This window comes from Strigops habroptila, chromosome 4 (assembly GCF_004027225.2).
Source record: "Strigops habroptila isolate Jane chromosome 4, bStrHab1.2.pri, whole genome shotgun sequence".
In the NCBI taxonomy this organism is placed as follows: domain Eukaryota; kingdom Metazoa; phylum Chordata; class Aves; order Psittaciformes; family Psittacidae; genus Strigops; species Strigops habroptila.
The window spans coordinates 83,282,013-83,337,535 of record NC_046358.1 but is presented as its reverse complement, the minus strand read 5'-3'; the positions used below and the strand labels follow the sequence as shown (position 1 = coordinate 83,337,535).

At 48.7% G+C, this 55,523-nt stretch overlaps 3 protein-coding genes across 15 annotated transcripts; 2 read left to right on the top strand and 1 right to left on the bottom strand.

Moving 5' to 3' along the window:
• Positions 1 to 18,083: 18,083 nt before the first annotated feature.
• NT5M (5',3'-nucleotidase, mitochondrial) lies at positions 18,084 to 25,743 on the bottom strand. The gene is made up of 5 exons (XM_030482874.1): positions 25,177 to 25,743; positions 22,049 to 22,149; positions 21,893 to 21,953; positions 21,393 to 21,507; positions 18,084 to 21,183 (listed from the first exon to the last, which is right to left on the bottom strand). Exons 1-5 carry the CDS (start codon positions 25,438 to 25,440, stop codon positions 21,026 to 21,028), a joined length of 699 nt encoding a protein of 232 aa, XP_030338734.1. The 5' UTR covers positions 25,441 to 25,743; the 3' UTR covers positions 18,084 to 21,025.
• A 1,930-nt stretch (positions 25,744 to 27,673) lies between these two features.
• COPS3 (COP9 signalosome subunit 3) lies at positions 27,674 to 41,168 on the top strand. 7 transcript variants are annotated; one of them, XM_030482868.1, is made up of 12 exons: positions 27,674 to 27,874; positions 30,221 to 30,350; positions 31,889 to 32,001; positions 32,105 to 32,154; positions 33,125 to 33,217; positions 33,878 to 34,057; positions 35,291 to 35,431; positions 36,513 to 36,686; positions 37,563 to 37,649; positions 37,983 to 38,096; positions 38,679 to 38,759; positions 38,981 to 39,419. In XM_030482868.1, the coding sequence occupies exons 1-12, from the start codon at positions 27,820 to 27,822 to the stop codon at positions 39,032 to 39,034; spliced, it is 1,272 nt and encodes a 423-aa protein (XP_030338728.1). In that variant the 5' UTR covers positions 27,674 to 27,819; the 3' UTR covers positions 39,035 to 39,419. The 7 variants fall into 7 exon arrangements, with proteins under 7 accessions (XP_030338728.1, XP_030338732.1, XP_030338733.1 ...); XM_030482872.1 differs by having other exon boundaries at positions 27,787 to 27,874; positions 33,057 to 33,217; positions 38,981 to 40,739; XM_030482873.1 differs by having other exon boundaries at positions 27,794 to 27,874; positions 31,944 to 32,001.
• A 2,092-nt stretch (positions 41,169 to 43,260) lies between these two features.
• FLCN (folliculin) lies at positions 43,261 to 55,132 on the top strand. Of its 7 annotated transcripts, none has more exons than XM_030484134.1 (12): positions 43,261 to 43,362; positions 44,089 to 44,367; positions 45,153 to 45,299; positions 45,946 to 46,167; positions 46,625 to 46,785; positions 48,141 to 48,232; positions 48,946 to 49,136; positions 50,007 to 50,120; positions 50,483 to 50,606; positions 50,954 to 51,085; positions 52,443 to 52,548; positions 53,669 to 55,130. In XM_030484134.1, the coding sequence occupies exons 2-12, from the start codon at positions 44,119 to 44,121 to the stop codon at positions 53,868 to 53,870; spliced, it is 1,740 nt and encodes a 579-aa protein (XP_030339994.1). In that variant the 5' UTR covers positions 43,261 to 43,362; positions 44,089 to 44,118; the 3' UTR covers positions 53,871 to 55,130. The 7 variants fall into 7 exon arrangements, with proteins under 7 accessions (XP_030339994.1, XP_030339995.1, XP_030339988.1 ...); XM_030484128.1 differs by having other exon boundaries at positions 43,293 to 43,491; positions 53,669 to 55,132; XM_030484129.1 differs by having other exon boundaries at positions 43,293 to 43,482.
• The last annotated feature ends 391 nt before the right edge of the window (positions 55,133 to 55,523 follow it).

Below are 55,523 nucleotides of genomic sequence, written 5' to 3'. Positions count from 1 at the left end.
CAACATGGTCTTCCTCATCCACATCACTTTGCAGTCCCGTCAGGCCTCCACCTCAGGTGGAAGGGCTGTGTCTGACCATGTGGAGCTGGTGGTGATCTGCAGGTCTCCCTAATTTTCAGTCTGGATTTTATCACCCACTGTCAGTTCCTCAGCAGAAGGGTTTGAATGAGCAGCCTAAGAAAGCTCCTAGTGAGGCAGCTAAAACACAAAGACACTTCATGTTGAATGAGAAGAATAATTTCCCCCTGGATTTGGTAATAAACCTGAAGAGCAAATCATCGACCCGTTCCTCTCATTTGATTGTGGCTCTTTGTATAATTCACTCCCTGGGCAGCCAGTTTCTAAGTGTGCAAATGTCTCTGAACCATCTTATCTTCCACATCTTGAAGCCATCAGGTACACTCATTGCTCATCCAAACATTTGGTTAACCCATTACCCTAAAAACCAGCTGAGCAAATAACGTCTATCTGGAGCCTCTTTTGTTGGTGCCTGTTTCCTTTACAATACCAATGTTATTCTTCTTTTTCTGTCATTTCTGTACAAATTGTGCCTCTTGTCTGCTTCCAAAGGTAACTAGTGAGGAATTTACCACCAGTTACTTCATTCAGTGCCAGGTGACTCTGTGCCTTTCACCTTTTTCTTACAATGACTTGATGTTTTTATATTGATGGGCTGGCATTCACTGGGTTCTGTTTCTCATTGCTGGACCATCTGGAGCTTGTTGTGCTGTTGCCACCAGCTCTGTTATCATTTTTAATATGTGGCTATCACCAGGTTGAACTTTATCTCCTGCTCCTGCACCGCCTGAATTTTCTGTTTAAGCCTTGCTAAGCTGCTGTGGTGGGATAAGTCTGTATTGCTCAGCTGGGAGGTGGTGTCAGGGTTGTGGCCACCTGGAATGGGGTGATAGGACTGAGAAGTTACAGCTCCAGCAGCACAGAAATGTTGGCCCTTTTCATTAGGTCATGGCAACTACTCAGATTCCTGGCCAAGATCCCCCTCATTTTGACCAGATGAGAATTTGGTCTGGGGTTCTGCCCTGTCTCGAGTCCTGGCATCATTCAGGGACCATTTCAGGGCCCTGCTGTCCCAAGCTTTTCATGGGCTGCTGATGGGAATGGGAGGGGAGTCATAAACTGAGCTTCATCCTTTGAAGCAATGCTATAACCAGAGAGACTTAGGCCATGGAGCTCTGGCTTCCCTAGACACTCGCTGTGCTGCCAGAGCTGCTGGTGCCCTGGGTACCGTTGGGGTTTAAGATCCAGCTGGTGTGAACAAACAGCACCAAAAGCATCCAAACCACCCCAGTGCCTCCTGGAGCTCGCTATGCTTTAGCAGAGCTGCTGGGGTCACTCTGCAGTGCCCCATCCTGGGGCTGCCATGGAGAGAAGGACTGTAATCCCATGGCCATGGAGATGCCATCCTCGAGGAGAGTGACATCCTCCAGCATACGGGACCTGGGACAGGCGGTTGGTGTTGAAGCTGCAGGGCACTGGCCTGGCTGTGAAGGTCAGTGCTTTGGCGCACTGAGCCTCGGGGAGGAGAATGGGGATGATTCAAAGGCACAGGGAGTGGCCAGGAATCTGGTGATGGTCACTGATGCCACCCCTGAGCAAACATGGGGACTGGCCCGGGCTGTGTGCCACCCCCAGAGAGGCACGTAAACCAGTGTGTAGGCAAGGGGAACACGCAGGGCTGCTTGCGCAAGGACAGCTACGCAGAAGCATGGATCCAGGAAAACGCAGCTGGATCAGCCGCAGCCTGGCCCATCTTCTCCCATCTCCGAAGCTCACTGACTCCATCGGGCAGCTCTGTGCCTATGGGACAGCCCGGGGTGGTGGGTCTTTGGAGCCACCAGGGTCCCATCAGGTCATCCCAAGCCAGGCTCGAGTGCTCCCACCCAGCGTAAAGGGGTGAAAGGTGATTTGGTGTGTCCCTGAGGATACCTACCCCTGCAGAAGGAAGCGCCCTTGGTACCACTGGGCAAAACCAGCCTCATATCCCTGCTGGCTGTCACCCAGCGCACAGTGACAGCAATGTCCCTGCCATTATTTACAATGAATTAGCCACAAAACACATGAAGCAGCAGCATTTGTGCTCAATCGTGGGCTTAAAGCATTGCTGCAAGAGCCTGCACCAGTGCCCCTGGATGCACACCCTGCATGTTGGGAAGGTGATGGAGTGGGACAGCACATACATGTGCATCCCTGTGTGCATCCCTGTGTGCATCCCTGTGCTTACGCATCTGTGGCTCCCACTGTTCAGAGGGCAGACTTATCAAGATGAATTTATCTGGCTGCTTGTAACAGACTTGCTAATGGGGTCGCATTAAGGACTCTATTGAAATCCCTGTTCCCTTTCTCGGTGTTGTGCTTATTCTGCTAAAGTGGGTCAGGCTTTGTTTGTGTGTTTGCCAGGTTCCCTTCAAGTGAGGCAGGAAAAGCCATTACCTGACGTTGGAGCGTTGCAAAATGTTGTTCTTTGGTTACTTAACGCAGGGGGGACAGGAAAGAAGCTTTGTTTGGACTTTCTTTTGGCACCTCCGAAATGGCATCAGGTTAAGATTTTAGCAAATACCATTTCACTATAAGTGGCCTAATTACTGCAAACAGACACATTTTACAGGGGCTTTGCAAGATAAACTGGGTGTCCTTGAAGAATACAGTTTATGTGCCAGAGCACTGGGTTTCTGGGGCAGCACTGACAGTGCGGGAGGCAAATCTCTCTTGCAAATCAAAGCACTGGGAGATGGGGAAGTCTCCATCCAGCTCCAGTGAGAAACCATTTAATCCTTCTCCTGCCTGGAGCATCCTGGCCCCCTCCTTGGCCACACCAGCAGCTCTCATCCGTGGTTGGGGCTGGCTCCCCACAGGGTGGCTTGTCATGGTCACACGTCCCTGGCCCCAAGGAGCCCAGTTTGCCAAGGGTTTAATGTTTAGCCACTGATAAAGCATATCAGAGAGGTTTTGCTGACCAGGTAGGGAAAGTTTCCCGGGAATTTTGCCAGCTCTTGCGGGACAAACAAGGCTGTGATGCGGTGCTGTGCTTGCTTCTGATAAAGTTCTCAATGGAAAACGGCCTGGGGTTTCCTAGAACAGGCTCCCCATATCCCACCAGCTCCCACTCCCTTGCTCCCCTTGGGTAGCGGGTGATCTGGAGCTCAGCTGTATCCCAAAAGCTTTCTTGCCACTCTGTTTTATCCAAGGAGGAGTTGTTTCCCGGGCTGGGATTGGTTTGGGGTTTTGGCTGTCGGGGCTTGCTTCATTCAGACTCAAAATATGGTTTTCAAACAATGTCAAGGGGGAAAAGAAAAACCCTTCTTCTTGTTTTGACTTGAGAAATGGGTGAAGTTGTCCTTTATGCTTTTACCCCATGGGCATTTCTCAATCAGAAGCCTGACTTTTTACCCTAGAGGAATGGAGCCTGAACCCAGCTGAGGCTCAGTAACCATCAGGTGCCCATAGCTCGATCCAGCCTGGAGCCAGCTTTTATCCATTTTACCTTGTAGATAAAGCTGAGCCCAGCCTGGCTTCTCCTGCAACAACTTACAGACTAAGTTGTTTCAGAGCATCACGTGAAAAAACTTAGTCCGTAACAGCATCTTCTAACCCCTGTGTGGCTCAGCCCATTTCATCATTAATCTGAAAGCAAACAAACGTCATTAGAGAAGGGCATTTGGCTTTCAGATAAACACTTGCCCGTCCTTGCTCTTACTCCCACACAAAACCAGCCCTTTTGGCACTGTAGGAGGCTCTTCGGATGCTCCCGCTGCATATTGCTCTTGCTCCATGGCCGTGGTGGCAAAGCTGGGTACCACATCTCTCCTACTCGGGAATTACGCCGGGAGCCGGCTGCCGGCTGGCCCATTCCAGCATCTCTCGGCAACTGCAGAGCTAATTGCCATAAGTCTAATTGTTCCTGCTAGATAACGAGCAGTTTGCATCATCGTCCCCAGCTGCAGAGAGCATCATCTGAGTTGCTATTTCAGGGGTGGAAAGCAGCTCCTCTGGTCTGGGAAAGGCTGGTCCAGGCTGGATGTGGCCACCTGAAGCTGAGAGCAGCACCGGTTTGCAATGTGCTTTGGGATAAGGTGGGAGCGAGGGACTATTCCCAAGAGGCAGCCTGGACGTGAGGGTGTGCAAATCTTATCAGTGTGCTGATGAAACAGAGCCAAATCCACAGGGAATCATGTCCCACCCAGACACAGCCTTGTCCCTGTGGGATGCAAAGGGCTGTATGTGCATGTGCACATGCATGCATGTGGATTCACACAAGCATTACATGCATGCAGGCATGCACAAACACATGCATGTGTGTGCACGGAGCTGCTCCCATACCAGGAACCCATGGGCCCATTTCCGCACTGACTCGGTGTGTTCCTGCTCCAGCCTTCCCCATTGAGGGCTGTGGTTTGAACCTCTCTTTCGCACAGACATTGGTATCCATGAGCTCCAGAGGATGGGGGATCTCTGAGGTCCCTCTTTGATCCCTTTGCTAAATTTTATGATGTTTTAAACTAGCAAACAGGCTCATAATCCAGGCAATTGCAGGGGGAGCAAGACAGAACCCCCTTCCCCTTAGAAACAGAGGAATTGCCTTTGCAGTGCACAGTGTAATGTTCTCAAACGCACCACGTTGCTGTTGGTCTGATGGTTCCCTTCGTTTTAGGTGATGCAGTTGCAGACAGCAGGGCTTGCCACAGCCTCCTCACGCTGTTGCACAGGGCAGACCTGCTCCATGCTGGTGAGACACGTGGCTGGGGCTGGGACCACAGCAAACATCACCCTGAGCATGGAGAGGATGAACCAGGCACAAAGCAGAACCTCCTGACTGGGCATTGATTTCTCCTCCACCAACAAGCTCTCTGCAAGACCTAGGAACTGCCACCTCCTGAGCAGGGCTGACCACAGCCAAAGCTGCTCTGATGCATGAGGCTTGCTTGGAGAGTGTTAGAGGGAGCTGAAAGCACAGTGCTTCGCTCCCTGCTCCCCATCCAGCACCTGGTATGGCTGCTGGTGATTGCTTGGCGATGCAGGATGTGTTGAGTAGCAGCTGCAGCATCCCCGCTCTCCTCATAGAATGATCTGGGTTGGAAAGGACCTTAAAGCTCATCCAGTTCAACCCCCTGCCACGGGCAGGGACACCTTCCACTAGAGCAGGTTGCTCCAAGCCCCTGTGTCCAACCTGGCCTTGAACACTGCCAGGGATGGGGCAGCCACAGCTTCTCTGGGCACCCTGTGCCAGCGCCTCAGCACCCTCACAGGGGAGAACTTCTTCCTTATATCTAACCTAAATCTCCCCTGATGCTCACGAACATGCAGTTTTGGGGGCAACATCAGCAGAAGCAGTCTATCCCATCGCATCCCATCCCACAGCTCCCAGCCCAGCCTTGGTCTCCACACCTCACTTTTCACTTACTCTCCACAAACCATAAGGCTGCAGCCAACTGACAAGTGCAAACCCTGTTCTCAGAGCAGCACAGCTCTAACCCTCTGGGCTCTTCGGGCCTGCAGAAGCTTTTAAACTCCATTTCCCCCTCCCTTGCTCCAGAGGTTGGAGCCACAGCCCATCAGTGAGGAGGCAATGCTAGGCATTGGGATCTATTCCCTGTGACTGCCCCCAAGCTGCCTTCACCATCCCTGCCTTGGGTGCTGAAAGGGGTGTGAGGACATCAGTGTGGCATAAAGATATAAGGCAAGAGGTTTTTTTTGCCAGGTTTTCACTTGTACCCCTGATGTGGTGCACAAACCCCTGAATGTGGGTTTGCAAAGGATGCTGCTGAGCATGCCTTGGGGAAAGGGTGATTTGGGCTCGAGATAAGAGCCCTATGAGCTGGCTAGGAAAGCAGAGAGAGGAAAAAATGTGTAAGGGCAAGAAAGGGGAAGAGATAAGTGATGAATCCGGGCTGGAAGCACAAAGCCGCCCGCCTCCCTGGCGCCATGGGGCTGTGGGGTGGCCGGATCCGTGCCCTGACAGCCTTGGATGGAGCCAGCCATTTGGCAAAGCCCGTGTGCTGCCAGGGCTCAAGGAGAGCCATGTGGGAGCCCTGTGCCAAAGGCTCTGCTGCAGAGAGCAGGGAGGAGGCAGCCCTGTCCAGGGACATGCTCCGGCTCCCAAGGACTGTGAGGGGATGGAGTGATGGGGATGGTTGCCCCCAACCCCATGCAACCTGCACCCCACTCTCTTCCCTGTTCCCCCTTTTTGCCATTGTGGGGCATAGGATTTGGCATGTGCCATGCTTGAGGTGAGGAGGATGCTAATTTAAGCCCATGAGCTTGTTCTATGACTGTGTGTTATACCTTGGGAACAGCAATGTGCTGCCTTTTGTACCAGCTTGAGCTTTTGGGGCTGGGGTAGGTTTTACACTGAAACAGCCTGTCCGGAGGGGGTTTTGGTGGCTGAGAGGGAAGGGACCATCCTCAGGCACCAGCTGGGCCCTCGTGGCTGATTCTGCACGTTGTCTCCTAATTGCAGTTCTTCGTGTTCTCTCAAAGCCAAAGATGTAATTAGCTGGAGGATGGGAAACGCAGGGAGCCAGGAGCAGCCTCTGGAGCTGGATCCCTTCTCCCACCCCAGCCAAACCAGCATTCCTACTGTCACTGTCCTCCCTTTGTGTGCTGCATCCACTTGGGCATCCCAGGAGGAAAACCAGGCACTGGCAGCAGCTCGTCCCTCCCATCCAACCACCCTGCAAGCACACAAAACCTCTTCTTTCCTGCCAGCTCTCTATTTGCAGCCACTGTATATACAGTATAATCCACCCACAGGGTATCCAGGCTGTACTTGGCCGAGAAGGACAGAACATCCTTGTGATTTGAAAGGTCAGAATGAATGTCAATACCCTGTCGGCTTGAGGCAGTAAGAATGCCAAAGCTGCCTTGGGGACACAGGGTGCTTGGAGGAACAGCCTTGGCTGTCGGGTAGGCTGCTCCCTGCACAACAGGCATGGCGTCCCCAAAATCCTCTGCTTGCTATCCCTAGTAGTAAGAATATCATAGTGTGCAAACAGCTTTGCCTCCTGCAGCCCCTCTCCACTCCTGCATAGAGCGGGGATAAGCGGGTCATGATGCCCCTCTACAACATCCTCCCAACCTCCACCCGTTTCTGCCTCTGAACCCCAGCCCTGCTTCCTCCCCAGGGCTCTGGTGCAGGATTTTCCTCCCTCCACAGGGGCTGGTCTAGATCCATGGGCAGAACACATCCATTTGCTCTGGGATCTGGAAGGCAGTCAGTCCCTGAGAGCCCTGGGGGGCCAGGCTGGAGCACAACCAGCATCCATCCCCATCAGACCCCCTTTTCCTCCTGGCTGGAGGGAAACTGCTGTCACTTCAAGCTGGGCTGGAGGAAACAGCTTGGGCAGAGAGCTGGGATTGATTTCCAAGTGTCCTTTGAGCTCCCAGCCCTATGCCTAATGATTTTCTCTGTTATGATCCCCACTGAGCAGGCAGCAGCACATGCAGGCAGGGAGCATGGGGACAGGGGGATAGCTCAAAGCCTGCTGTGGCGATGTCAGGGCCATGCTGCTGTTCTGGACATATGGACCCTTTGCATTCCCCCCCAGTTCAACCCAGCAAGAGGGCTGCCTTGATGCTGGCGGCACTAGCCCCTCTAATGATGGCCCCATCTAATGAGAACAAAGCCTTGTTGGTGCTTGGGGGATTTGGAGGTGAATTAGGAAATCCCTTGGTGGTGTCAGCGCAGATCCTGGGAGCTGATGACATGTTGCAGCAGGGCTTTGGAGGCTTCAGAGCCATGCTGGATGCAGGGGGTCCATGGTGTGGTCGCATCATTCCCATACATCTTCCCTTCCATCTCCCCACGCAGTGCAAGGAGCAGGAATGAGAGCATGAGCGTGGGTGCAAGATACTCCAAACAGGGGGTTTTGGGAAGGTCCCTGGCTCTCCTCAGCCAGGCAGGAACGTCATTCCCTGCGTGTTCCGAGACCGGTGGGAGCTGGCAATACTGCCCAGCCTGGCAAGGCTCACACAACCCCGACCTTTCCGGCTTTGAAAACAGGACGGGAACAAGACGCTCTTTTGTTTGAAGCTCGGGAGCTGGAACGGGACCTTCGGGCTGTTCCCGCGCTGTTCCAGCATCCCGGCTGCTGCGCTCTGACACCCCGGGCAGCCTTGCTGCACCCTTGCACTTGTTCCCATTTCGTCCTTCGGCGGCAGAGCCCAAAGCTCTCCCCGTCCTCTCCGTTAACCCAGGGCCACCGGCAGGGACAAGCAGCTCTAGTGAAGGACCAGCTTTCATATGGACACCCCATCGGCTCTCGCTGCAGCTCATGTGCCTGGTGAGCTCCAGAGGGGTCAGGGAGTTTGTGCCACTGCTCCATGCAAAACATGACTGTTGCCCTCAGTGGCACAGGGCACTGAAGTAGAAAACCAGCGTACCAGGAATGCGGGTGCCTCCACGTTGTCTCACCCCTAAAACCCAGTTCTTGGCCACCAAGCAGCTCCCGGACCGTGCCGTGGGGACACAGCCAGGGACAGGGAGCAGATGTGGCTTGAAGCAAAGCCATGCTTATATCCATAACATGGGGTCGAGCCTCGCATCAAGCCATGAAAAGAGTTGGCTGGTCCTTACTCAGGGGACCTTCAAGATACAGAAATTAGGGGCAACATGACCCTGCATCACCCAAAATTAAGAAGATGCCCCTGGGCAGCCCATCCTTGCCCTGTTTTGCTGCTTGGCCTATCAGCCATGATGCAGGCAGGCAGAGGATGACGAAGGTATGCTTTTCCTCTAGTGTGGGAAGAGCTATTTCTAGAAGCAAATAAGCAAACCACTGCACCCCTCTGATAGCCGATGGGGACCTGGCACCGCGCTGTCACCCACTGCCTGCCCCAGAGCAGCCCCAAGGACAAAACCTCAGTGTCTCCCGGCTTTCCAGCTCCTTATCAACTTCCCACACACACAAGTGGAGAAATAATCTGCTGGGTTGCTGTAGATGAGATTGCAGAGCCAGGCAGTGATGAGAAATGACACGGGCCCTGCCATGTCGGTGCTCGCAGCAATCACCGCTGGCACGGATGCTCCTTCAGCACTTCCCGGCAAATCCCTGGGAGCCACCAGCGCTGCCCCTCTTGTGTGCCAAGAGCCTGTTTAATCCTGTTGAGTGACAAATCCAGCCACCCTCTGCTCAGGCTTTCTGCAGCAGCCGTCACAGCAAGGAAACAGGATTTGCTATAAGAGCAAATCAAGCTTCCCAGGTAATCTCAGCAGTTCACTAGGAGATGTAAAGCCTGTTCTGCACTGCCACAGAAAGCTGCTGTGAGGCTGTTTGTGTGTGTTTGGTCCCAAATCTCCCCAAATCCTTCTGCTGGCAGAGCTAAGCCAAGGCTGGGTGAGGACAGGTCCCCACAGGCCAGGAGTCACTATGGGGCTGGGAACAGGAAGGTTTGTAAACATGGGGCTGGAGAAGCGGGGACTCCCTGGGACAGCTCCATCCCTGTTCCCATTGGCCACAGCCCCTCCACAGCGCAGTAACACCCAGCATCACCCTCCAGTGCTGCTTATTCGTGCCCCGTGCCCTCGTTGCCCTCATCAGTCCCTTTCCCTTGTGCTGGCACAAGGATTCACACAGGAGCCGGGTCAGGGAGTGCATCCAGCTGGAAGCATCAGCCCTGCCAAAGGTTTGTGCCCCGGGTTGTCCCTGCACAGGTCCGGCTGGATTGGTGCCGCAGTGCCAGCACCTCCCTGCTCCCAGCTCCCGTTTGTGCCCACAGGGAATATCATCCATGTGAAACATATGATCTTTGTTTTTGCTGCCTCAGGGCTGAACTGTTGCCCTCCCCAGGGATGGGTCCCTGAGGGCAGGCAGGGATTTATAACGTGTTGTGGTTTATGATGGAAGTGGAGCAGGACAGAGCCAGCATCAAAGGAACCCCAACATCAGGGCTGTCCTGGCATGACCTTTACCTGGCCACGCAGGACAAAGCCCTGGGGACTTGCAAGTGTCACCTGAGGACAGTGGTGGCATCCACAGGATGGGTGACAGGGTGCATGTGTCGGAAAAAAACAGATGGGAGGTGTTAAAATGCACATTTTTGCCTCTAGTTCAGGCATTTGCTCCTCTGCCCCTGTCCAGGGGTGACACGAGGAGACCCAAAGGCAGTAAGAATCAGGGTGAGTGGCAGCAAAGGTGATGTTGGGCTCAGGGAAATCAGCTCAGCAATAAAGCAAAGCAGAAGGGCTGTGGAAATAAGGGGCTACTGAGTAACCAGGGCCTGGGGAGCAAGAAGGGGAGAGGGCAGAGCAGGTCCTGAGAGCTGACCCTAAACCCCAACTACTTCCCTTTGCTGATGCTGGTCCATTCCCACCTTATCAGTGCAGGGCTCTGTGGCCAGACCAAACACACCCCATGCACATGGGGCAGCACAGGGACCCAGACGATGAAATAAAAGCATTGTGTTTTCTGCAGGGTGTTGAAATCCAACCCTGGGTGCCCCCAGGCAGCTCTTTCCCTGCCCTCCTCCTCTCCTGGGTGAGAGGTCTGAGGTTGCTCAGCTCTGTTTACTAACCATGGATTTGTTCCCCTCCAGCTGGTTCTTTGTTTTCGCTGCAAAGCGATGCAGAACCACCTTGGCTGAGAGCAGGTGAAAGCCCAGTGCTGATGCCTGCACCAGTTCAGACCAGTAAGGAATTGGGCATCCTGCTGGTGGGTGGGACAGGACACAAAGGGACATGGGGAAGTCCCTACAGTGGGATGGGGTGTGCAGGGTTGGGGGATGCCATGAGCTGGGGGACACTTGCTGGGGTATGGGGGGTCATACCAAAGCCAGCGCTGGGGACCACCATCCTCTGGGGACCTCAGGAGGGACCTGAGGCCATCAGGATGGGGCTGTCCCTGTTCTGAACTCAGGGCTGGAGTTTTTTCCACCTCCCATGTCACCAGCATCCCTCCTGGGACAGTGGGGGACAGTGGCTGGCCTCCCAGACAAAGAGCTTTCGGTGATGAAATGCCTCTTGAGCATCTCCGTACCAGTGCGGCCAGACATACAACCACCCTGCATCCACGTCGCGCTCTTCCTGCTGGGTTTCTACCACCCAGTGACTTACTGCAGGAGGAAAGACATGATTTAGCCTTAATTTATCCTTGAGGCAAAGAGCTGGTGTCTCTCCCCATAGCCCCAAGGCTGTGTGGATCCATGGTGGTGGGATCCATGTCTCCGCGCATCCCTTGCTGCCTTGCTCCCGCGAGGTCCTTACTGCTGTGTGTGAACCCATGGGGCCCCCCTGCATGATGAAAACAACTTCCAACACAGTTCCCACTCACTGGAGCCCTTCAGGGACTGGGCAGACCCTGGATCATCCCTATTTTGGGTCCTCTCCAGGCAGAGGGAAGGCAAAGGGCTCCAGCACACACAGGCTGTGCCAGCCCCATTGCAGTCGCTGGTGCTGGGAAACACCCGGTGAGCCACAGGCTTGTACTCACAGGAGTATTTACCTGATTATTGTTGCTGATAACAGCCTTTTACAAGTCTTACCTGGGCTCTCCGGGAGAGGTGAATCAGTTCAGAGCCCTAAGGAGAGCGAAGGGAGGTGCGTAGAGCTAAAAGTGAGTTTGGGGAGAGCCAGAGCCAATCCTTTCTGCTTCCCAGTAGGTATCGAGGCAGGAATCACACCCTGGGAGAGCCCATTTACCTGCCACTTACCCCCCGCTAATACTTTCTGACTCCAGAGCTCATTTTCACCCAAATTACACACAGAGGCAGAAGTCAAAAGGCTATTTCTATGCATGTCAAGAGAATTGCTGATGGAGAAACAGCTCCTGCTGAGAAAAACACTGCAGCGTGAGCCCAACCATTTACTAGACACCAGAGCAGCTAAACTTCACGGGGAATCTGGCTTCCTTGGGCTGCCTGCTCATGGCATTGCTGGGTTTGTTTTGTTCTGGGTTTGAGATACTTGTGAGACAACACAATGCTTTGGAAGTGTTGAATTAAAAGGATGATTCCCAAGCCACAGGGTGCTCCAGTTGGGAAACGTGAGCGGTTTACAGTCGGCCCTGGCGCGACGCAGGCTGTTTGGAGAACATGGGGTTCCTGCGATTAGCCTGCTCATATGACTCAATATATAACCACCAGTTACACACTAGATTTAATCTTGGGTCAAAAGTCATGGATAATTCAAACCACGCAGAAAATGTGGATCTCATGCTTGTTGGAGCTGTTTTTTCCCTGCTATTCCTTGTTGGTGACCAAACAACCTCTGCAAAGCACCTTGGCCCAGGGCAATAGCGGGTCGGTGTTATCTGTGCTCCCACTCCAGGAGCTGCCTGCTCTGCCTGCATCCTGCATCCTGAGTCTTGTTTCATCACATGCACTTGCATAGGGCAGGAAAAATGATTATTCATGCTCCCGTTGGAAGCATGGCATCACTCAGCCCTGTTAGTTCATGCAGGTGACTGCAGTGAAGGAGCCCTCCTCACTCCACATTAGCAGGGGTGAGGATGCTGCTTGCTGTGCCCCTGTAGCACATTAGGTACCTGGCTCAGTGCATTTTGTATTTAACTTGGTCCCTCTCAGGTGCTGGCCCAGTTTCTTGTCTTGGGCTGTTTCTTTCCCTACCGAGTCATGAAGCCACTCTGGTATCAAAAAGATGCCAGTGGGGATGTTCAGGGATGTCCTGCCTAGTTAGGTTAATTGAGCAAAGGATTTCAAAGCAGAAATATTGATCTTGTGCTCTGCAGTTTTGGCATGGGATGGGAGAAGCATTTATGGCTCTGTGCACCCACAAGCGCATCATTGCCTCACACAGAAGCAGCATCCATCATTTCTTGTGGGCTGCTTCTCTCATGAAGGCTTCACCTTCAGAATACTGCCTTGCAAGGATGGTTATTTGTAGGGAATGATCGTCCCATCTGCCGGTGGCAGCAGACGTCACTGCCTGACTGTTGCATGGGGACAAGGGCCTGTCATGGACCGTGGCTGAGATCATCCATCACTGCACCTCCTCTGTGCCTCAGTCTCCTCTTAGGTCATTAGGAAGGATGAGTGATCTCTCCCTTTCCTCGCAAAGCCCTTTGCTGTGCAGTGACAGAGAGAAGGATGCAAATAGCCCCTATGAGCATGAGAAAGCTTTTCCCCTTGGGACATGAAGCAGCAGCATGTCCGTTCCGCAACCAGAAAGGGCAGAGAAACAACCATCTCACCCAGGGCTGGGCATGATGATGCTAAACCCCATCTCCAGGCAGGACCTCCCAGTCCCTGGCTGCTCCTGCCCTCACCATAGAACCAGTGACTCCATCCTGGTGGTGCTGGCACAGTCAGAAGGTTTTGATGGCAAACCAGAGATCTGAGCCTGTGCTAGAGCCAGACAGAGCCTGGGAGAGCTGATTCCTCTTCCCAGCCCCCTACAACTGCACAGGGAAGAGGGAAAGCCCTTTGGGACAAGGAAGAGAAAGCACTGGAACAGGCATACGTAGCTCAGTAATAACACTAATGCAAGCACTTAGCACATAGGCAGGAGTTTGCAGAGCAGAGTGCTTTACAAACATTAATTAGTGCTGGTAAGCAGTTCAGAGATATGGTTCCCATTTTGCCAACTACGAAGAGCAGAGAATCAACCATCTGCTTAAATCGTCTTTAATTTAACCTTGGGACATCCACAGGAAAACCCTGACCCCATTTCAGCATCAGATGAAACCACCCGAGCACACATGGACCCTTCAGACCCTCTTGGAGCATGGCATACACTGAGCATCCTGGGAGAGGGATGTTATAAAGGGTGTTGGTGGCTTGGATTGTGCTTGAGCGTGGAGCTGGAAAACACAGGGCATCTGTTTTCCATGTCAATAAACACATGTGGCATAGCCAGAGTGCTGGTGGTTTCCCTAAAGACAGCTTGTGTTGCTGGAGCCTTTGGGGTTTGTTTGGACTCCTCTCACCTTTTGCTTGTTTCTGCTTGATTTGGGGCAGGTTTAGGACCTCTCAGGACACTCAGTTCATTAGCAAAAGTTAAAGCAGCTGCCAAGAATGATTGGGATGGGGCAGGGGGGTTAAAACTGTAGCCAGGGCCCAGCCTTGTGGGGAGGTTGTTTTGGTTTTAGGGATGTATGTGGTTGGCATTGCAGATGTGGGACACAGGAACTGAAGATGTTTGTGACCAGGATAAGCTAAAACTGCTCAATTTAAGGTATTCAGTGCTTTTTTTCTTTAAAGATACTTACTTTGTAATGACATAGCAAGCATCCCTGCAATGCATGCTGCAGTGGGGCTTTGCTAAGGATGGGGTCAGGGCTGGGGGCTCAGCCAAGGGGCTGGGAACAAGTTGAACACCAGCATGAGCCAGGACTCCAAAAAGCCCTTTGGGATGTGCAGGTATTGCAGGAGGGTGAGTAGCTGAGGGCAGCAGCTGGCTTGGGTGGAAGCAAAGCTGCCATCACACCTTGAGACAGCAGCACAAGTGGTGTGTGGGGTGTGCAGCCAAGTGTGGTTTTTCCTGCATCTTTCCCCCTCTCCATGGATCATTTGCAGGCAGGAAAAGAGGTGGATAAAAGCAGAGGGGATGGGGAAGGCCAACCCTCCTGTAAGGAGATCCACTTCAGCAGCAGAAACATGTTTATGTACTCTTAAGCTAATATTGAAACCTGCAGTCCTTTCCCAAACACTACATTTAAATCTCCCCCTGCATATGAACCCATCAGCCCTACAGATGGAGGAGCGTGCTCAGACACAGCACTGTCTAGTTTTCTCAGCTATTAGGATTAGTGGCTTTTTCTATTAGGTATAGATTTGAAAGTGTGTAATGCTGGAATTGTTCCTCCTCTCTGGGTGGATGGGCGCTAACACAGAGCATGGAAGAAAGGGGCAAGTAGGGCTTACAATGGATTTCATTTCTTCTCCAGACAAAAGAGCTCCTGAATCACTTTGAGCACACTGTGTATCTCACCTAAATCCCTTGCTGAGCTCAGCTGGACTTGCCTTTACATTGCAATTATACAGATGCTTAAATGGCTAAACCAGAGCTTCCCAATTGCTCACCATCTCCAGTGCCTTTCCAAATCATCCCCCAGCCCAGCCACATTTTGGGTCCAGAAAGGTGCAAATGGTGCAGATAATGCTGATTTCAGCAAGATCCTCTAAGCCAGGCCTAAGCTCAGGCTCTCACTCAGTTCTGCCCTATGGATGCTTCCCCAGGCAGCTCCCGCATCCCATCTCCACACCAGGTTGCCTTGTTAAGTGTCTGATTCTAATTTCTCTCAATCAGGAGCTGGGCCCGAGCAATTACATTGAAGGAGCTATTCATCCAGAGGGAGAGCAGGGATCTAGGTTAATTGGGTTGACAATTGAACCCAATCCTTTCTGGTTTTGCCCAGCTTTCCTGTTTTTTCTCTCTCCTTCTGCACAATATCTGCAAAGCTCTCCGCCTCGTTAATTAAGAAGGTAACTGCACCCTGAGGGCTGTTTTGTTCTCCCCTCCCTCCTTCAAAAGCAAGAATAGAAAAAGCAGCAAGAATTAGCTAGTTTGGGATGAAGCAACCACCTCCGAGCCGGATGGAACTGGTTGGGTCTGGCTGGGTCAGAGTGCATTGAGCTGCTGCTGTTCTCATGGGCTTTGGGGGAACAATGCATGGTGAAAGCAGGTGCTGTACCAGAAACACTCCTCCAGGCACGTTTGATGTGTTCGATAGATACATTCAAAGCTGGGAAGCACAGAAAACATCGGAGTCTCCAGGGCTGGATGGGTGCTGGGTCATTGCCGGGGCTGCAGTGCTGCACATTGGAGGGGAGAGATGCAGGTTTATGGCTTCTTGGGAACATGCAGCCCTAAAGGTTTGGGCTCTTCTGAAATGGTTTTAGCCAACAAGAACTGCTGCAAAAGTCCCATTCATTGGGGTCTGATGAGAGGGGGATGCTGGAGTCTGGTATCACGCCCCAAGGCCATGCCAGGCAAAGCAGGAGCGAAGAAACGGGTGTCTGCCCATGGGGTGCCCTGAGATCAGTGTCCTCCCCTATAATGGGTATTTATGGAGCTGGATGGCATCCCTGGAGCCCTTGTGTCCATGCCCCAGTGTCTGTAGGAGATCGTGGTCAGACCCTTCCCCTGGTTGCATCCCTGCTCCAGGACCATGAGCTGGGAACCTCCAGGAAAGAGCCACTGATGGGGTGTTGCCGGCAGATTTGGTGGTTGGTGGGAATAGTGGGTGACGTGGCCTCATGTTCGGGGTTGCGGGTCCCGGCGGTGCTCACAAGTGCAGCATCAGCAGCCAGGTTTTGGCGGCTTTAAGCCCTGCATTGCCCATAGGGGAGGGAGGAGGAGGTGACATTGCTCATGTCTAAAACACACCATGTTCCACAAGTGTTTGCTATAACACGGTGACAAACAAACACTTTGCAGGATGTTTGCCAGGAGAATGGGCTTAACGTGTGTGGAGCCTTGAAGGACATGAGGAAAGCTGATGCAGCCTATCACCGTGGGCTCTGATCTGGCCTCCCCAGCACTGCTGGGGCAAGGGAAGCTTTATTCCCCTCTGGGGAGCACATTACTTAAGTCCTTGTGTACAAATAGAGCAGCAAAGCTCATTAATCCTACCAGGAGGGAAATGATATCGTGGTGCTGGGGGAGAAGGAGAGGGTGAGAAGAAACCACCCCGGTTCCGCCTTCCATCAGCACATGAGGCTCTGCCCCCCACAACAGGCTCTGGCTTCAGGGTGAGCAGGAGGAAAAAGCCAAGGAACAGCCCTGATCCTTGGGGGATTTGGGGCTTGCAGGGACAGGATGAACAATCTCAGCCCTGGGAGAGTTGTGGGGTCATGGGGGGAAAGCAGGGACCAGGAGGCATGGAGGAGATTGGGGGGGATACTCTGAGCTGTTGGGGGCATTTTCTATATGGACCCTTTAAACCCCTCATTCCTCTTCTAACCCACAAGCTTTTCATGCTTATGCCCATCTCATTCTCTGCCCCATCCTGCTGGGGGAAGCGAGTGGCTGGGACCAGCCCAGCGCCTGCAGCCACATTCTCAGTACCCCATAGTGCTCTGTTTGCCTCAGGTGAACTGCCCCCCAAGGCTGCAGTGCCCAGTAGGAAGGATGCGAAGAGCATTGGGAGCCTGGACTGGGATAACCGGGAGGGCTGAGGGCTGGAGGGAGGATGGCTTTTTACAGCGAGAGGAGCCAAATCCTGCTCTGCGGTGCCTTTGGCAGCTGCACGCTCCTACATGCGATCGCACAGTCCCCTCTAGTGGATGTTTCTCCTGCATCACACGGCTCTCCCGCTCTCCATGCATGGGGAGTGCTGGGCTCCAGACCCTGACCCCAAGCAGGGATCCCAGGGCATCATCCTGCTCCTCTCCTGGAACTGGGCATGGTGGCCCTGCAGAAGCAAAGCCGGATCCGGCCACCACCATGTGCTGAGCCGTCTCTGCTGCTGCTCCATCTCCATCTGTGTATTTGGGTGACTCTATCTCCCGCCATCCCCTTCCTCGGCCCCGTCTCACACCACCCACTGCCCCTGCAGCAGGGCTGGACCCTGCAGCCCTTGCTTTCCCCCTTCCCCAGGCTTCACACCAGCTTGGAGCTATTTGGGCATCTAAAGAGCTAAATAACACCTGCATGGCAACAGCTTCTGAGGGATCCAGGCACGAGCATCACTTGATTCCACCCTGCTGGGTTCTGCAAGCTTGGACTGGGGTGAAATGGGCCGCTCTTGGGGTGAATTCCCCAAGGATTGGGTGCTCGCACATTCCTGGGATGTGAAGGATCCCACCAGCACCAGCCTGGAGTGCTCCGCTGTGTGCAGGGCCAGGTCACCACCACCTCCTTCCCACTCCTCTCCACCTCTGCTTGCCTTGGAAACTGCTTATCACCTGGAAGGTATGTGATATCCTGAGGCTTTGCAAGGGAGAAAGAAAAAGGCACAGAGGAGAGCATGGAGGAGTGGATGCAGACCCACAGGTTAGCTGTGCATCAGTGGGTTGTGATGCTCTCTCAGAGGGATGCAGTCCCTCCATCTTGCTCCATCTTTTACTTGGAAACATGGCCCTGGTCCCAGTGCCTCCGCCTGGCAGCCCCAGGGGAGAGCCAGCCCATGGCAGCTCCAGCCCTGTTTTATAGCTTCTGGCACAACACGAGACACACTTTACAGCTTTATTTATTAGAAAACATCTTTAGGAAGCTGATCGCTACCTAAAACCACCCCTTGGGCTTAGTTCTGCCAACAGGGACTCTGTCTAACGGGGTAATAGCACAGCAGGGCTGGTTCCAGGCTTTTTAGATAAGGAGGCCTGGAGGCAAACATACACTCCCCCATTCTCATGCAGAAGGCAGAGAAACTGCAAAACCAAAACTCCATTTCTAGGGAGCTGGATGCTGATAAACCCGTGTTTATTGCAGTGCTCTTCATCGTCCTCAGTTTTATAGATATGCATTTAAAACCAAAAGCTCTGGGCATCTTGGCTGGCCACAGAAGGGCTTGGATGTTGAAAGGGCTGATCCTTTGGGAAGTGGAGAGCCACCTCCCAGTCCTGAACTTGGCAGCAGTGAACAGGCCATCTACCTGCTTGGGGTTTCTGTGCATTGAGTCGGAGCCTCATGGATGAGAACCCCCAGCTCTGCTTTCAAGTATATTTGGCATGAACGCATCACACGTGCAACCAAAGGGAAGATACTGGCTGGCCCTGGACCTGCATCCCTTGGGTCTGCCCCAGCTATGGGGGAAGATGGTTGCTTTTGGGGCAGCACATTGCAAACACCCCCCCCCCCCAAACCAAACCCACCATCCAGAGAAACACACAGTGGTTTAAAAAAAGGAAGGAAGGAAGAAAGGAAGGAAGGAAGGAAGAAAGAAAGAAAGAAAGAAAAGAAAGAAAGAAAGAGAAAGAAAGAAAGAGAAAGAAAGAAAGAGAAAGAGAGAAAGAGAGAAAGAAAGAAAGAGAGAGAGAAAGAAAGAAAAGAAAGAAAGAAAGAAGAAAGAAGAAAGAAAGAAAGAAAGAAGAAAGAAAGAAAGAAGATGATCCTTATGGCATGTAACCCATCACTATGGGCCAACTGTGCTGTCTTCACACACTTGCCCCATCCCAAGATATGGGGCAGCAGAAAGACCCAAGATGATGCAGGCTTCATCCCTGGCCCTGCAGCAGCAGCCAGGGAAGGCACAGGTTCAACAGCACCAACTTCAGTAGCCCCTCAGGTCCTGGATGTGATGGGGGGCTGGCTGCTGCTGTTGAAACAGGTATTTGTTGGCTATGCAGCTTTAAGCTCACACAGTTTTTTTGCTGATGGGGGCTACAGAAGAGAGGAGAGGCAAGACAAAGGCATGAGCAAGCAGCATGGGGTGGCTAACCCCAGCCAAGCCCCAGCTACTGCCCCTGCCCATGGGGCTACGTGTCCCAGTGGGGAATTTCACTCCTGCAGCCAGCAAGTCCTTGGATGAGGAGAGCGGGAGCACATGGTGGGATCCCAAATCTGCAGTGTCAGCAGTAATGCACACGAGTCATGATGCAGCTGGTGCATCCCTGGGGCATTGATGGGGCACTGGCTCCCACTTGGGAAAGCTGGGCTGTGCTCTGCCCTATAAGTCACTGCAGTTCAAGGCTGGATTGGTGCTGACTCAGGGAGGCAGGAATGAGCCAGGCAGGGGAGGAAGAAGCTGTGGGCACTGCTGTGCAAAAAGCATCCTTCTTGGAGCTGCCCCTTGGTCCAAACAGTCCCTTTTTGGCACCCAGCTGCAGCTCCCCTGGCTGTGTGCCTGGCACACACACTGTACATGCTGCAGCTTCATGGGCACCTCTGATGGGCTCCCAGCCTTTAGCAGCACTGTCCCCCCAACTTCTTCCTTTGTGATAGGTAAGGACTGGAAACAGCATCCATGGATGCGGCCGTGACAATCCTCACCAACGCAACCCTTAACCTGCCCTTTGGACACCCGTGGTGCCTCTCGCTTCTCAGTGATGCTGTAGCTCCTCCACCAGCCCTGCTTCACCCAGCAGCATCTTCCCAGTGGCTCTGCACTGAAGGCTTTAGGATGCTCTGTGGCATTAACGTCCGAGTGCCTGACCATGGTGGGATGCAGCACCCAGGGCATTCTGCACGGAAGCAGTGTGCCTGGTGAATGCACATTCAGCTTTCCTGATGTCAGACACCGCCAGGAGGAGGGAGATGGGGTGATGTGAGCGTGCAGCTGGCATGTGCAGAACTTCCTGGCTTTGAAATCCATGGAGCTACCATTGGATCAATGTCTGTCAGGGTGAGCCATGAGCTGCCCAGCTCCCAGGAAGGGCTGGTGCTGGCACTGCTGCTGCCTGCTCACTGTCCTAAAGATTCCCTGGGCGAGTGTCCCACAAGCGATGAGCACTGGGAGAAGAGACCCTCTCTTCATCCTAAATCAGCTTTAAAGCCCCAGCTCTAAAGCTGCAGCAGCCCCTCAGGGATGAGGGCAAGCAGGGATCCCTCCCACCAACTGGAAGATGCTTCAGGGCTCTCTCCCAATGGCCAGATCCACGGAGGAGTGGTACTGTCCCCATATCACACTGCAGGGACTCTTCCTGCAGGGAAGCACATAGTTGTCCTGTTGCATCAGCTGCAAGGAACAGCACATCTGAGCTGGCGCAGGGAGCCTGGGCAGTGTCCGCCTGCTCCCCCTGCCCTTCCAGCCACTCATCTCCCAAAATCCAGGTATGAAGCCCTGTAAGGACAAAGCAAACCACCCGTGTGATCCCTGACTGTAACACAGAGAGGAGGATGGAGAGCTGGTCTGTGCCATGCCAGACACACTGAGGATGACCTTGTCCATCAGAAACACCAGGCTGGCCTCGCAGAGGGTGCAGATGCAGCACACGGACCCCAAGAACCAGTGGGATATGCTCCTGCTGGGTCCAAGGGGCAATCCTGCTGTTGCAGCACTGCTGGGCTGGGGCCTGCTCTCCGCATCCGGGTGGCCATGGTGCTTCAGCTCATCCTCTTCTTCCTCTCTGCAGCAGGAACAGTGTCTGTCTGTCTGTCCATCCATGGTTTCACCCTTCAGCAGGACTCCACAAGGAGTGGCTGCAGCACCGTGTGGCTGCAGGAGGCTGGTGTTTAGGTGGCCTGGCTGGGTGGCAGGCGTTTGCTGTCCAGAATGGCCTTCCAGTCATCGGTCCAGGACTGCAGCCTGCGGCTGGGGGGCTTCAGCTGCAGGTGCTTGTTGTGGCAGGCTGTGAAGAGCACGTGCTCCCAGCTCGGGTTCAGCTCGGCCCCTGCAAAGCAAGGACAGAGGTTGGTTCTCTGGACAACTCCTCCATGAGACGTAAAGGTTGACATTACTCCAACACAAGGAGCCTGCGGATGCAACCCTCTGACCAGAGCCTAATCAAGCAGGGAAGGACCAGCACCCATCACATCCCTGGATGCTGTCTCCTCCGTGGGGCTGCCTCTGTTCACTCCTGCCACCCCACACCTCCCTTACCTGTTATGTCAGGTCTGTCATCTATAAGCAGGTCAGCAGAAACCACTGTCTTATCTCGTGTCAAAACGATCTGCTCCAGAAACTCGGGGCCGAAGTGCTTCTCCACCCAGGCGTACTGGAAGGCAAGAGGAGAGCAATGAGCTCGAGGAAGGCTGATGGACAGAGCTGCTCGGTGGAGGAGCAGCAGAGCACGGCACAAGCCCTGTCCCCCACATAGGGAAGACGTCTCTCTTATTAAGTTCATGAGAGGGAAGGATTTGGATGCTGCTGCAGCACAAGTTCTTTTAAAGCCAAACAGCTTTTGATGTTGTGATGAACTACTAAGACCAAGCACCTCAGCGCATGCAAATAGCAGAGCTTGGCCAAGAGAGGGGCTTTGTCAAGATGCTTAAGAACAAATCTGGTGGAGCAGGGAGATACCACTGCTATTGTACAGCCAGAGACTGGCTTTCACTGGGCAGCACTGTATGGAAGAGGGGTTGGGATTTGGACCTGCTCACCTTCTCGTAAGGGCAGTAGCGGTACTTCTTGATGGGGCTTGTGCAGATGAACACATCGGTGCTGCCATGAGGAGAAAAACAGGGGCAGAGTGTTACTCGGTAGCCACTGCTGCTCCCCCATCCATCCCCAAACACCATGGGCAGGTTCCTACTCACTCTGCCAAGTTTGCCATTTGCTTCACAGCTTCCACAGCCCCAGGGAGCGGGTCCAGCTCGATGAAGAAGTTCTTGGATTCCCAGATGCTGATGGCTTTCTCCTGTGAAGGGAAAGAGCAGTTACTGCACAGGGCTTCTTGCTGCTCTTCTTGCATGTGCATCCTCCTCAGCCTTCGCTAGGACAGAGGACGGTGACAGTGAGAAAGGTTGGGTCCCCTCCTGCTAACCCACCTTGCCACTGTGGGTGCCTCTGTTCCCCACCAGCCAGCCTGCACCCATCCCATCCCATTTAGACTGGAGTTGCTCTGGGTTTGCCTGTGCAGCCCCAGACACAGAGGGAGCAGCACATTCCTTCCTATCCACAAGAGATTGTCCAGATCCGAATCGAGCCCTGGATCTGCATCCAGAGGGGCACTGCCATATGGATCTGACTGATGTATCCTGGTAGCCCTGCTGTAATGTGGTGCTGTTCAGCCACAGATGCTGTCTGACCTATTTGTCTCAATCAGATCACTTAAAATAGCAGCTGGGCTGCTCTCATAAGAGAACAGATATTATACGATGAACTACATGTCAGGATGAATGCAGATGCTCTTCCTCAGGGATGCCTGGGCAAGGTCTGTCAGACAAATGGAGCACCTCCAGGCAAGGGTTTGAGACACTTAACATCCAGGTCAGCAGCCAGGCTGCACATGGCACAGAGCAGAGAGACTACAGGGAGCAAAACCTTGGGACCAGGACAGAGACCAGGGGCTATATGTGACGGGTTCCAGCTCTAAGGAACAGCATCCATGCCCTGCACTCCCTCAGACAGGTTAGAACTTAGCTGCCAAGCACAGACACTGGGTCCTCAGGGAGGAGAGAGCCTGGTTGTGCTGCAACGTGGCTGCGGGCAGCAGAAGCAGCCCTGTCCTGATGTTGCAATGCAGCCAAGTAGCTGCAAATGCAGCTCAGAGGTGGTTTGAAGGGAGCTGTGCCCTGAAGGACTGATCTTCATTTTAAGCAGCTCGGGTTCTGTATTTGAGGTAGGAAAATAGGGACAAAGGAACTTTAAGCCCACCGCAGCCTTCTTGTATTGCAAGGGGATAGAGGAGCCAGCAGAGCATCAGAGTAGGAGCAGCCTCAGTGATGCTCGAATGCTGGTTCTTAATGCTCATAGCAACAAATAGGCTGGTTGGACACACTGGCAGCTCCCTCCTGCCTGCTCAGTGGGAACCTAGTGAGTAACCACCACATTTTGCCTTTAATACATTACTTGGGGAAGAAACTGAAAAGGAGAGACTACTCGGGTCAACTCTCGCACTCTTCCCTTTTGCCTGAGCAGCAGAAAACCTCAGTGAGGAGGGAAGAAAAGCGTTCTTCATACATGTTAAATATGTATGAAGATATATACATATGTATGTATGCACTTTGATTTGGTGCAAGGGAGCCAGCAGAAATGCTTCCTGGCACCACGACAAGAACAGCTACCCTAGCAGTGCCACGGGACCAGGCAAACATTCCATGCTCTGCTTTAGGCGGGTGAGCAATGCTGGTTTATTTTTAAGATACTGACTGTAGTTGCACAAGAGACGTCTGAGAAACGAGGCCTGATGCACAAAGCACTTCAAACTCTGAAGTGGTTTCTTACAGCAAGGACTTCCGTAGCTATTCGGCTTCCACTTGTGTCAAAAGGCATTTTGCAATCAAGTTTGATGTGGGAAGAGCTAAGCACGTCTTGAAGAAAAGACCTGCTTGGCTCCCAGAGCCAGAATAATTCCCTGTGGCTCCAGAGCAAGCAGCAGATGGAAAAATCCCCAGGTTGGGAATCCCACCACGTAACAGGCAGGACAGACCCTCAATTTCCTATGTCTCCCCATGAGCCATTTTCCTACCCATCCAGAGCTCCCCATCCTTTGAAGTCTCTGTGCTTGGCATATTGCTGAGCTGTTGTTCTCTCTTTCAGAGCTGGGACCTCCAGCTCGTCGGGCTCTTTGGCTTCTATCTTCTGTTCTCCTACAGCAGGTTGATGATGCTGTCTGATGTCTGGAATGGTCCATGGCCCTGCAGCCACAGAGCAGCTCCTACTCTCTCTTTATCCCTGGTCTGAAATCATGGATGAAATCAGAGTTGCCCTGTCAGTCTGGGGAGGTTTGGCTACTTGTTCAGCGCAAGGTTTTAATGGCTTTACATGATCACAGCAGACGCAAAATGAGCTCACTTCATTTAACACATCCAAAGCAGTTAAGATCAAGGAGAAACAAAAGGGTTATCATGCTCCTGTCAAACTTTTAGCATCTGCCTTTCTGCATGAATGATGTCCTCTGTTTCCCTCTCATCAATCCCAGCTAGAGAGGACACGTTATTCCTTCAGCTCATCAAGCTCTTTAGGACTTTGCCAGTGGCAAAGCCCTGGACCTTATTCACTCTTCTCCCTTCCTTGTAGCCATCATACCACTACTGACAAGAGCACTTTTATTTGCTGTAACACCATTCAACTACCGCAACTGCAATCTGCAGGTGAGACGAGACATCCCATTGAGCTGGGAAACTGGTAGAGGCAGAAACCAGCTTTCTGCAGCACTCAGCCCTTTGTTGAATGATGAAGCACAACATAAAGAGAGCTTCTGCTTTTAGGCTTTAATTATTAAAAGCAGCACAATAAGTTTGAAGCATGGAAGGCCTTGGGATTGATTTAATATTAAGTAAGCCCTCACAAGAAGCATCAATTGCATGGTTTGATCTCAGCTTCTCTGCTGTGTCCCACCCCTCACATTGCTGTTGAGGAACTAAATCATCCATCCAGGAACATTATCAATCCATGCAGCTTGGTCATATTGGAACTAGAAAACCCCAGCTATGCAATTAAACCAGATCTCCTCTCCTTGCATCCATCTCCATCCATGCATGCAGGGAAACAGAGAGAGATGTGCATGGAAAACACTGGATTTCCAGGAGCAAACCACTGCTGGAAGCCCTCCTGCGTGCAGCTCTGTACCTGTGTTTCAATGGGACCTCCAGCCAGCACCCACAGCGCTGCACCCCAGAGCTGGGGGGGTCAATAGGGGGGTCCCACAGGGCCAGAGCTCCAGCCACACAGCATAGAGCTAACAAGAGCCACGCGCAGAGCCAGGGATGCATAAACTCACACTCAGCTCAGGTCCCAGGCGCCCGTATTGCTCCGACACCCAGAAGCCCCTCCGGTCCTCCAGGGCAATGTAGGGCTTGTCGGGATACCTGGCTCTGAACTTCTTGAGGAAGCCTCCTTCGAAGTCAGCCAGCACCCCATCCATGTCCACCAGCACCCGCAGAGCCCTGCGGGACCCCACTGCAGGGCTGGGACCCCTGCCCAGCCCTGCGAAGGGGCCGCAGCGCCGAGGCCGGAGGTGCAAGAAGCTGCTCAGCAAAATCATGATGGATGGAGGGGCTCAAGCAAGGGATTAGGGGGGTCTCCGGGCAGGGGGCAGGGGGGGGCTTTATTTCAAGCACGGCCCCTTGCAGCAGAAGGGAGGAGCGGGGGGATACAAGAGGGATGCAACGGGGAGCAGAGGGGCTGCAAGGGGTGGATGCAAAGACCGGTGCTCGCCTCCTCCCCGCCCCATCCCTCCTTGCAGCGGAGCAAGCGGCGGCGGGACCCGGTGCTCGGCGGTGCGTTCGCCCCGACCCGGCAGTGCAAAGCCCAGTTCCTCTTCCCGGTGCCCGACCGAGCCCGGAGCGGCGGCACCGCCTTAAAGCGGCATAAACGCGGTGCGACGGCGCGGATCCGATCCGCCGCGCCTCCCGCCCGCCCCTTCCCCGCAGCGGGGGCTCCGCCGAGCCCCTGCCTCAGTTTACCCATGTCCCAGCCTGGGGGCACCCCACACCGCTGTTCCATACCCCCTTGTTGCTGCGGACCCTTCACCCGCCCCGTCCGTGCGGGCGGGTGCTGCGGTGTGTTTGGAACACACAGAACACAGTGATTTTTGCAGCTAATTTGACCTCATATACACAGATTTCAACAAATTCACGCTCTGGCCAGTATCTAGCTCGAGGTGACACAGATCTGCCCCCACGGGTGACAGTGGGAACCTTGAAAAGACAAAACTAGCCCCAAAAGGAGCGCTTGGGGGCACATCACGGTCTGTCCGTTCTGACATAGGACCATGGTCACTGCAGTCACAAAACACTTGCAGGGATTTGAGCTGCTAAAGGAGGGGGAGGCCTCTGAGTGTGACTAACGGGATTAGGCAACCACTGAGCTGGGAAAGAAAAGCTCTCGTTCCGTGGCAATATTACAGGTTTAGCAATTCCAGAATATTTAATCTTTTAATTCCAGAGCGTGTTCCAGTGGAAGGCATCGTCCTTGCTTCACAGAAAGGGCAAACGAGAGATCAGGTGGTTTGGGAAAGGTCATGGCGTGAAGAAGAGCTGGCAGCCGGGCTGTACGTGGTGGACGTTGACAGGGAGGGAAAATGTGTTAAGTTTTAAGACTGAATTCTGCTTTCCCTTGTGCCGGAGGCATTTTGTTTGTTGTGAGGAGCGGGATTTCACCACAACTTGATGTGTCTGAGGAAGCAGTGAGAGAACACACATACATGCCCATAACGGGTCCTTGTTCTTCATGGTACACAGAAGGACAGTTCCCGTCCCACCAGCTCCTGCAGCAATGGAGCACACACAGAGAATCCCAGACTGGTCTGGGTTGGAAGGGACCTTAAAGCTCATCCAGTTCCAACCCCCTGCCATGGGCAGGGACACCGTCCACTAGAGGAGGTTGCTCCAAGCCCCTGTGTCCAACCTGGCCTTGAACACTGCCAGGGATGGGGCAGCCACAGCTTCTCTGGGCACCCTGTGCCAGTGCCTCAGCACCCTCACAGGGAAGAGCTTCTGCCTTATATCCAATCTAAATCTCCCGTTTCAGTTTAAACCCATTCCCCCTTGTCCTGTTGCTACAGGCCCTCTTGAAGAGTCCCTCTCCAGCATCCTTGTAGCCACTTTAGTCACTGGAAGCTGCTCTGACGCCTCCACACAGCTTCTCTTCTCCAGGCTGAACAGCCCCAATGCCTTGGCCTGTGCTGCAGCCCCTTTACTATCCTCGTTGCTCCTCTGGACTTGCTCCAACAGCTCCATGTCCTCCTTACACTGGAGACACCAGAACCCTCCACTGCAGTGCCTCCTCGAGCCAGGACGTCCCTTTATCCCATGTGCTTTTTGGTGAGTTCCTTATATCCAACCTAAATCTCCCGTTTCAGTTTAAACCCATTCCCCCTTGTCCTACAGCTACAGCCCCTGACGCAGAGCCCCTCTCCAGCATCCCTGCTGCCCCATTCAGACAGCGGCAGGCTGCCCTGAGATCTCCATCCCCTCCTCCAAGCTGAACAGCCCCATGTTCTCATCCTAGGGATGACATTATTATCCCATAGGGAACACTTCAGCAGGCGAGCCCCGCACATGGGGGGGGGTGGGACACAGAACGGGCGCAAAACCCGCAGATCCCCGCGCCGCGGCGGGGTGACGCCGCCGTGACGTCACCACGCAGCCCTGCTGAGTCACGGCTTCCCGCTCCTCCCTCGCTCTTAACGCGGGGTTGGTGATGGGGGGGGGGATGGTTGTCATAGCAACCTCGTTTCCCGCGAGAGCTGGCGAAGCGGCGGAAGTGACGTAAGGCGGCGGGCGGCGCTGATTGGCTGGCGGGAGGCGGTGGCGGCGGCGGTGGCTTCTTCCCGCTTTCCCTCCCCGTGCGCGCTCCCGCGCTTCCCCCCCCGCCCCCCTCCCCGCCCGGAGCGCGCGCGGCCGCGCCGCCAGCCGCCAAGATGGCGTCGGCCCTGGAGCAGTTCGTCAACAGCGTCCGGCAGCTCTCGGCCCAAGGTGACCGCGGCGGGCGGGCAGAGCGGGAGCCGCGGGCCGGCCCCGGGCACGCAGCGGGGCTTTGAGCGCGGGGGGGAGCCCGGGGGAGCCCGCGCGGCGGAGGGGGGGCGGGCCGCGGCCTGCTTTTCCCCCCACCCCCCCCAGCTTCCTCACGGCTTCTCCCTCAGGCTGCACTGCTGTGGGGCCTTTACCGGGCTGTGGCCTCCGATGGGTCCCGGCGCGGTGTGACAGGGTTGGAGGATCCCGGTGGAGTGCGGTGAAGCGGGAACTGAGTGTGAGCGTTGGAAAGCGGCGGCGGGGAGCGAGCACCGCAGGGGCTATAGCGAGGGTTTGGCAGCCCGGCTTGTCACCTCAGTGCTGAGGTGCGGCATGTGGGCTTTAAAATACACCTCCCAAGCGGTAGTCCCTGGGGGCAAAGCAGGGCACGGACAGAAGAACCGTAGATCGGTTCAGTTGCCGTAACCCAAGTGTTTAGAAGATGTTTTAATAACCACAGTTAGGTTTTCTCGCCAAACTCCTGTTTTCCCTGTGCGTGGGCACAGCGGTTCCTGGTTCCTGAACTTTCTGTCTGTGTTGATGCTCCTTAAAATGTGTTCTGAGGGTTCCTTCGCATGGGTTGTTTGCTCCATGAAACTGATCAAGAGTTGATGCTTTCCTCTGTGTCCCCAGGCTCTTAACCCTGGATGGAGCTCCAACTTGCTCTTACACTGGTTTAAGTTATTAAATATAGAGTGTTTTGACTGGGGAGTATCAGATACAAGAGGCAAATTACACCTGCAAGGTGTGGGTATAAACCAGATGAAAGATGAGTGTTTATTTAGCTGGCGAACTTCTTACTACAAGGTTTTATGGATGCAAAAGGGGGTCTGGTTGACTCGATGGAAGTTCTCCCATTAGGGATGAGCCAGAGAGTCATTCTCTCTGAGAAAGTAAATCCAGGCAGGCTGCTGGAGGTTGGGAGAGCCCATGGGAGAAGTCTGTGTGCTCGTGGTGGTGGTTTCTGGTTCTCAGCATTTGGCTGTATGGGATGTGACACAAATGGATTAGCTGGGCCTAGTGTGGGTATTTCTACTTACACTGCAAGTTGTGCAGTGGGTGCTTGTGAGTAAAGGGTTGTTTGGAGGGGTTTTGGCTTTGGTTTTTAGGGCAGTGCCAGGTGATAGCTGTAGGATGGGGGGATTTCTCTACTAGAGAACTCAAGGGTTTGCAGTGCTTGAATACTGTTATCAAGCCACAGAGCATATTATGAGCCCTATCCCTTTCCATGCTTATTTGTGCCTGGAGTTTTAATTCCATATGGAGAGAACAGTTTGGGATGACTTTGTGGAATTCCTGGGTTCTGGTGCCCTATTTAGAACTTTGATCCCTCTGTTGCTTCAAAACTAATATTTCCTTCCCAGGTTTTCCTTTTTGAAAGGAAAAGGCCAAGAGAGTTGAGGATAATGCCTCTCTATGAGTGGAGGCACTTTTCCTCTTTTTATGAAGATTCTTGTAAGGAGGAGAGAACCTCTGCTTTTTCTCTCTAATCTGCAAGGATTGAACATGAAACAATCCTCTGCTTCAGCAAAGAATAGTTTTAATTCAAGTAATTGGTAGGGGGAAGAGTTTGGAAGCAGTTTGTGATAATTGATCTGCTTTCTTTATAAGGTTTTTGGGGCTTACTGTACCTTCCTAATTCCACGTAGTTGCCTTTCCTGCTGTGTTCATGGCTCACAACAAATAGAACAACACTGTAGTTCTAATTACACGAACTAAATTTAAGAACAGGGTTTTAAATCCTTTTCTTGTAGGCACTTAGTTGTGATGTTAATGCCTGCTTCAGAAAAATGGTTATGAGCAGACTGGATAAATAGGGCACTTGAGAAGCAGCAAGGAACAAGCTGTGGTATTGGGATTTTTTAGAGAGCGGAGGAGACTATTTTTGGTACTGTTTTGTTCTGGCTTTTTCCCCTTACAACACCCAGAAGGTACAAGTGGAGATAAATTTATCCACCAGGCAAGATACTGCATCGCAGTACACTGGGTAGAGTTTTGTAGACTTGGCTTAGGTGGAGCTTGGTGGCGATGTGAGACCCCGCAGTCCCTCTCTGAGGTGAGCTGATGCTGCTTTTCCTGCTGGGTTTGTGTTCTGAGGGTTCCTTTGCAATCCCAAAGGCCAGAAGCTTCACCATCACATATGGTGGGTACCTCACTGAAAAACTAATGCTTATTATATTAAAGAAAAGTAAATTCTCTTGGTTCTGCTGCTTTTTCCTCAGGTTATAAAAGGCAGGAAGAGTCTCATAAAGTATGGGAATGCGTGAGTGTTCTCTTAATTAGAGTCTGACAACATGTTTTGTGTTTCAGGGCAAATGACCCAGCTTTGTGAGCTGATCAATAAGAGTGGAGAACTGCTGGCAAAAAACCTTTCCCATCTGGATACAGTGCTTGGTGCCCTGGATGTGCAGGAGCACTCGTTAGGTGTTCTGGCTGTCTTGTAAGTGGTGCTTTCTTTCATTAAATCTCTTGGTATTAAAACATACTCTGGGCAACATAGTGAGTTGTCACCCACATGTTTTTCTTTTGCATGTTTTCAGTCTGTGTTTCTTAGAATGGTGCTTAGTGATGCACATTTAGTAATAAAAACACCAGCTCAAACTTGTATTTTCCAAAGGAAACCTCTGAAGGTTGTAAATGCCATTACTGTCAAGTGGTAATATTGGGGGGTTGTTTTCCTTATGGCTGTATCTATAAGTATGCAGTGTGCATACTTATATGTGTGCAGCAAAAAGGTATAAAACTGACTTTTAAGACTGAACTGTGAGTGTGAAGCAACACTTTTTTTTCCATGGGTTCTTAGGACAGTTGTTGGCTATTTGTCTCTAGACAGCACTGAGGCTTTTGCTGCTGTCTGTAGTTTAAGATAATACTTGAGTTGGTGATGCTGAGATAAAGATATTTGGCCTTGAAGCTCCAACTATTGTTTCTGGCTGTACCTAACTATAAGTGGAGCGTCTACAGGTTCCACTATTATTTAACAGTTCTTTTTTTAAAGGAATGATCAGAATCCTGGTACTCACTCTACTACCTTTTTGAAATAAAATTACTATAATACGTAGAGATAACGCAGTTTAATAGTGCAATTCACTAACATCTCATAGAAATGCATTATGGACTTTACAACAAGCAGGGCATCTGTGTTAGCAGAATTGTATCATGGGGTACATGGAAACAGTCACTAAAACAGGAGGAGGAAGGAGATAAGTGTTTATAAGAAATAGAATCACAGAGTCATAGATTGCTTTGTGTTGGAAGGGAACTTAAAGCTCATCCAGTCCCAACCCCCTGCCACGGGCAGGGACACCTTCCACTAGAGCAGGTTGCTCCAAGCCCCTGTGTCCAACCCGGCCTTGAACACTGCCAGGGATGGGGCAGTAATATGTAAAACGTATTAGTTGAAGCAGCAGAGTGTACAGGAAAGCTCCTGGCTCATAGCATGGAACAGAAGGATTTTCCCATAGGTTTTTGTGGCATTTCTTGGAGGCACAGGGATTCATTGTCTTCAGGTGAGCATAATCATGGCTTATCTTACAGAAGCAGCAATGTGCAAGCCTATAGGGTGCTAAAGAACCACCAGAGAGCGAAGAGAAAAAGCTTCTAACAAGAGATACACATCTAATAATGTAATAGCTGAGATAACCTTGGGCACATTCAAGCAGGAGGTGGCTCTAGGATAGGCTAAAGTGGCCAGAGAAGTTGTGTATCACAATTCATCATCAGTAGGCAGTGTTTCTATAATGATTGTAACTATTGTACCAGACAAAATGATCTTTGTTTGCCATAGTTTGTTCTAAACTGTAGTTTGCACTAGATTGAGAATGGGGGTGTGCAGGGAAAGCATATTTCCAAACGTTGTGCAACTCATCTGCCATCTGTCATAAACACTTTGGATTTGTTTGCAAGCATCTACAGAGACTCAGTAATGAAGCTCCAAATGCGAAGTGCTAACCCTTTTTGTTTGTTTGCTTGGTTTAGGTTTGTGAAGTTTTCTATGCCCAGCATCCCTGACTTCGAAACGTTATTCTCGCAGGTGCAGCTTTTTATCAGCACTTGTAATGGAGAACACATCAGATATGCAACAGACACTTGTAAGTTAAGGTTACTTTCAGACTTCATATGCTTTTTGGATAGTTTTATACTGATTTTTCACTGTGGTGTGTTTTTTCTTTGTGTTCTTTTTACTGTATTTAGTTGCTGGCCTGTGCCACCAGTTAACAAATGCCCTTGTGGAGAGAAAACAGGTGAGCAACTATCATCTAGTACATATAAGCTACCTACATATTCAAGCTCTTAAAAGGGACATGCCTTGGGCAACATGGTCTAGTTTGAGGCGTCCCTGTCCATGGCAAGGGGGTTGGAAGTAGATGATCTTGAGATCCTTTCCAGCCCAAACCATTCTATGATTACAGTCTCTTACTTGCTTCATAAAGATTTGCCATAAACTTTATGTCACGTATTTTTGTGCAGCTCCTTATTTGTTAAGTTTACTCAGAGGAAATGAACCTAAACCAAGATTTTCCAGATTTCTTTAAGGAAAACATAGGGAAGATAAATTTTTAGGGGGAGAGTCACCTAAAATCGTGCTTTCACACACAGCCTGGGAGATTTGTAGTACCCAGAATGTTCTTCAGACGACGTGTGCATGAGTAGGAGAGAGCTGCAACAATTATTAGCGCTGGTGAGTCAGTGATACTGGTTTCAGTGTTATTCTCACCAGTGTTATATAATGTTCTTAGTGAAATGCCTCAAAATGTAAAGGAAACTTGATTAAGAAATAGTTGACCAATATTTCTGTTGCTAAGATACTGATGTTTTTGGGCTACTTCAGTGAAATCTAGCCTGAAATAGAAGTAGAGATCAAGTCTGGTCTAGGTGGAGCAAAGCAAGAGCCTTGCCTTTATTATTTGGTGGGAGTCATGTCATGGAGTCAAGAAAGGTTTTTGTATCAATACAAATTCCTGTATTCCTGATGACGTTGGCTTTACGGAGCAGAATTGATGCCTCTATTTAGTTTAGCAAGAGAAGTTGTATAGCCAAGGTTAATGTTATTGTCTGAGAGACTGCAGTATCCTACACAAAGGGAACCTCAAGTTAACTATTACTGAATGGAACCTGTCAATTAGTGTTATTTTTCATTTGTAAGTGTCAACATAAGATCCAATGTGCTGCCATCTATGAGAAATTGTCTGAAAGAGATGTAATTTCTGACAGCCCCTGCGAGGAATTAGCATTCTCAGACAAGCCATAGACAAGATGCAGATGAACACAAACCAGCTGACCTCAATACACGCAGATCTTTGCCAGGTAAGGGGAGCTTTTGGTGAGAGTAAAAGCTTGTTTTATAAGCATAAACCCTTGAGGAAATGCATGTTCACGTAGTGCAATGTAAAAATGGCTTTTAACTGGTCTCCAGTAATAGATAATATGTTATACTGAAATAAAATGCCCTTCTATCAATTTGAAGTGTACAGTGCATGTTTGGTTTTGTTGATGACTTCTGAAAGTCCTTTGCCATCCCTTCTCTCTGGGCTGAAAGTCACACACAGGCAGTATAAATGTAATACCAGATACTGTTTGCTCAGATTTGACAAAAAGCCAGTTTGTCTCAGTGTCTTTGGCCTGAATTTGCTCTTCTGTCTCATTTCTTGGCTCCTGGGATTTAGGGTTGGACAGGAATGTTTAGTGCAATATTTAGTGCAGGCAGTCTGGAAGGCCTGGAATTTCAAGCAGCTTTGTCAGAGTCTAATTTCTTTAAGATTCAGATAAATTATAACAGTTCACACATCTGTGTTAAAGGTTTTCCAATGAATAATCTGTTACAGCACTACTGCATACCCTGTTTTGTCACTCTTGGAGGAGTGAGATTTATTGGCTAGTACCAGATGAATTTAGCTGTGACTTCTTCCTCCTGGAAATTTGAATGGAAATGGCTAATTTATGACAACTTGATTTATTTTCTTGTAGCTCTGTTTGTTAGCAAAATGCTTTAAACCTGCCCTCCCGTATCTAGATGTGGACATGATGGATATTTGTAAAGAGAATGGGGCATATGATGCGAAGCACTTTTTATGTTACTACTACTATGGTGGGATGATATACACTGGGCTAAAGAACTTTGAAAGAGCACTCTACTTTTATGAACAGGTAACTTTAAATCAAATGGTAAGTCTGAAATGAGATCACTTGAAAGGCAATAGTAGTGTATTGTAGCACTACTACAGTAGCATGTGTAGTAGTGCTGAGATAACATTATCTTTGAATTGCCACCAAGGAGAGCAGGAAAAGCTGTGAACCTAACATAAAGCACAAGCAGCCTCCAATCATTTTCATTCTTAACCTTAAAGATATGATGCTGCTAACATATCTATATTGCTGTTCATCATTCACATGGGTTTTGGTTTAGTGTGTGTGTTCATCATAGTAGTACATACAAACTTGAGTTGGTTTCATGTTCCCTACTAGGTCTTTTATGACAGGTATAGCCTGAATGGTGGTACTCAGCATATAAAGTGAAGTAACAAGCAAACGGTCTTTAGAGGTGTTTTCCTTTAAGAAGGTCTCGTCCAGCCAAGCAACTATTGCACCATAAAACTATGCAACTCAAAGGTTGATGTTAAATTTATCTCACTATAAATATTTTTCAGATGCCTGTTTATTGCTGCTGGCATAGCAACGGCTCCCAGGCTGACATGCACAATTGTGTGTTCTTAAAACAAAGCTAATGCAGTGGTTTTGCTAAGACCTTTGCTAATTTTATGAGGGGAGTTACACTTCCAGGTTATTACAATGTTGCTTTTATTTTCTCTGTGAAAGAAGAGAAAAATCTCAAAATTGGGAAAACTTTGTGTGTGTGTGAGAGGAAAACGCTGTCAAATGTGTGGCAGTTTTCTGTAAGCAAGGGTCACCTCTTGAGTAGCTTAGCAGCATCACAGTAAACTGAAATCCCTTTTCCTGATCCTGCAGGCCTCTTTCAGCATCATTAAATATGAGATCTGATGGTGTAATAGCTTTATAAAGCCTCTTTAAGGATCTGTGTGAATCCAGGTTCTACAGGAGCAAGTAGCTACAGGTGATTTCTAGTACAACTTTAGCTATAGACCGAGGAAAGACATTTAGATTTGATCTTAACAGGGTTATTTTAAGGTTGGCACCACCAAAATGTGATGCATTTTGAGTAGCTTGCATAGAATTTACTTTAAGATATATTGGATGATTAGTTTTGACAGAAGCTAGTTTAAAGCTTTAATGCTGAAAGATGAATTTCATATCAATTTATCCCTTCCACATGCAGCTTAAAACTGAGCTTTTTATTAATGCTACCAGGATCTACCAGTAAGTATATTAAATTTCTATTCCATTTCTTTCTTTCTTGCTTAGGCAATAACTACTCCAGCCATGGCAGTCAGTCATATTATGTTGGAATCATATAAAAAGTATATTCTAGTTTCTTTGATACTACTTGGCAAAGTTCAGCAGCTACCAAAATACACTTCCCAGATAGTTGGTAGATTCATTAAGGTAAGTATTGTGAATACAGTTAAATAATAGAACAATAAAGCTGAGTTTATTTTTCCTAGCCTCATTTGATAGTACTGTTTAACATTGCAGATCATGGGAATAATGTGCCAGAGTACAACCTCCTGCTGCCTTTCTTGTGTGCAATAGCTAAAGCCTATTTGTTTGTCTATTACAAACAAACTTCATTGTTCATATTGGCAATCCAGGTTTTTAAACTTAAATTTGGATGAACTTTAGGGTTGAACAGCACTTACCAATATTCTCTTCACTGATACTGCACGTCCCTTGATAGCATTTTACACTAGAACTCAAACAAGACCCGGCTTTCATTTAGCTTTCAATATGCAGTGCCCTTGTAAGAACATTCAACCTGTAACTTCATCTACTTGAAGTACAAAATGCTAAATGGTTTGTTCCAAAACTCCAGCTTATAAAGAATAAAAGCTTCTGAAAAAGCTGCACGTTTGGAGTCTGTAAGCATTGAGATTAGGAGGTGTAGGGTGGAAGACATAACTGCCAGTGAGAGAGTTCTGATCCAAGGTAAATACCACACTGTTAGTTCTTATTTAACACTGAGTTTATTGATCTGTGAGCAAAATTCTAACGAGTTTCAAAAATCTTCTTGTAACTCCAGATACTAATAAGCAAACTCAAACAGTTGCTACTTCAAAATGAACAAGTCTTCACCCTCTGATTCTCTGTTGGCCCTGCTGTGTTGTATTGTGGTCAAGGATGACAGCGTCTTGTAATCGATGGGCAGTGACTATGCACCTTGAATTCAGCTCACTTCATATACTGGTCAGCTAATGGCCTTTTCCTGGCACTGCCAGAACTACAGCTGTCATACAGAGGTCCTTGAATGAAGTTTACTATATCTTATATTGCAGTAAGACAGATTTAATGCATGAGGATCTTTTGTTGCTATAAAGCCGTGTATGGGCATCATCTGTTTGTTATGAGAGATGCTTGAGCTCCTTTAAATCTGCTTTTATGCCTGCGTGGCTTCTAATGTTAAAGTAGTGAATAGAGGCTGATTGAACACCATGTTCTTTATAAAGGCTTCTCATTTTTCTAATTGCAGCCCCTTAGCAATGCTTACCATGAACTAGCACAAGTTTATTCAACCAATAAACCCTCGGAGCTTCGAAACCTGGTGAACAAACACAGTGAAACATTCACAAGGGATAACAATATGGGGCTGGTGAAGCAATGCTTGTCATCTCTCTACAAAAAGAATATTCAGAGGCTAACCAAGGTAAGATGAAGGGGGTGATTCTGCTGAGGGATTGTGATTAGTTTTTCTCACAGAGTGGATCTCTGGAATGTATTCAATGCAGAGCAGAATGATAATGTCATGGAGAAATGAGTAAAGCTGAGATTTGTGTCTCTGAAACAAATGAGGCTAAAATGCTCTATATAGAAAACCACTTCTGGTGGCTACTTATGCATTATTTAAAAGGTGGTTCGACGTGTCTGTCTACCAGAGGGGTTTGCCCATGAGATTTTCATACATATTCAAAGAAGTTGTGAGCACAGCGACCCAGTGACCTTCATCTCTGTTCAGAAAATAGGAAAGCTGAACTTTACAGGCTACTTGATTAGAGAAGAGTCAATGAATAGGACAGATTTTGGAACTATCTGAAGTAAACCCAGAAGCAGTGGAGCGATGTGCTCCTTCAGCTGAAAAGTCAGATTAATCCTTAAAGATCATCAGGGGAAAGCTCTTTTTTGGCAAGCTCAGATGTTGTTTGCTGCAATAAAACTAACCTCGGAAGGAATGCAATACACGCATCTCTTGAAGGAAATTCAAGGGATGGACAGCCACCTTATTCATGTAAAAAGGTGAGGGAAGAGGTTGGGCATGGGCAGGACTGTGTCTGGGATAAAAAGGAATTGCAGAAATGGGAGTGATGACTCCATTAGTTTGGTCTGTGTATGTGCACAGTGTAACAGATTCATGTCTTCAGAGGAAGAACCGACTTCACTCTCACGAGGCTTTTATAAGTAATAACTGTGTCCCACTTGTTTCTTCCCATTGGACTTCAAAAATTAGACTTTATAGGCCATGAAGCATTGATAGGGAAAGTTTCTCACATCTAGTTTTAATGGTTTGATACTTTCTACATTTCAGACGTTTTTAACATTGTCATTACAAGACATGGCAAGTCGAGTGCAGTTGTCGGGGCCCCAAGAAGCAGAAAAATACGTCCTCCACATGGTGAGACTTGGCTGAACTATCCTCACTCAAAACTTAATCCATTTAAGTTTATTATTTAAGTGTATTTAAGTGTCTGGGTTGGTGGATGTTCTGAGTGCCTGAAGAATGGTTCTTTCTCAGGGTGGAGGAAATACTGTCAGTCTGCTGTGGTGTTTAGACTGTTGTCAGAAAATCCTAACAGAGATTCTCCACCATGCAGCGTTTGTCTTTGGGAAGCTGTTAGGAAATAAGAAGCCAACAAGTTAAAGATGATTCCACAAGGAGTCTGTGTGTTATAGTTACTCAAAATTCTCTTCTTGGTGATGCCTTACGTTAAACCCTTTCTCATTTCAGATAGAAGATGGTGAAATCTTTGCAAGTATTAATCAGAAAGATGGTATGGTTTGTTTCCATGATAATCCTGAAAAATATAACAATCCAGCTATGCTCCATAACATTGATCAGGAGGTAAATCTTTAAGATCTTAACTGATTTTGGAATTGCTACCAGAGAACCTTAGTCTGTAATCAGAGAGCTGCTGGGAGAAGCCACTGTGGGTGACTTACATGTAGAGATTGAGGACTATGAATCATTATTAGACTATTTCACAGTACTGGTATTTAAAGGGGGTTTAGAGTGATAGTCAATTGCTGTCAACACGTTCCCTGTTGTATCCTCTGTACAGCTTGAGATGTTTCAGCAGATTGACTGCTTGATGTTGATGTGAAGTTCCTTGAGCTGAATGGATTAGAAAGATTGGTTTTAGAGTTTTAGCCTTCAAGGATCACTTCCACTGGCTGTCAATAACCTATCTGTAGGCTGAGGTGCTTTGACCCTCATGGGACTGTTATCAGTGGCCTTAGAAAGGATTGTTAGGGAGACATGGATCAAAATAAGGGAATAAGAAATAATGTGACACTTTTGAGAGATGAGGGATAAGAACATTTTGACATGGAACCTTGGTGATGGCAGAAGTTATTGATTCTACATAGCACAGTAGTATCTTGTGCAAGCTGGACCAAGTAATCAACTTTTCTGTGTATTTTTAAGATGCTGAAATGTATAGAGCTTGATGAACGACTGAAAGCCATGGATCAAGAGATCACTGTGAACCCTCAGTTTGTGCAGAAGGTAAGAGAATCAGTGCAGTACATGTTGCATTGAATGTCAGTATTTACAGTGTTAATAATAACATATTAATACATGCATAAACATCTTGCTTTAAAACACAAAGCAAGCGCATGTTATCTGAGATGCACTTTATTTTCCTACCTGCGAACTTCAAAGAACTGTCTCTCTCAAAGGTAAACCTCAGGCCTGTTTGTGAAATGAACTAACTCTCTCCCTTGCAGAGTATGGGCTCTCAAGAGGATGACTCAGGGACCAAACCATCCAGTTATTCTTGAAATTAATGTTGCTCACCACTCCGCTTTCAAGTAAAAACTTATGAAAGAATCACGCCTGGAACAGGGCATTGAGGAGTTCCACGAAGAGAGCAGAGAGAACTGAGCTTTGCTTTTCACCTGGACATTAAGAAAATAAAAGAACACCCTCTCAGTACTGTATAATATCAGAAATATTCTCTGCAAAGAAAAAGGAAATCTCAAAAAGAAACGTAAAAGTCTGTTGTGGATTTATTTATCTTCAGATTAACATCGTTAATGCATTAAATAATCTACCTTTTGTTTTAAAGGGTTTGAATGTTGCTGTGTTTCTGTAGCAGTCCTTTATTTCCCTTCTGCAAAAGAAAAGTGTTATTCAGGGAAGAATACAAATTAGTGTTGGTTCACATCCAAGATAATTACTCGTTCTTTACTCTGTATTTAAAGTTGGCTCAAAGTGCAGATATATCATATGTATGGTGGGGGAGAGGGCTGGAGTTTCAGTCTCTACATGATGATTTGCCTATGCCCGGTGTAGCTGGCTGCTGTCTAATGAACTAAGACCTGTGTTCTTCCCAAAAGGATGAGCATATTGATGAGTCCTTGTGAGGTGGTTGTGCTGAAAAACCCAAATCACTGCAGGGAATCCAGACATCACAGCTATTGATGATGTAAGTTTCTGGTACAGAATATATCATCATAATATTTCCTCTTAGATCTAACTTATTAGACCTAAACAAAAGGATGTTTGGAAGAGCTCACTGTTCTGGAGGGTTCTAGATAGGAAGTTGTTTATGATGAAAGACATTTAAATTGTTGTTTCTAACCAATTGGCATGAAGGTATTCAACAGGCTGGAAGTCGGTTCAAGAGAAGGTGATGCTGTAGATCTTTGTTTCCAAAGAAAATAATTCTCCATGGAACATAAATAGAATTATTCTTTAGAGCTCTCAAAAGTCAGGATTTTATTGAGGAAATAACATTCTGGGATCCTACCTGGGTTTTTATTCACTATTTTAAACATAAAAACTTGGTTGTTGGAGTACTTTAAGTGCTTTACCCCCTTAAATCAACCCCTTTAATTATCTGTAGTTCTCATGTATCTGATGATCTCGCTGTTCAAACACCTTTGACACACTTCATGTAGGTGCAAATCTCCTACTATCAGGCATAAATAAACCTGTCATCAAGTCAGAACGTGAGAAGCTCAGCACCCAGTGCTTCCTACTGCAATGCCTGACTAAGAGCTGCTTGCTGCTGTTAACCTGCCAGCTTTGTTTCAGGTGCTGAAGCAGGAGCTGAGCTTTTCTGGCTGCTGCCGTGTGAAACTTGTATGTATTGAGGTCACCTGTGGTTGAAAATAGTCCATTTGTGCTTCCGCTGGGATTTTCTCTTGGAATTGGTGTCTTAATTCCAGCAGAGCCTCTGTGGCAGCGAGTGCTTTCTAGTAGAAGGGATATGTCCCCAGGTGGTTGTCTGGGTGGTGAAAGATGTCTTTAAAAGTCTAAAATAGCAGTTTAGTATCAAACACAGCATAGTCCTTAGTGTTAGCAGCTCATCACTGAGTACTGGTGCTTCCTATCATAGACACTTCCATGCTTGAAGGCAACTTTTACACCTGATTGTAAAGCAACATCTTAGGTTTTTTCATCACTTGCCTTACTGGTTTTGTCACTAAAGATATTTATTGGTTTTGAAGGTGTGTTTTTCCTGGTTAATCCTGCAGTGACTTCAGTGCTGAACATACTTATGCAATTCTCCTCTCTGGTACCATGGAAGTGTTAAATTAGGGATTACTAATGCTGCGGGCTTGAAGCACAGAGCTGGCTTGTCAAAGTGTTCACAACTGTGTGTGGCAGCCATCAAAAGGGCTGCAAATGACTAACCCCAAACTACCACCTATACAAGAATGTGGATGGCTTGTCTTTCATTGCCAAGGGCTCAATGTGACAACCAGAAATGTCCGTGTCACAGCGACTGAGCTTTTATACCACCAGTTCTTAGTGAGCATGGACTTAAAAGCTGAGAGCTGCAGGATGGCTTTGGAGCCATGGAATTAGAAACAAACTAATAGATGCAGCTGGCAAATAGCAGCTACGTTTTCTCTTCTTTTTAGTCTTGCCTAAAGTAACTAAAATAAATCCATGCTCACATCAAAAGGATGGTAGAAATAGCAACGTAATGGATGAAATGATATATTACACTATATTTCTTAATCTGATTTTTTTTTTTTAAGGTTTCTTTTCTGCTGTGGATAGTTGTGCTGTTGAAGATTCAAAGTTAGGTCCCACCTGTAGAATCCATAGATAAAGCAATTCACCAAAAGTGCTTCAGGGAAGAGCTTTTAAGTAACAGTTTGATAAACACAGTCTGGCATCTGCATGTCTGGAGATACTGTTGAAATTAAGTCAGATTTTTAATGAAGTAGCTTATTCAAGTCTTGGAACTAATTGCATGGGCTGTGGTCAGCTGAGATGCCTTGAGAACACTTGAGCTTTCTGGTTTTAATTTGTATTTATTGCAGGGAAGGGCTTTTGATCAAATATAAGAACACTGTGTGCTGCGCTCCTCCGAGCTGAGGCTCTCTGAGGTCCTTGCGGCTGGCTCTTCCTGTCGTGCATGGCCACAAGATGTGTTCACGAGACACTGAGTGCATGCTTTGATCTCTCACTCCTCTTTTTACGCATCTTAATCAGCAAAGAGAGAAAATGCAGTTCTTAAGGTAGCATTAGACGTGCAGCTACACTTCTTAGCCACAGGAGGGGTCTCTAATTCAGTTACTATTAGCAGGTATTAAGATGTTCTGAAGAAGAGATGCTTAGAAGCTCATTGTGTGCAACCATCCCTCCTGGTTTTGTGCCACTGAGGAGCCCCGGTTGGTCACCCCATGCTCCTGCCTAACTCCAGCTGCCTCCTCCTACATGACTCTTCTCCAGAACAACCACAACCCGGTGTATGTGTTGTCATAGGTGCTCCGTGTATAACCTAGGACCTGTTTTCCAACCCGGCTGAGGAGGTTAGTCCTGAGCAGTTGTTTAAATGTACTATTGGAAAATAAAGCTAACAAATGAGTTGTTCTTAGTTTGTCTTAAATGAGACAGTAGGTCTGTTATATTTGGCTTTGCCTTAGTTTTTTTGGGAGTCTTTTGTTGTCATTGCTTCTCAGGATGTGTGATTCTGGCTGGCTGGCTGCTAGTTGTCTGCTATGTGTGCAGTGTCCTCTCTCAGGGGTTGTTTGAGCTCCACTGGTGGCTTGTCTGGAATTATCTTGGATAGAAACTAGTTCTTTTTGTGCAAACGCTGCATTTTCATTGGGAAGTGCTGCTACAAGTGTCCAAGATGGGCTCCAGGATTAGATGTTGGATCAAACATTTATATTGGTATCTGATCTTTGTGTGACAATAATCCTCTGTCTCACTGACCATCAGAGTACTGTTTTCTCCAGAGGCACAATTCAGTCCATGCATGATGGATCCAGAGGTGTATGTTGTAGTGGTATTGGTGATAGTGTCTCCTCCTTGGGATTTAAGTGTATTTTACTCAGTGGAATGATCTGTCCTGTTACCTTGTGGAAGACTTACTGCTTTTGTTCAGAATTGGGTGTTTAAAAGGGTCACCTCCAATGTAAAGTGAATGGTAGGGGGATCCAGTACTTTATTATCTTGAAGCCCAAAAGGATTAATGCTTCACATTGAAATGGTTTATCTTTCCATCAGTTTTCTAGCGATAAATAGAGATAAAACTTAATACCCTGAAGAGGAACTGGGGTAGTTTAACGAAGAATCGACATCGAAGAGCCTGTAACAAGCATGTTTAACTCTGCTCCCTTCTTCCACATTCTACCCTGCCCTAATCCTAGAATATGAATGGTTTAATGAATTAAACAACCCGATGGGGACTACCGGGGCTCGTACCCGGTCTCTCTAAGGCAGACGCCGGTTACAGCCCGTGGTGGGCCCCGTCATCACCTCAGTGCAGCCCCTCCCGCGCACGGCGCCTGCGCGGCCCCGCCTGTGATCCGCCATGCGGCCCGCACCACCTAGCGCAAGGAGGGGGGGAAACGGACCCCGCTCCCAGTGTAGCCCATGCGGGGTCGCAGGCGGTGACTCGTCCCCTCTGGGCTCCCGGGGGTCGGACATTGTTGTCAGCTCTCTGCGGTGCGACAGTGGGACACGGGATAGCGAGGGAAGGAAGGAGGAGTGTTCCGGACGGTCTCATCTCCTCCTCTCGTAGTAATGGTTTTGCCCAGCCACTGTGGAGAGGGCGGCCGTGGGCCGAGTCACTGCCGCACCGGGGTGGGGGGGAGCGGGGGCTCCTGTGGAGAGCGGCGGGGAGGCCCGGCTCGGTACCGCGGTACGAACCGACTCCTCCTCCCTCTCTCCCGCTTCCCGCTCCCTCTCCTCGCCGCTCCTCGGCGGCGGCGGCGGGTGTGCAACCGGGAAGCTACCGACTCCTCTTCCCCCCTAGCTGCGGGTAGGGATGGTACGGGCCGGTGGGTCAGTCAGTGTCAGGCGCCCGCTGGCACGGGACGGGCCGGGGCGGGGGAGCCGGAGCCGTGGTGAGCGCGGCCGGGGCCGGGCCGCGGGTGTCCGGGCGCGGGGAGGCCGGTCGGAGAGCGGGGTAGGCCGGAAGGGGAGGCAGGCCCAGGTCCGGCCGGGCCTGAGGCGTTCGGGTCCGGGGGCGCTGAGCAGAGCCGGTTACCCCCTGAGGGCCTCCGGGCACGGGAGCGCTGCCCTGGTGGTGTCCGGGCACGGAGCTCTGGTCTGTCGGACCCCAGCCTGTCCCGGTAAGAGCAGAGGTAACCGGGCACAGGGGGTCCGGTCCCTCCTCACTGTGGGGCTGGCGGTGTCCGGGCTTATCGTTGACCCGGGCTGGATCAGCGCTAGTCCCGCCCGGTCAGGGTGTGAAGGGCCGGTCCTTGTTCAGGTCACCCCGTGGTGGAGCTGCGCTGGTCCCTTAGGCTGAGCTTAAGGCCAGCTGCTCCTGGAGGGGTACAGAGCAGGACCTGTGGTGACCAGGCCTAGGAGATGCTTTAATGTCTGTTGTGCTGATGTTATGTGCTTTCTCCCTTGCCCGCAGGAGGCCTGACGCATGTGCTGAGCTCTCACTATGAATGCTATTGTTGCCCTCTGCCACTTCTGTGAGCTCCACGGCCCTCGCACCCTCTTTTGTACTGAGGTTCTACACTCGCCGCTCCCCCAAGGCGCGAGCAGCGGGGACATCTCTGGGCAGAATGAGCAGGCAGAAGAGGAAGAAGGCGGCATCCAGATGAGCAGCCGCATCCGCTCGCACAGCCCAGCGGAAGGTGCCAGTGCTGACTCCAGCAGCCCAGGGCCAAAGAAGTCAGACATGTGTGAGGTAAGTGTGAAGATCTGTGTGTGGACATTGGTGTCCTTTGGCTCTTGGATTCTCTAATGCAAATTGAATTGCTTAAGAGAGGGAAAAAAGTGACCTGCACTTGTTTTGTCTGTGACTGTTACTGCCAGAAGATCTCCCAGTCCTCCTAAACTGTAATGGTCCATGACAAGAGGATGAAGAACTGTTGTTGAGTGTATAGACCTTGGCAAGATGGTGTCTTTTGAGGTCTCCTTAAGCCCTGTCATCTGTGATTCTCTTGTGGCTGAGAAATGCTTTCTTCATGCTTGAAGAACATGTATTTTATTGGGTCTGGTCTTTTATTAATAGTCATTTTAAGAGCAGTATTGATTAGGAAACAGGAAAGAAAAGGCATAAGGAATTAAAAGAATAGAGAAAATGAATGTTCTCAGTTGTTCTTGTGCTTGTTCTAAAGTATTCGTTATTTAGTTTCCTTTAGGTTTTGGCCAGTTTTGTTAGATCAGTTGGTCTCAGAGCTGCTGTTAACTGAATTTTACTACTTGTAGAGCCAGCACCAAGTTCACAATCAAATTAAGTAGTGGAAAATGAGCATAAGAACAGAGGAAGTGTATCACACAGAGTTCTGTGTGAGGAGCTGGGTTCAAATCATGACCCTGACTCCTATTTCTTGTCTTCTAAGTATTTGTGTTGTTATCAATAGGTGTAAGTAACATCCCCCTACATTTTGAAGGGAATATGCAGAGGCCTTTGGAAACCTTAGACAACTGCATGCTCATTTATGGCTGGATTTGCTTTTCTATCTTCAGGGTTGCCGCTCTCTTGCAGGAGGACATCCTGGATACGTCAGCCACGACAAGGAAACTTCAATCAAGTACGTCAGTCACCAGCACCCAAACCACCCCCAGCTCTTCAGCATCGTGCGCCAGGCCTGTGTTCGCAGCCTGAGCTGTGAGGTAACTGGCTGGGGGGACAGGGAGAAAACCTGGTCGTGGCTTTAAGTATCAGCACTTTGCTGATCCTGGCTGCTCTCTGCAGCCTGAAACAAGGAGGGAATGGAGGTGGAAAGGCAGACGTATAAGTCTGTCCATTCCGGGTCTAACAGTAGTTTTTAAGGTTGATCTTTGATAACTTTGAGGGTTTCTCCCTCTTACCTTGTGAGACTAAAAGTTTCCCTTTCTTGATTTTGCTACTAGATGTTTATTGTTTTTCTTTGTAAGATAAACTGGTTTTGTAAGAACATTGGAATCTGTTGTTTAGTGCCGAGGAATATTTGATCTTTGTAGACCATTAACATCTCATAGAAGTGAGGGGAGAACCATACAGATGAGTGAGCATTTGTGTGTCAGGATCAGCAAAATCCCTTGTGCATTCTCAACAGTATTGTCATTGAATAGAGCTGAATTCTTAAAATACAGTGAAATTGAAGCTTTTGCAGTGTCTGTAGGATACCTCTGGAGGTCTGTTTGAACCCATATTTTGGACAGCAGCTGAAAAAAGGCTTGTTTTATTCACCAAGAGTAGGAAGCTTTGTGTAGTTTATTACCATTTCAGCTGTGTGATGTGCTTGACTACTTTGGTGTATGTGTCCCTCCCCTTCAGGTCTGCCCAGGACGTGAAGGCCCTATATTTTTTGGAGATGAACAGCACGGTTTTGTGTTCAGCCACACCTTCTTTATCAAAGACAGCCTGGCTCGAGGCTTCCAGCGCTGGTACAGCATCATCACCATCATGATGGACCGGATTTACCTCATCAACTCCTGGCCTTTCTTGTTGGGAAAAATCAGAGGCATCATTGATGAGCTTCAGGGCAAAGCACTTAAGGTAGGTCAGTGCACAGGGTCTGTTGGACTCAACCTTAGTGAAACATTGCAGTAGCTAATGTAAAGCTGAGTCAAAAAGCTGATCCAGCCTGTTGCAGCTGGGGTGGACGTTAAGGTTGACACAAGGGACAAGAGAACATCAAGGATGCAGGAGGGAAGGAACAGGGTGACTGATATTTTAAACCAGTCATAACACTTCTCACAGACCTAACTGCAAGACAGTAGCTCTGTTAGGAATTTAAGTAACTAAAGCTGAGAAGGACAACACTTTTAGAGCACTTAATGGTAATTTTGGTCAATCTAAGAATAAGATGTCCCTTCCCTCTCTTTTCCCATAATTTACAATGTATTTTAGATGATCATGTGTGATGCAACCCAATTTATCGGGGGGTTTTTTGGCTCAGCTCTACATAAATATCTCTTTCAGTCTCTTACATTGCCCTTCTTCTGTGCTGTAGGTGTTTGAAGCAGAGCAGTACGGGTGCCCTCAGCGTGCCCAGCGGATGAACACAGCCTTCACTCCCTTCCTGCACCAGCGGAACGGCAACGCAGCCCGGTCCTTAACGTCCCTGACCAACGATGAAAACCTCTGGGCATGTTTGCATACGTCCTTTGCTTGGTAATGCCACTTGTGTTTCTAGCTTCTACACCTCCTTCAGGAAGAGAATACTGGCATGTTTTAAAAGGGTGGAAATGTGATTTGAGTGTTTGGGTGTTGGTTTTTTTCTTGACGTAGGAAGTTGGACTTTGCTAAGTAGTCTCTGAATTGGAGGGAGCTAAGCACAGGAAGACAGCAGCCTGCTGATGACTTTAGGACAAAAATAATCTTCTTGTTGCTGTGAAATAATCATGGAATGGGTTGGGTTGGAAGGGACCTTAAAGCTCACCCAGTTCCAACCCCCTGCCATGGGCGGGGACACCTTCCACTAGAGGAGGTTGCTCCAAGCCCCTGTGTCCAACCTGGCCTTGAACACTGCCAGGGATGGGGCAGCCACAGCTTCTCTGGGCACCCTGTGCCAGCGCCTCAGCACCCTCACAGGGAAGAGCTTCTGCCTAAGAGCTCATCTCAGTCTCCCCTCTGGCAGGTTAAAGCCATTCCCCTTGTCCTGTCCCTACAGGTCCTTGTCTAAAGCTCCTCTCCAGGTTTCTTGTAGCCCCTTTAGGCACTGGAGCTGCTCTAAGGTCTCCCCTTCAGGAGCCTTCTCTTCTCCAGGCTGCCCCAGCCCAGCTCTCTCAGCCTGGCTCCAGAGCAGAGCTGCTCCAGCCCTCACAGCAGCTCCGTGGCCTCCTCTGGACTTTCTCCAACAGCTCCATGTCCTTCTTATGTTGGGGACCCTGGAGCTGGATGCCATGCTCTTTGGGGGGTCTCACAAAACTAGAGATGGAGAATCCCCTCCCTTGGCCTGCTGGTCACACTAGAGATAAAATAAACCTACTAATGGCTGCTAATGGAAGCTATGTGTATCTAGACAGAAAGCCTTTGCAGTATAAAAGTAGGTATGAAGAAAACAAGGGAAGATGCTCCTACCCCCAGTGTGTTTTACCTTGGATTCACACTCAAAGTGATTGTTCACCTGGAAGTGCCTGAGTATTGTGATAGGCAGTGAAGGAGGTGCAGCCGTTTGGCACAATATCATGTCTGTGGCAGTCCAGTTGCTCCAGTACCTGACTTCCTCATAAGACTTCCCTGGAAAGATGCCACAGAGAGATTGCAACACTAGCATGTGACTTGGATGGGGGATAAGTGTGTTGCACAGAGTAATTGCAAAATGGTAGTCCTTTTGGTGACTGTGTGTGATAGTGGTTGTAAGATGCACTGATAGTTACCACACTGAGGAAGGCATAGAGTTGTGTTGAAAGGCAATATGAATTGGTTAGTGGTTGGATTTTTTTGTTGAGCTCATCACACCAAGTTTCTTGCTAGATTTTTGCAGGTTTAATGAATGCTGCTTCTGTTCCTTCCAATGTTTCCAGGCTTTTGAAAGCTTGTGGTAGCCGACTTACAGAGAAGCTTCTGGAGGGAGCACCGACAGAAGACACTCTTGTTCAGATGGAAAAGCTTGCAGGTGAGAGAGAGGTTTCCAGAGCTGGAAGACCCTCTGGATGGTAAAACACCAAGTTCATTCTTCAACATCCTAAGCATAGCCATCTCTCATCAACTTTAGTGGTAGTCTGTGCGGTAGCTGATGTGCTTTCCATGGGGAGATGACTGACAGGAATGTGAAATCAAGGCCCTTGTCCTCGTAGGCTCTCTGCATGCACACATGGTCTTGGTTACTTGAGTAGGAGTGTTGCATCATCATGATTATTGTTCTCTCTGGCTGGGTTGGCCTTTCCAATGAATCTTTACAACCAGAAGAATTTAGAGTCACAACATATGGGCTTCTTGCTCCTTTTTCTGCAACGTTTCTAAAGGATCATGATTTTTTTTATTGCATTGAGTTATTTTATTAATCCATTTAGTCTGGAATCTCTAAAACCTGCCTCAAAGCTTTGGCCATGACCTTTCAAACAAGAATAGAGAACTGGTCAAAAGATGAGGCTTAGTGTTCTGTAGAGCTGAAAATACCTTCCTGAAGCTTCAGTGCTTATCTTATATCTGAATTCATAAACTCTGTTAAGACTTTGGGTGTGTCTGTGGTGCCAGTACTTCCAGTTACCGTGTTCTGAACTCTGTCTTCCCACATCCAGCCAAAATCAATTGGCTGCAGCACGTGTAGGCACTTCCCATTCCTAGAGAGCAGCAATTCTTATGACCTCTCTGCCCTTCTTTTACTAGACCTGAAAGAAGAGTCGGAAGGCTGGGATGGTTCTGAGGAAGAAGAGAAGCCCTCTTCCCAGCCAGATGTCGTGGAAGGGCAGGAGCTGTCTAAATGCTCACCTGAAACATCCCTGATGCCAGATTGCAACAGCTGGAACGTAGCTCACAGAAGGTTGTCTGTCTTTCGCTCTCTCAGGCACATGAGACAGGTAAGAGCATGTTACTGATGCTGAATTCACCAGCAAATAACCTCTTTTCTCCTGATAATGTTCTTTAAAAGATACATTTATCTCCTGCACTCTGCACTTCTTCCCTGGTTCTGTGTTTGACGTAGAGCCTGCACACTCATACACAGTGTTAACTGCATCTCAGATCATGTGGGCCTCTAGTGATCATCAGTCATGTGGGATGGGATCATATGATTTCCATCAAATTCCACACTCCTCTTCTTCCCAAAAGCAGTGACAGTAATTTAGCACAGGAGTCATGCAGCATCCTCAAAGCCAAGTATTATTTGCTTAAAACAAAAGTGTTTCAGAGGGAAAAAAATCATTTACAGGCAAAGCAAATGGTTCTGTACAGATCAAGGTCTTCTCCAGTGCTTCCAGTTACCTGGCTGAGGGTTCAGTGCTTTTGACCCACAGTCTCTTTCACACTAGCTTGTTTTCTTGGACAAGTACCTGCTTTATGTCTTCAGCCTCCTTTGGTTCTGCTGTCTCCCAGTTTAGAAGGTTTGAAGCTGTTGAACTGCACCACTGTATTGCAAGTGTGTGCCTTTGGAGGCTTGTCTAAGAGCATTATTCCATCTTCTGTGCCTGAATCCCTGTTGTGTACAGAACCCAGATCAGAGAAATGCCTGAAAGTTGTTATCATCTATCAGAAGTTGTTCAGTCCTGCCCCAAAACTCTTGATCTTGGTGCTGTGGGTTAGAGCTACTACTCTGTGTACAAGACCTGCTAAATTCTCATGTTTATTTCTGCTGTTCAGTTCTAGCCATGTTCTTATGTGGCAGTCATGTTTTTAATGGACATTTCACTGATTTTCATAACCAATGCAGAATGATTTGGGGTTTTTTCCAGGTTCTGGGAGCATCAGCATTCCGCATGCTGGCTTGGCACGTTCTGATGGGGAACCAAGTCATCTGGAAAGCTCGAGATACGGATCTTGTCCAGTCTGCTTTTGATGTGCTACGGGTAAAACCTTTTTCCTTGTGTTTCCTGGCTGCATATTTTTACATGTATTTCCTTAGTAGTCCAGTCTTCATAATGACCTGTCTCTGACATGTAATCTTGTTGGAGAATGTGTTTTAAATTACGTGGGTTTGAACAAACAAAACCACCAACAAAAAAGACCCACCAAACAAAGAAGACTCAACCTTTGGATGTCTCGGTTGTCCTCAGCAACTTTGAAGCTGAGTAGGATAATTCTAATCCCCCAAATCAGGAGCTTCCCTCAAGCAGTGCTCCAAGTCTTTCTCCCTGAAAATCTGGAAGAAAACTGTACTGTACTTGTTTAGTTCCAGTGTTTCTTCTGACATGTTTCCTTGCTTCTCTAGACTATGCTGCCTGTTGGTTGTGTGCGGATCATCCCCTACAGTGACCAGTACGAAGAGGCGTATCGGTGTAACTTCCTAGGGCTTAGCCCACACGTCCAGATCCCGTCCCACATCCTATCATCTGGTAAGAACATGGTGCAGAACCCTCTCCTTTCCCTGTCATGTTAAAGGATACAAGATACTTATTTTATTTATGAAGTATGTGCAGATAGTCTGGCAATGCTGCATGAACTCAAACCTGTACCACTTCATTTTGCTTTCCCCATATCCCTGCCTGCTAAGTAGTGGAAAGGTGTGATGCCTGCTTGAAGCACTGATCATACATAGCCAACAGTGCTGGTTTGTGTTGAGGAAAGGTGGAAGCTGGATCAAACACTGACAGAGCTGTGTTTTCTCCAAGCAGGGTGTGTAGCTGTAGTTTAGAACCTGGGCTGGTTCAGTTAATGTTCTTTGGGGTTCTTGTCCCTCTAGAGTTTGCGGTGCTTGTGGAAGTTCGTGCTGCAACCCGGTCCAGCCTCTACCCAACTCTGTTTGATGAGGAGCAGTCCCTCAACAAGTACGAGTTTGTTGTCACCAGCGGTAGCCCTGTGGCAGCAGATCGAGGTGGGTGATTTGAAAGCAGAAAGAACCTGTGTCACTGAGATTAAACACACAGCTTGATCTTTAACTGCTTTTTATGCTGTTCATGTACTGGCCCTGATGGAAGTCTGAGTAGAAGCCAGGACAGAAAACAACTGGGTTGAATACTGAGATGAGGTTTACCAGAGCCTGTTTAATTACGAAGGGTTTATTTTAGCAGATCAGCATTTTGCTTATTTATTAAAAATAGTAGTACTTGTAGGGAAATTCTTGTGTAACCCCCAGTGAACACTTTCTATCCTGGAATACTCCGTGTTTATTTTAAGTAAGTCTAGCTTACAAGAGCTATGACATTACTCATCTCCCACGTTCCACATGGCAGATGGCTAAATCCTTCCTGCTCTGTACTCTGAAAATACAGGTGCAATGCAAAGCAGAGACTTATTCTCTGTGTAATGTATACTTACAGTATAATTACAGTAGTCTACTTCCCATCCAACCAGTGGCATGTCCAGAAGCTTCTGGACAAGAACAATCACTGAGATGTCTTTTCTCCATCACAGCATCAGAGTTATTAGGCTGTAGACTGCTGGGAAAAAAGCTTCCTAGGGAATTCCAAAAGGTGGTCTGGGAGAGGAATGCCTTGGGGTGGTTGTTGGCTTGGGTTTTTACTAAGTATCCTGGAACTGCTCTTAAAAAGAGGAACATTAAATCAAGAATAAGCAGAGACTTCAGAACTGAGGGGTTATATTTTTACGTATATGTATATTATACAAAGCATGAAGACTTTTCATAACTTTGCATTTTTTAATGAGCTTTTGATACGGGACTAGAAACCACAAAATCTAAACAACAGTTTAAAAGTGGGTCTGAAGAAAACAAAGACCCCTGAACCTGTGTGCATGTCCCATTCCTTCACAGAATTCCACGTTGCTTCTTGGATCAGGTGTTTTTCTAGTGGGTTGATCTTTAGCACCTCTTCCACGGAAGTGAAATCAAGGCAGGCCAGCGGGGGGTACATTTTCCACCTTGTAGAACAGGCAGGTTTCTTCTGGACTCAAGGAAGATTATTATCTGTGAACTAATCAAGCCAAATTCTATGTTAAAGTTGGCTGTGCTGTTACTAATAGTGTAGCTTTCTGCATACAGAAGAAGCTGCATTAATGCACCAGACCAAAATACTGGTGCAAAATAAGTGTGGACTTAAACATAATAAGAGGTGGAACAAATGTGTATTCTTGTCTGTAATTCCAGCAGGTATTCAGACCACAGAATAAATGGACTAGTCCTTGCTAACAATTACTAGTAAAGGTGTAAGCAGGTAACTTATAGTTTATGTGTTCTCTTTCTCACCCTTTTCCCCCTCTTTCTGGTGCTGTAGTTGGCCCTACAATCTTGAACAAGATCGAAGCTGCCCTGACCAACCAGAACCTTTCTGTAGATGTTGTGGATCAGTGCCTTGTCTGCCTGAAGGAGGAGTGGATGAAGTGAGTATGACTGCATTGCTTTCAGAGCAACAGCTTTGGCACTAATCCCAGAATGCTTACAGCAGAGCACAGGACAAACTTGTAGTCAGGTAACTTCTGCTGTAGTATTGACAATAGTGGGCTTTACTGTTGGTACCTAAGAATATCAGAGTTGTTCTACTCTAGTCATAGAGATCACAGCCTAATTTGGGTTGGAAGAGACCTTAAAGCTCATCCAGCTCCAACCCCCTGCCACGGGCAGGGACACCTTCCACTAGAGCAGGTTGCTCCAAGCCCCTGTGTCCAACCTGGCCTTGAACACTGCCAGGGATGGGGCAGCCACAGCTGCTCTGGGCACCCTGTGCCAGCGCCTCAGCACCCTCACAGGGAAGAACTTCTTCCTAATATCTAATCCAAATCTCCCCTCTGGCAGGTTAAAGCCATTCCCCCTTGTCTTGTCCCTACAGGCCCTTGTCAAAAGCCCCTTTCCAGCTTTCTTGTAGCCCCCTTTAGGTACTGGAAGTACCTTAAAGAATAGTCCTTACTCTTGTTTTGGCTTTCAGCAGTTCTTTATGCTTCAGTTCACACATCTGTAGATTACCTACATGACAATACTTGTCTGCTTTATATACGTTTTGAGGATGAAGTCTGCAAATCCATATATGCCTGTCCATGTGCGCTATATTCCGGTGCAGATAAGAGCCAAACAGATGTCATGATTGTGCCTCGAGGCACTGCATTTTAAGAGTGCAAGTAGTTATAAAGGAAGACCAGTCAGTCATGTGGAATAATTCATGGAACGTTAAGATTCTGCGGGTTTACCTGAAGGCCAGACTGGCATTAGATGTGTCTCCCAGAGAGATTCCCAGTTGTCACAATGAATTGTTTTACCTTCCACTAGAATGAAGAAACAAACTAGAATTGTGCATATTACTACTGGAAATGAGTAATCCCCCTTTTCTTGTACTCTTCTTCCCCCCTCCTCCTTCATTCAAAGCATGAGAAGTTTCCATAGACTATTGTTTGAAGCTTTTATGAACATTCAGTTGCAGTAGGTACTGAGAGGACCTGCAGTTACTGCTCATTCCCTCTTTGATGTGTGCAAATCCATTGTAATAACAGGAGTTTCTCGTTCCCGTAGTAAAGTGAAGGTCCTCTTCAAATTCACTAAAGTGGACAGCAGACCCAAGGAGGATACCCAAAAACTGCTGAGCATCCTGGGAGCTGCTGAGGAGGACAACGTCAAGCTTCTCAAGTTCTGGATGACTGGCTTGAGCAAGACATACAAGTCCCACCTGATGTCAACAGTTCGCAGCCCTACATCCTCCGAGTCCAGGAACTAAAAGGTGCCCAACCTCACTTGCTGCCTTCAGATAACCGCAGGGACCCCGAGTTACCGCTGCTGAGCCTGCAGCATGTGCATCAGGTGGATAGTGCCACTTCATCACTGTTCTCCTGGTCCTCAGACTAACTTGAAGAGCCACTTGAGTCTTTTCTAATTGCTGTGAGACTGGACTAATACCGTGCTAATTAATAGTGCTGCTGTCTGTCCTAAACTCAGCTCTAAACCCAGACCTGCACACTCAAGACTTAAAGTGACGCTCAAAGAATCGGTGTGAATTGATTCAAATCCCATCCTGCCTCACTAAGCGCTGCGGTGTGGCAGTAGAGCTCAGTTTTAGCTTTCATTGGCAAGACTTGGATACCTGTGACAACATCCAGATCTCCTGGGAATGGATATATAGTTCATCTCTCCAAATCCCACCTAAATCTCCTAAATGCCTGAGAGAAGAAGAACCAAAACCAAGTGACACGTCACAGGGTATGGATCACGTGTAAATTATTTCAAACCACTTTATGCTCGGATTTACAAGAGACTCTTTTCTGCTGTAGCATAAGTCAGGATATCCCATTGGAGTCCTGTCACTCCACTTTATTTATTTATATCTTAACTTGAGACAGTTTCAGCATTTGCTTTGGAAACCGTGTCGGGGAGGGAGAATTGTAATATAAGGAGTCTCAAAAAGCAGCCTGCTTGCCTCTCGAGAGGGTCAGACACTCGCCTTGTTTTGCCTGCAGTTGCAAAACTTCCAGGTAATGAAGATTACCTCGCCAGGATCCGGTTGCTGGTGGTTTTCTATCTCCAGAAAGAGTTTTCTAGCTTCCTAGTGAAGTTGAGCAGAAAAGATCCAACCTGTAGGTGCTCCCTTATCTAACTCTATAGTAGCCATTTTTGCTTAATAGTTCATGGAAACATTGGTGCATTTTTTAATGACCTAAACCAGATTTTTTCCTTAATCTGTATTGTAAGGAATTACTGTTTCTGTTGTGAAGTCCTTGTTGGTTTTTTTGTTTCCTCTGGATCATTGTTGGGAAAACTTGACGTTACCACAGACATTTTTACCAAGCTAAAGGCAGGTTTTACCCAGGTGACCTTCTACACTCATTCAAACGAGACTCGAGCTCAGAGGCGATGTTCCAACTTGTCGTGAGTTCTGGTCTTATATATATATATAAAATATGCAGGTTGATTTTCTGTGTCTGGAACATCTGTAAAATGGAGACAGGCATTAAATCTCATTAAGAGCTATTTTTGTAAAATGGACAAAGCCTGGGTTTGTGTTCATTTGCAATGTGTGTGTGTGTGTTGAAGCAGTTGATCCACAAGGTAATTCCTGTGTCTTAGCCTAGATCTAATTTAATAGGCCTTTTCCTCTTAGCTTTGTGTTAGTTTCTAGTACATCTGGAGCAAGAGATGCTCAGCTATATTAACTAAAACTGCTTGACTGGAGATAAAACAACCGCAGGATGTTCAAACAGCAAACATCCTTGGGCAAAGGCATTACTCTGTTACTTCAAAACTAAAGCACATGTTTAATTTCAGGGTTTGGAAAGAAGCTGGCATTTCTCCATTGTTAGTAAGGAAACAGGAGAGGAAGCTTTGAGTAGTACATGCATCTTGCTTCCTGTGTGCTAGTCATGAGGGGAGAACAAAG

Bases quoted from the DNA above. Each gene is read 5' to 3' on its own strand.
- NT5M (XM_030482874.1), bottom strand. From the start codon at position 25,440: ATGATTTTGCTGAGCAGCTTCTTGCACCTCCGGCCTCGGCGCTGCGGC. The intron at 21,954-22,048 runs GTGAGTAGGAAC...TCCTCATGGCAG, and splicing joins CAAATGGCAAACTTGGCAGA to CACCGATGTGTTCATCTGCA. The intron at 21,184-21,392 runs GTAAGGGAGGTG...CTTGCTTTGCAG, and splicing joins TGACAGACCTGACATAACAG to GGGCCGAGCTGAACCCGAGC.
- COPS3 (XM_030482867.1), top strand. From the start codon at position 29,975: ATGCTGCTTTTCCTGCTGGGTTTGTGTTCTGAGGGTTCCTTTGCAATC. The intron at 36,687-37,562 runs GTAAGATGAAGG...TCTACATTTCAG, and splicing joins ATATTCAGAGGCTAACCAAG to ACGTTTTTAACATTGTCATT. The intron at 37,650-37,982 runs GTGAGACTTGGC...TTCTCATTTCAG, and splicing joins AAAAATACGTCCTCCACATG to ATAGAAGATGGTGAAATCTT.
- FLCN (XM_030484128.1), top strand. From the start codon at position 44,119: ATGAATGCTATTGTTGCCCTCTGCCACTTCTGTGAGCTCCACGGCCCT. The intron at 50,121-50,482 runs GTAAAACCTTTT...TTGCTTCTCTAG, and splicing joins CTGCTTTTGATGTGCTACGG to ACTATGCTGCCTGTTGGTTG. The intron at 52,549-53,668 runs GTGAGTATGACT...TCGTTCCCGTAG, and splicing joins CTGAAGGAGGAGTGGATGAA to TAAAGTGAAGGTCCTCTTCA.